Source organism: Caretta caretta, chromosome 1 (genome assembly GCF_965140235.1).
Source record: "Caretta caretta isolate rCarCar2 chromosome 1, rCarCar1.hap1, whole genome shotgun sequence".
In the NCBI taxonomy this organism is placed as follows: Eukaryota; Metazoa; Chordata; order Testudines; family Cheloniidae; genus Caretta; species Caretta caretta.
Window position 1 is genome coordinate 129,836,886 of NC_134206.1, and position 72,089 is coordinate 129,908,974.

The window sequence follows — 72,089 nt, forward strand, 5'->3', positions numbered from 1 at the left end:
AATCATGTGTAAATAAAAATAAAGAAATAAAAAGTAAATAAAACTGCCTTGTATTATTGTCTCCATTACACATACAATTCTTCAGACATCCTGGTTTATAGTATTGGCTAGTGCAGAGCATATCTTCCGCCTTCTGCAGTGGCAGTATAAAATGATCTTTCAAATCCAGATGACAGTTTTAAAATCTCTGCTGGAAGTTGAAAAAACTAGAAGACTACATGCTGGCCAGAAATATTGCTTTTTTTTTTTTTGGTTGGGGGTTGCGAGAATACAAAGAGGAACAAATAAAAAATATGTAAAACTGAGAGCCCTTCTTTAAAATTCAATTTCCATAGTTTCCCTTCTTGATTTGTTTTAAATGAAACAGCTACACTATTGTGCCTATAAAAATGCACTCTTAAAAATAATTAAAATGAGTCATGCTCCAAAACACCCAATCCTCATTCAACATATCAAAGCAAAAGTATAATTATGTATACTGAGCAACTAGAATATTTTCAGCTAATATTCTATAAGCATTCAAGATCATACTATACAGAACAAACTGGTAGGTGTATACCATCATGGTGTTATAACTCACAGGGGTGGGTTTCAAAATGCCATATTAATCATCAACAGCTGGTGCAATCTGATGGCCAAAGATGTCTCATCAGATCTTCCACATTTTCACTGTATAACACAGTCCATTATTTTATTTTGATCTACTAAAACTGTGAATTTATTCTGGTGTCAGACTACTTTCCCTTCTTTGATTATGATCAACTGCAAGACAATAAAAAAACATATTATGAAAGGTTGTTTTGTGGTAGAGAAAAAGGAACTAGGCCAAATGTTCTTGGTATTCCAAGGAATATGTTACATTTTAAATAGTTCACATTGGCCATTAGGAAAACTGAGAATGGGGAAAGATATCATAGAATCATAGAACTGAAAGGGATCTCGAGAGGTCTTCTAGTCCAATCTCCTGCACTCATGGCAGGACTAAGTATTATCTAGACCATCCCTGACAGGTGTTTGTCTAACCTGCTCCTAAAAACCTCCAATGACAGATTCCACAACCTTCTAGGCAATTTATTCCAGTGCTTAACCACCTTGAGGGTTAGGAAGTCCAACCTAAACATCCCTTACTGCAATTTAAGTCCATTGCTTCTTGTCCTTCTTGTCTGAGGTTAAGGAGAACAATTTTTCTCCCTCCTCCTTGTAACAAGCATTTATGAACTATAAAAGTACTATGACCCCCGCATCAGTCTTCTCTTCTCCAGACTAAAAAAAACAAAACATTTTTTTCTATCTTCCCTCATAGGTCATGTTTTTTAGACCTTTAATCATTTTTGTTGCTCTTCTCTGGACTTTCTCCACTTGTCTACACCTTTTCTGAAATGTGGCACTCAGAACTGAACACAATACTCCAGCTGAGGCCTAATCAGGACAGAGTAGAGCTGAAGATTTACTTCTTGTGTCTTGCTTATACATGGCAGAGAGCAGGCACCAAATTGCAGGGATCTTGTATCTATTTTCTATAAGTAAATTTTAAATATTTCAAATACTGAAGTAGAATAAATGTAAAGACAGAGATATAAGGAAATGTCTTTAGAAGAATTTTGGGTTAGAGAACGAGAATGGACACCAAACTGAAGTCACACATGGAAGGTGCCTCAGAAACAAAATCACAAATAAGCACACACAAGCAATATGATCTGTCCTGTTGGAGGAATGGCCCTAAGTCATAGCATGTGAATTAATTCAAGCACTTATTCACAAGCCATGATGACTGTGCTATGGAACAAGTTGATGGAGTAGGAATTATTTTATCTGAACAAATAGCTACATGACCTAGGTAAAGATGTGAGTTTCCTAAGAGACAATCTGCAGCTGATGAAGGTTCCAAAGAACACCAACAACACTGATGCTATGAAATTCCAGAGAAACTGGATCCCAGAATCGCTCATCCTATCCACCCCTTCTAGCATCTTACTGCAGATAGCCCTCATTGTTCATCGGGCCCCAGGATCAGACCAGGTATCATCTCCATTATTACAGAAAAATATGAGTTCCTGATGACCTTATGGAAGTGAAATTACCTGAATTATAGAGATTATACAACTCTCTTTTTCCAGGACAATTTCCCCAGTATAGTTAAAAGAATGTTCATTAAGACCTGCAAGAGGCTACATCAGAGACAGTTAAAATCTATTTTCTTATACCCAGATATTCTGAAAGTGTCAGATTCTTACTTCTAACACCAAGGAGCAAACTGAGAAATATTTAGAAGACAGACCCGGAATCTTGTCTTATATGTACTTACTTATTTTAAATGTTCTTCCTTACTTTTGCTTGCATGGGCCTTCCCCCAGCTCACAGAGAATGTGGTTTCTGCAAGTCTCTGGCTTTTCCACATTTTTTTGAGTTTAAAATAATTCTTCTGACATCTAAAAAACATGCATTTACTCTTTCCTCCTCCCTTACCCATCCTTTAAGACTGCCAAATTAGTGCCACAAAATACTCACATTTTTGTTGCTCTATTTCACTGTAAGTCAATGAGTTTTGTTTAGATATGTAGTTTAACCTCTAAGCTATTCTATGGTTCAGCAAAGCACCTAAACATGTGATTATCTTTGACCACGTGAGTAATCACATTTTTGTCTATGGAGCTACTCATGTGCTTGATCCATATCTAGCTTGGATAGTATAAACCCCCAGCAGCATAGTATCTGAGCCCCTCACTTTAGTTACACTGGTGTGATGTACTATGACAGCTCTCAGCTTTTCCTACAAGTGTGCAGCTACAGCCCCCACAATTCAGATCCCAAGAGGGACAAAGCAAACACAAGGAGTGTGAAAGAAACATAATGATGACAATAGTGGAGTGCAGGCTAATAATTACTTGAACCAATTGTTTATGAAAACAAGTAGTGACCAATCCCCTTTTGGACTCCCAGGATTGCTAACAGTTGTTTGCAGCTTTGGGAAATCTTGGTAAAATTTTCACAATGTAAGCAAGACTTCAGGGACTTTGTTGTCAGTTAGGAGGTCTGTGTACATTGTCTCCCCCATGTCACTAAAGTGCATGTAGCAGCCCTGTAAAAAGGGTATGAGGGTCAGGCAGGACGATCAGGCTGGCATAGGACTTTAGATTTATTGGTGACAGACAGATCTCAAAGGCAGCAAAGTAACATTGTGGCAAGGCATAGGACGGCCTTTCCCAGCAGCTTGCCATACCCAGTCAGCAGATACGTGAATATTAACCTTAACTACAACATTGTATAGTCCACTCAGTTTTCTCTATAAAAAGATATCACAAAATATTAAGTCCTATACAGTATCGCACCAAAGGTTGTCACAGAAATGTAAGGTACAAGTCTGAATTTGAAACTATAGGAGTGTTTGCTTGCAGGCGACAAAACTGTAAAGTCCATGGTTGTGCTAACTGCCTGTGAGAGCAGCATGTTAGGCAGGGGAACTCTCCGGACTCTAACCACACTACCAAGTCCCTGTAATGTAACACAGAGAGATGTTCTGGCCAATACAAAACAGGGTATGAAAACAATATTGGAGTTCAGTATTTCCAAAAGAAAGCAGTAGCATTTACTGTAATAGAAAATTCCTTCTCCACATGAAGAGAGTATGAGTCATCCGTGGCTCCTTTATTTTCTCCACAGGCAGAAAAGCATTTTTTTTAAAAATAGCTGATAAGAATTATGTACGTTGCTGGTGAATAAAAATGTACCTTTTGAGAGATGCCAGGTCAAGTCCTCTGACTGTGAAAAAATGAAGAAAACATGGCTGCTCCTCGCTGTACAAAAATAGCTGCCTTAGGCCTGGTCTACACTGGCAAGTTTTTTTGCGCAAAAAGTCAGCTTTTTGTGCTGAAACAACAGTGGCATCTACACTGGCAAGCCACTTTTTGCACCAAAACTCCTCAGTTGCAGCGCTGTAATAAAACCACCCCAATGACAGTCATAAGGCTTTTTGCGCTGAGGCTTTAATGCCGCAGTGCCGGTATGAACACCTGATTGCAAGGAGTGAATGAACATAACCTTTTAAAGGGTTCACAATGTGTCCTCGCTAATCCTAACCAATACTGCAGATTATTTTATATGTAATTTTTAATGTTAGTCGAGTACAAGAAGTGAAAACCTTAGCTCATAGTTACAAGTTGGTACTGCTGTGGTTAAAATCTTAGAACAGATTCTGACTTTAAATTCGGTGAACATGTACTGTGGAACATAATGGATGACATGGTGAACGTTTGAAGGCCTCTAGGCATCCTTTATCTGGAAAAGTCTTTAAAATATTTTTGAGGAACACTGAGCTACACAACATTTTTCCTTCACTATATTTAACCTGTATATAGCTAGTACATAATGGAAATCTAACAGCATTTATCTCTGTTTTTAAGCACTTTTAGGCTCTGGGATGAAAGACAGTGGGGCTTGTTCTGTCACAGCAATGGATATCTCTCATTGAAGACTCTCTAGCAGGATTTTTTTATTTTTATTTTTTTTCTCAGTAATCCAAAAGAGCCAAAATATTAACTGCAGCATTTGCCTAGTTCACCAAAAGAGAATCTTAATCAGTTCCACCCTGCAGGGAATGCTGCTGGGAAAACACTATTCATCCAATAGAGTCATTTCTCTCTCTGCCATTTCTAATAGAGTATCTAGGCACTGGATACTGAAATAAAAGACAAATTGAAAAGACTTGCCTCTCTTCCTTTTCCAAACTGCAGCTTCCATTACTTATGATTTTTTTCTCCTTACCTCTTACTGTCCACTCTCCATACAAATAATATGCATTTCATTACTAAGGTAAAGTTTTACAAAGAGTGGATTTTACATATTTCTCTGAAAATAACTCTGGTAAATTGTTCCACAGTCAGCCATGCCCCTGCTGATTAAGATTCACCTCTCATTCCCATGTATTTCACCTGCTATTCTGTTAGCCAAAGCATTCTTACTGAGCATAGCAGTCTTAGTAGATCACAGATAGAGAGATAGGATGGGATCCATGAAAGGACTTAGACCTTGAAATGCTGAGCATCATGGTGCCTAGAAAATCAAAAGGAACAACGCTGAAATTCACACAGTCAAGTTAGGCACCTAGACTCTTTCTTGATGAATGTGGAGAGATAGGCACCTCAGAATGTGATCAGCTTAAAGCCAGGGAAGGAAACTGAACTGGGGACTGCCACATCCCAGGTGAGTGTTCTAACCACTGGGCTAACAATTATGGGGGAGGGTATCTCCTCCTCTAATTGTTTCGGATGGAGTGAGGCAGGTGCTGAACTCATTGCCACAAGAAGTGGCTTAGGTATTTACACCACCTGCCTGAGGGAGGCTGGTTTCTGTTTGTGCATATTTTTCAATTTTTGTCATGATTCAGTATGAAAACAATTATTGAAATATCAGAATGTCACATGGGACAGAAATTCTGATTTTCTCTCTGCTCATTGCATCAATAAAATATATTAGTGTAAGGGAAGAACTCTGAACACACACACACACACACACACACACACACACACACACACACACACACACACGATGGAATAGGCCATCTTCATGAAAGCCAAGGAGCCAACTTTAACAGAAGGTTGCAGATGGTTGTCTATTTCTGAGCTGTCATGTAGCTAAGACCAAAGAAATGTGATAAGATGACATATCAGTGCAGTTTCCATATTATTGTGCTTCAGAATAGCAGCTAAACATTAGATAGGCTACTATTTTTGTCCCACAAAATATGCTGTCTCCTATATCAAGCTTTAGAACACTTGGTTAACTTCTTTAAAAAGTTTCTGAACTATTTCCTCCATATCAGTATTTTTGTGGAATGAGATAGTCCAAAAAATTCAGTTTGTAAATGGTGAAACATTTCATTTGGAGGCAACTGAACATTCAAATGTATTTCCCTGCGGAGCTGCATTTCTTCTTGGAAGTCATAGTTTGGGTGTCTCATGTCCCCATTCTTCCCAGTGGGCTAGGCTCCCTAGAATGATTACATCTCCTATGATGCATCTGCACTCATGTGACTCCCCTGATGCACTATGCCACTTGGATTGGAGGCAACATTGCAATACAGGAGATATAGTCCAGCCAAGGAGTCCAGTTCATAGGATAAAGCAAAAGGTTTTAGTTCAGTTCAACCAACTGAAATATTTCAATGTAAGTGGAACCATGGAAAACTTTTATTTTGCAGAAACTGCATTTTCCATTAAAAAAAATGCATCAGTAAACTCCTGAGCAGACCTACTAATGTATTAGAAAGAGACACATTCTCTCCCAACCTGCAAAAATCCACACAAAAGGTTAAACGTGTACTACTCATACCAGTTGAAAATCAAGCCAGTGTGCCTAAATATGGAATTAGGATCCTAGATTTCGAATTTGACATTTTTAAAATCTTGACCACCTCCTTTTAGTGCTGAGATTGCTAGTTCCTTATCCCATTGACAACACAACGAGGAGATAGCTATAGTAACTTAATTTCTTGTTATTCTTTTGCATTTGTTCTTCTGCTTTCTTCCTTCACACTTATATTTCCTGTATTCTTCTATACTACTGTTTTTCCTCCCCCCACAAGTGTTTATTTCTATTTAATTTACATTCTCCCTCTCAAGTCTCAACTTTGTAAAGGTTATTCCAATGGATAACAGAGTCCCACTGATTTCTTTGTGGAAATACGGTGCCTAAGTATAATGACCTGGGGACAAATTTCAAACTACAAGAACAGCAATACTTGCTCAGACCAATGGTCCATGAAGCCCAGTGTCCTGTCTTCTGGCAATGGCCAATGCCAGGTGCCTCAGGGGGAATGAACAGAACAGGTAATCATCACGTGATCCGTCCCCCATCATTCATTCCCAGCTTCTGGCTAACAGAGGCTAGGGACACCGTCCCTGCCCATCTTGACTAATAGCCATTGATAGACCTATCCTCCATGAATGTATCTAGTTCTTTATTGAACCCTGTTATAATCTTGGCTTTCACAACACCCTATGGCAAAGAGTTTCACAGGTTCACTGTGTGTTGTGTGAAGAAATACTTCATTTAGTTTGTTTTACACCTGTTGCCTATTAATTTCATTGGGTGACCCCTGGTTCTTGTATTATGTGAAGGAGTAAATAACACTTCCTTATTCACTTCCTCCACACCAGTCATGATTTTATAGACCTCAATCATATCCCCCCTTCATCGTCTCTTTTCCAAGATAAAAAGTCCCAATCTTATTAATCTCTCCATGGAAGCTGTTCCATACCCCTAATCATTTTTGTTGCCCTTTTCTGTACCTTTTCCATTTCCAATATCTTTTTTGAGATGGGGCAACCAAATCTGAACACAGTATTCAAGATGTGGGTTTACCATGGGTTTATATAGACAATATGTTATTTTTTATTTTATTCCTCTATCCCTTTATTAACGATTCCCAAAATTCTGATCGCTTTTTCGACTGCCACTGCACATTGAGTGGTTGTTTTCAGAGAACTATCCACAATGACTCCAAGATCTCTTTCTTGAGTGGTAACAGCTAATTTAGACCCCATCATTGTATATGCATATTTGGGATTATGGGATTAGGTTTTCCAATGTGCATTACTTTGCATTGATCAACATTGAATTACATCTGCCATTTTGTTGCCCAGTCAACCAGTTTTGCGAGATCCCTTTGTAGCTCTTTGCAGTCTGCCTGAGACTTAACTTCAGCAGTTTTGTCAAAATGCAGTCAGGCACCTAATGAGAACATTGACTTTCAATGGGAGGTCTTTGAAAATCTGTGTCTTTGTGTCTTTGAAAATCTCTGCCTACAAACTTAATCTCTCCCTCCGATCATTCCCCCTCTACAATACAGAGAAGGATCAGGATATCATACAGGAAGATCTTGTAAACTGGAGTAATAGTAATAGGATGAAATTTAATAGTGAAAAGTGCAAGGTCATGAATTTAGGGATTAATAAAAAAAAATTGTTATAAACTGGGGAAACATCACTTGGAAGTAGCAGAGGAGGAGAAAGACCTCGGAGTATTGGTTGATCACAGGATGACTATGAGCCACCAATGTGATATGTCCGTGAAAAAAGCTGATGTGGTCTTGGGATGCATCAGGCGAGGTATTTCCAGCAGAGATAAGGAGGTGTTAGTACCATTATACAAGGCACTGGTGAGACCTCATCTGGAATACTGAGTGCAGTTCTGGTCTCCCATGTTTAAGAAGGATGAATTCAAACTGGAACAGGTACAGAGAAGGGCTACTAGGATGATCCAAGGAATGGAAAACATGTCTTATGAAAGGAGACTCAAAGAGCTTGGCTTGTTTAGCCTAACCAAAAGAAGGCTGAGGACAGATATGATTGCTCTCTATAAATATATCAGAGGGATAAATACCAGGGAGGGAAAGAAATTATTTAAGCTCAGTAGCAATGTGGACACAAGAACAAATGGATATAAACTGGCCACCAGGAAGTTTCTAACCATCAGAGAAGTGAAGTTCTGGAACAACCTTCCAAGGGGAATAGTGGGGGGAAAAAGACAGATCTGGCTTCAAGACTAAGCTTGATAAGTTTATGGAGGAGATGGTATGATGGGATAGCCTAATTTTGGCAATTAATTGATCTTTGACTATTAGCGGTAAATATGCCTAATGGCCTGTGATGGGATATTAGATGGGGTGGGATCTGAGTTATTACAGAGAATTCTTTCCTGGGTGTCTGGCTGGTGAGTCTTGCCCACATGCTCAGGGTTTAGCTGATCGCCATATTTGGGGTCTGGAAGGAATTTTCCTCCATTACAGATTGGCAGAGGCCCTGGGGGTTTTTCACCTTCCTCTGTAGCATGGGGCACAGGTTACTTGCTGGAGGATTCTCTGCACCTTAAAGTCTTTAAACCACGATTTGAGGACTTCAATAGCTCAGACACAGGTTAGGGGTTTGTTACAGGAGTGCATGTGTGAGATTCTTTGGCCTGCATGGTGCAGGAGGTCAGACTAGACGATCATAATGGTCCCTTCTGACCTTAAAGTCTATGATTCTATGATTCTATGTGGTGCAGGGTCAGAAGTTCCCTGGTGGTAGCCATATATACTATGGGCTGCAGGTTTGGAGTAGCTGTGGCCCCACTAGTATTCCACCGGTGGCCACAAGTGATATCAGCCACACTACACAGATGTGTGACATTAATGGTGGGGTAGCATCATCTCTGTAATGAACAGTGCTCACTGCCCTCAATCAGCATCAGCACATGTCACTTTAGATAGCAGACTGTTAGAGAAGGAACTGCATTCTACAGAGATGAGTGAAAGACAAGTCAATAGAAAACCCAGAAGTATTGTGATACAAAGTGGTTTTTTATTTGGATAATATATTTCTAAAGTCTTCAATGGAAAAAAGAACAGGAAAAATATATTGATATTTTATCTTCTCCTTTGGCCCTGTTTTAATTATTTGCTATTAAAATATTTCCCACCTACAGACTCTGTTCTAGGAGAGGAGATATTTTCCTTTCAATAAGAGCTAGAAGAGAACCTGCGGACCATTACCTCAAATTCTGTACAGTCGTGTGGGTAAGGAAGATTAAAGAGAAGATTTTTGATGCTCACATAATTCAGCTGGATAAGTCAGAATTGTTCCTCCCAGCTTTCTGCAGTTTACTTGTGTGTAACCTCTTCCATTGTTACTTGAATGAATTTCAGCACATATCTAATCTCCAGCATTGACTCTCCATAATGCATACTTTGCTCTTGAATTAATGGCATGTGTAATCATACTTTCTCTTAATACTTAAGAGCAGGATGAGCAGTCCCCTAAATAAAAGTCACTTTGGCTCTATGTACTTGACTGTTTTAAATTAAAGTGAGATTCATATGACATCAGTCAATTTAACTGAAGCATCAACAAGGCACGAGTCTAAGCAATTGTATTGTGTGAAATACTGAAAATATGATGATAATCTAAAATGGTTGCATAAATCTGTATAGAAGGAACAAAATATGTGGCTAATACATACATTGCCATGGTTATCATGTATTTGTGTGCAATGTTTTGTAAATAAAACAACCTCTACTTAGGTTTGCAATTATTCATTCATGCATGTATATTTATATCTGTCTGTATGTTTATGAGAATTCATATGTAATATGTAAAAAGAATAATTATAAGCAGAAATTGTGGTTGTTTTATTTACAAATATTACTAAATACATATAATACACATACATGAATGTAGATATACTGTATATATATAAATGCATTCTATGTATGTGTTTGTGTCTGCATGTGTATTTGTATAGTACACAAAAAACAACAGTAGGCTTCTTAGAAACTCATTTTTTACTGATCATTTTTGTCGTCCTAGGATGCCCTTGAAAAAAGATTAAGGGATTTTCCATGTAAGATATGAAAAAAGAGATAAAAAGGATATTCAAAAGAAAATCCATTTCAGAAAAAAAAATCAATTCACACAGTCACAAAAAGAGATATGATTCTGAATGAAATATGGAAGAAATATATCAGTTTGGATCTTTTAAAAATAACATAAATAGCTCAGGAAGGGATGAAAAGCTTAACCTTTATTCTGACGTGATACGGATCGGATGGGGAAAATCAGCCTGAATGCTACTCAAATCACTGGTGTCTCATGACTCATTTTGTTTGTTTCACTGAAATACTGGAGGGGAAAAAAAAAAGCTCTGTGCTTTGGGAACGCTCTTTTCATGTCTATACATATAAAGTCAAGGTATCACATTTAACAGCAAAAACAATGAAAGCACTGTTAGTTCAGATAATTGGAAGATATTTTCCAAGCTTTAGAGCAAAGCAGCAGGCATTATTACTAGGGACTGAATTTTATCTGATGTACACACCCCAAAAGAAATGAAGCTTTCCTCAGCCTAAATTTACCAAAGAGGACAGCTTTGAAGAGGTGGAAAAGAGAAAGGAAGCTGCTATCTGTTCTTTCCTTTTTTGACACTCATTTGGTCTCACAGGCAGCTCCCAATAAGATTAACAAATAGAAATCCAAGGCAGCTGGATCTGATATTATCAAGGGATTAAAAAAATAGAAAAATAGCAGAAAAGCAACAGCTGGTGTGAAACAAGGCCTATTTGAATGATTATTTCCTACCTACTGTAGTCTTTTGGACACTTTAGGGAATTAAGTATAGAGTTTCAGATTGTTTCTTTGATCAACTTGTCCAATACTGTTGTTTCTCTGTAAAAAAAGAAAAAGTTTATTTTTATTTTACTGAAAAATGTGCATAACATTTCATTTCATTACACTCAGGAAACTCTAAAAACTAAATAATCCCATCACAAAGACACCACATCGTGAGTGTCCTAGGTGGCAGCAACATTACCCAATCATTCCTAGTGGCTCAACCCTGACTTGGAGAAGACATACTGGTGCATTGTGGGAAAGCTTGCACTGCAGGAGCTCATGCCACAGGATCCTTGTTTTTGTGATTAAATACAGGACTTCAGCCTCCAGAACTACTCATCTATTACCACGCTGAAAACACTAATCTCCCCAAAAATCTGTAATATTCTGTATTGATCTACAGTACAGGGGATTTTTTTATATAATTAGTAAAGATGAATTCTACAGATAAATCTTAGGGAGCCAGAAAGGATCTTAAATATATTTTACATCTCTTAAATAATCAATCAATAAATAAAAGAAAGTTAGAGAAAAGAGGAGTGCAGCAATGTGCACAGAATAGAATACTTCACATTAACGTTCCCAAACAAAAACTATGTCAGGTTTGAGAGTTTGTATTGGTAGTTTAACACTAAAAAAGGAAATATTACAGGGATGTTTTAATAAGACACAAACCAAGCATAACAAATACAGGAAAAAATCAGAGATAATATTAGACTTAAATCCAACCGTGTTAAAGTAAGAAATGAACAGTTAAGATACTCAGTCAACCTTAACTCCCCCCTGGGAGGATGTCACACGATAACTATATAAAATTACAATTAAGAATGTTAGCATTTGCGATCCCAGATTGCATTGCATTGATTTTTAAAGGTATATTTGATGTTTCCCGCTTTGTGACATCATTTTAACAGTACATCCGCAACCACAACCAGCTGACATAATATTAAACACATGTTTAATACACGTACACTGCGGCTCAGGTTCCCTCCTGCACTAAAGCTGTCCTCAGCATGGTTGAAAGGCATTAGAGGACCAGTTCTCCCCTTATTCTTTGGGATGGCTCTGTGATGCTTCTCAGGGTCGCCTCACTACTACCTGCAATTAGCAGGAGGAAATCTTGCCTGTGCCTGCGTTGGGTCAGCTCCCCTACGTCACCGGCCACAGGCAACACAAGCACTCCCCTCTTGGCCTTACTGGCCCTTCTGTCACTCTACAGGTTAGTGACAGGCACACTCCAACCCTCAAGCCCTACAAACACCTCCCTGGAGCACCCAGCCCTGGTACACTGGACACTCGCAATATTCATTGAGCTGGTGCTTCCAAAGAAGCAGTACACCCCAGCTTACCACTTTCACTTCAGATCACTTCTCCACTTAATTCACAACACTTAGATTTGTTTATAGTGAAATCAAGTACGAGTGTATTTGACAAACCAGAGATTCAAGTAGTAAGTAGCAAATAGAAGCAGTGGAAAGAAATGGTTACATATAAAATCATAACAGGCATTCTAGAGCCTAGATTTAATTAACAAGATAGAATCATAGAATCATAGGGCTAGAAGAGACCGCAAGGGTCATATAGTCTAACCCCCAATACTCATATTTGGTTTTTTTTCTGTAGATTTCCTCTCTTGTAGATTTTGTAATGTCTCAGTTCACACCTGGTTCAGTATGCAAATACACCTACAGTGTGAAGCATATGATACACAAATGGCCAAACAGGGACATAGGTGTCAGTTACCTCCTGCCTGAAAGGAACAGCTCCCAGTGACCTGCTTTAACTCTGAGACCTTAAGAACATAATTTTCAGAATAAATACGTAACTCCTTAAATATTTTCCATAGATACATTTCACAATGATTATGATGACCAGTGGGCAATTGGCTCTCAGCAGAAAACTCACATGCCACTCTTAGGTGAACTATAATGCATATATCTGACCCAGGGGACCTCTATAAAACTCTAATGACCCTCTGTGTCCTCTGTCAGTTGGCACCAGGGGTCCCTGAGTCATAGCCACTTAGAATCCCACCCTCAGAGATGCTTTAATCCACCACTGGTGCAGGGTTCTTTAGTGGACCCTACGACTGTGGAAGATGATCAGAGCAGAGTGGAGAACTATCTTGCCCTACTTCCTTCTCCCTCCTTACCCACACATGTCCCCTATACCCAGTGGGTGGGGATGACAGGTGCAGGGCCCATAGCTGGCACATATATGCCACCAGGGAGTTCACCTCTATTAAATAAGTCCTCTGTTGGCTACTTGAAGCCAGTTTCTGACCTCTTTGCTTCTCCTGAGTGATGCAAAGGGACCAGATCTGATTAGAGAATTTGTTAATATATATTCTAACACAGAGGTGGGCAAACTACAGCCCACAGGCCACATCTGGCCCGCAGAACCATCTTGCCCGGCCCTTGAGCTCCTGGCCTGTGCTCCCCAACCCCTCCCCTGCTGTTCCCCCTTCCCTGCAGACATGCCACTGCATGGGCAGCACTCTGGGCAGCGGGGCTGTGTGCTCCTGCCAAGCAGAGCAGCAGTGTGTCTAGCTGCGGCCGGGTGGTGTGGCTGACAGAAATGCTGCTCTGAGTAGCATGGTAATGGGGCTGGGGCTGGGGGGTTGGATAAGGGGTAGGGGGTCTGGTGGGGTGGTCAGGGGTCAGGGAGCAGGGGGTGGTTGGATGGGGCAGAGGTTCTGAGGGGGAGGGGGCTGTCAGGGGATGGGGAACGGGGGAGGTTGGATAGGCGTGGGGTCCCGGGGGGCCTGTCGGGGGTGTGTGTGGATGGGGTTGGGGGACTGGATAGGAGTCGGGGGACTGGGAGCAGAGGGGTTGGATAGGGGTGGGGTCCTGGGGGGTGGTTAGGGGTGGGGGGTCCCGGGAGGGGGCAGTCAGGGGACAAGAAGCAGGGGGGATGGATGGGTCAGGGATTCGGAGGGGGACAGTCAGTGGGGTGGGGGCCAGGCTGTTTGCGGAGGCACAGCCTTCCCTACCAGGTCCTCCATATAGTTTTGCCACCCCAAAGTGGCCCTTGGGTCAAAAAGTTTGCCCACCCCTGTTCTGACATCATGAATTGTCCCACAACTGACAAATCGTACACAGCAGTTTCAGTTAGTGATGGAGTCCATTTTCTTATGTTGGGCTTTGGATCAGATTTCCAATATCTTAAATGATTTTCCCCCTACAATGGACTGCACACCTATTCCATAGAATCCATTCACTGCAGACTTGAGCTTCAAAAGTAATTAGAAAGGCAGCATATTTGTCATTCATTGTCTGAATTTCTAAGGGCACAGTGAGCCAGTGTGACCTTCAATGGATTCCTGTGGTCAAAACAGTTTCCTGCAAAACACTTGAATACTACAAATACTGGAAAGTCTGAAGCAGATCATTCATTTGAAAGAGACACAGAGGTGACAAACTGGGAAATAAAAGAAGAGGCAGTAGCAGTAGTATGAGGAGAAGCATAGATTACAACCAAAATATGATTTTCAAAATCTCTCACTCGTTCTTAGTATAGTTGATATTCATCCTTAGTATTGGACAACATTTACAACTTTGTTTTCTAGAAGTTTGCTTTTCATTTTTGCCATATCTTAACATGTGTAGTTTTTTTTATAATATCCTTTCTCACCCTCAAAAAATATTGTCTTGCCACAATTTCAGTGAGATAGCTGTCTGTCCATTAAAAAAATTACAAAACCATGAATGTTCATACGATCCTGATGTAAAGTCCACCCCTGCCCACAAAAGAGTCACCCATTCTGGCTCAAAAATAATCACAATCCTTAGCAATTTTTTTTCATGAAAAATACATCTATTTTCAATTCATAGCAACCAACAAAAAAGTTTAATTTCAAATAGGGCTGTCAATTAATCAGTTAGTTCACACGATTAACTGAAAGAAATTAATCTGGATTAAAAAAATAATCTTGATTAATCACACTGTTAAACAATAGAATGTCAATTGAAATGTATTAAATATTTTTGGATGTTTTTCTACATTGTCAAATATATCGATTTCAGATACATCACAGAGTAAAAATTGTACAGTGCTCACTTTATATGATTTTTATTACAAATATTTGCACTGTAAAAATGATAAACAAAAGAAATAGTATTTTTCAGTTCACCTCATACAAGTACTATCATGCAATCTCTTTATCGTGAATGTGCAGCTTACAAATTGTTACATAACTACACTCAAAAACAAAACAATGTAAAACTTTAGAGCCTATAATTCCACTCAGTCTTATTTCTTGTTCAGACAATCGCTAAGACAAAAAAGTTTGTTTACATTTACGGGAGGTAATGTTGCCCGCTTCTTATTTACAATGTCACTGAAAAGTGAGAACAGGCATTCACATGACACTGTTGTAGCTAGTGTCACAAGATATTTACATGCCAGATGCGCTAAAGATTCATATGCCTCTTCATGCTTTGGTCATCATTCCAGAGGACATGCTTCCATGCTCATGACGCTTGTTAAAAAAATAATGTGTTAATTAAATTTGTGACTGAATTCCTTGGGCGAAAATGTTATGTCTCCTGCTCTGTTTCACCCTCATTCTGCCGTATATTTCATGTTATAGCAGTCTCGGATGATGACCCAGCACATGTTCATTTTAAGAATACTTTCACTGCAAATTTGACAAAATGCAAAGAAGATACTGTAGCTACAGCACTCGACCTAAGATTTAAGAATCTGAAATGCCTTCTAAAATCTGAGAGGGATGAGGTGTGGAGCACGCTTTCAGAAGAAAATCAACCTTCTGCAGATGGCATCTGACTCAGATGATGAAAATGAACATGCGTTGGTCCACACTGCTTTGGATCGTTATTGAGCAGAACACGTCATCAGCATGGCACATGTCCTCCGGAACGGTGGGTAAAGCATCAAGGGATATAATCTTTAGCGCATCTGGCATGTAAATATCTTGCTGTGCCTGCTACAACAGTGCTATGCGAACGCCTGTTCTCACTTTCAGGTGACATTATAAACAAGAAGCGGGCAGCACTATCTCCTGCAAATGTAACAAACCTGTTGGTCTGAGCTATTGGCTGAACAGAAGTAGGACTGACTGGACTTGTAGGATCTAAAGTCTGACATTGTAGAAAATGTAGAAAACATCCAAAATATTTAAATAAATGGTATTCTATTATTGTTTAATAGCATGATTAATCGCGATTCATTTTTTTAATCACTTGACAGCCCTAATTTCAAATAGTTTAGCATTTCAGTATGAATATTTTACATACGTCTACCTATCCTAATTTTCCTTTAAAGTTTTATAATTGTGTGTGTGTGGGGGGGGGGGAGATAAAGATTTCTGCATATACAATACCAGGTAATGAGCTATGCTGCTTATAGCAAAAGTTTGGTCACGGCCATATAAAATAATAAATAATGTTTGTGAAGTATACAGCTTCATGCAGCCATTCATTTAGTTAATGTCCCATTGCAAAGCAGCCTTGTTTCTTCCGTGAAAATAATTAGATTATTCAACAAGCAAACAAAATCTAAGACATAATAATGTCTTCTTGAGCAACTAGCTGCAATTCTCTAGCTGAGTGCATGGTGGCACAGTGTAATGCCAGAAGCTTATTACAGCGAAGCAGGAAACAGAGTTTGTGATGAAAGCACATCTACTGGGAAAAATCATTCTATTTGAGAGCTATGAAAAGCAGTTCCATTAAACTGAAGAAGATCAAAAGCTGGACTAGCATGTTCCTCAGATCCATTGGAATGTTATGCTGTTACAGGATGCTTGTTATCAAGTCACTCAAATATTTGTCCAAGGTCAAGTCAGAAATCTAGCATCAGCATGATATCTTGCTGCAGAGCATATGAATATTCTGGGCGCCAACTTGCTGTCCAGGTCAGAAAGATGGTGTCCTCTAGGTGAAGCATGTGAAATTAATCTAAAGAGTACACACTATTGGAATAATTGGGCCCATGAATATACCCTAACTATAAGCTCAACTGTGAAAAATGAGTGAAAGTTCATAAAGCGTTACAGTAATTTGTAACAATGTTGATAGGAGAAAGTTCAAAAAGACAGAAAGACTGAATTAGTCCAAACCAAAAATCTTCCTGATGTAATTCAAGTAATGTGTTAAGTTCAAACTTACTAAACAAGACAAGTGTGGGACTGAAAATCAATGAACCAAAATTGGTGTGCTGGAAATTAAGCCTAATTGGTGGATAAAATGAAGAGATGGGCTGTACCCCACCAGACTCCCTTTTAGGATTCTTAACAAGAAAAGACTTTTGGGAAGAAATTAGTTAAGGCAAAGAAAAGGGGGACAATTACTGCCTAAAAAGGGGGGAATGAGCACACTTCACCATCATGGCTGTCACCGCCACTGTCTCCTGGAACCCCCAAATCTACTGTAACATCATTGGGCCTTCATTGTCCTAATCCTGAGAGATGTCCTGCCCAGACTGGGCCAGAGAGAGGGATCCAGATGACATCACCATCTCTTCTGGATCCCGTACACCATCTGGGATGTAACACTGTGTGCATGAGAGTTTGTGTGTGAGAGAGAGAGTGAGAGAAACACACACACAGACACATACCCCACCCTTGTGTGTCCTTTTACTTCCCAAACTTATTTCTTTTCTTTCCTATCCCTCTGCTTTTTAATTCCTGTCTAACAAGAGTCTGGCTGAGCCTGCTGTGACTGTATATTTTGTATCATTTCTCTAAGGTGTGACCAAAAAGGCAACTAAATACAATGTCCTAAATAGCACAATGCTGGTACAAGTTTGCCAGGTCTCAGACTGGCTAGTAAGACCAAGAGCCATGCCTGTGTTTTTCCAGCTTTGACGTTGCAAGTAAAAGTCAACAGAGATATTAACATTAGAGACAGATGCTGTGTTTTCTACCTGTGCTATTCTTTTCTCTCCTCATTTGCATGTGTTTGTCTTGTTTTGTTTTCTAGGAAGCAGGATCTAATTTTAACAGCAACAACAACAGCTCCAGGTCCAGCTCAGCACAATTAACCTTTCCCTTTCCCTAGAAAATACAATTATTACCATCTAAAAGACTGTCAAATACGGGAATGTTTCCTTCTATAAATTCTCATCATCTAAGGCTACATCTACACTAGTAACAGTACATGCATACATGTGCATTGTTGTAACATAAGCCCTCTACTGTCCACATCTGAACCCATAAAGCATGTGAGTGAAAAATTGTCTCCCACTCCTGTAAGCATATTTCAGCATTTTTTTTTGGTGTAGCAGAAATTCAAGTAGGTTCTCAGATTCAGTGACAGTGCAAATGTGCTTGGTCCACCTTCATAAGTGACTAAATTCCTCCATTCAATAATATGTAGAGGGGTGACCATTAGCAGAAACATCTCTCTAATGTAGATTACTGGAACTCCTCCCTAGGCCTGGAGAACCAGCTCCCTTTTTTCTATTCAAGTACTGTCGAAATTCTGTTTTCCAAATCATAGAATGTCAGGGATGGAAGAGACCTCAGGACGTCAGCTAGTCCAACCGCTTGCTCAAAGCAGGACCAATCCCCAACTAAATCATCCCAGCCAGGGCTTTGTCAAGCTGGGCCTTAAAAACCTCTTAGGATGGAGATTCCTCCACCTCCCTAGGTGGAGATTCTTCCACCTTCCAGTGCTTCACCACCCTCCTAGTGAAATAGTTTCTCCTAATATCCAACCTAGATCTCCCCCACTGCAACTTGAGACCATTGCTCCTTGTTCTGTCATCTGCCACCATTGAGAACAGCTGAGCTCCATCCTCTTCAGGTAGTTGAAGGCTGCTATCAAATCCCCCCTCACTCTTCTCTTCTGCAGACTAAATAAGCCCAGTTCCTTCAGCCTCTCCTCATAAGTCATATGCCCTAGCCCCCTAATCTTTTCATTGCCCTCTGCTGGACTCTCTCCAATTTGTCCACATCCTTTCTGTAGTGGGGGGCCTAAAATTGGACGCAGTACTCCAAATGTGGCCTCATCAGTGCCTAATAGAGGGGAATAAGCACTTCCTTTGTTCTGCTGGCAATGCTCCTACTAATGCAGCCCGGTATGCCATTAGCCTTCTTGGCAACAAGGGCACACTGTTGACTCATATCCAACTTCTCATTCAGTGTAATCCCCATGTCCTTTTCTGCAGAACTGCCGCTTAGCCAATCAGTGCCGAGCCTGTAGCAGTGCATGGGATTCTCCCGTCCTAAGTGCAGGACTCTTCACTTGTCTTTGTTGAACCTCATCAGATTTCTTTTGGTCCAATCCTCCAATTTGTCTAGGTCCCGCTGTATCCTATCCCTACCCTCCAGTGTATCTACCTCTCCCCCACCATCTTAGTGTCATCTGTGAACTTGCTGAGGGTGCAATCTATCCCATCATCCAGATCATCAATGAAGATATTGAACAAAACCAGCCCTAGGACCAACCCCCAAAACCCCCTAGGACCAATTCCGCTTGATACTGGCTGCCAGCTAGACATCGAACCATTGATCACTACCAGTTGAGCCTGATGATCTAGCCAGATTTCCATCCACCTTAGAGTCCATTCACCAATCCATACTTCTTTAACTTGCTGACAAAAATACTGTGGGAGAACGTATCAAAAGCTTTGCTAAAGTCAAGATATATCAAATAATGGACATCTTTAAAGAAGACATTGATAACTGGTAATGTAGCCCCTGAAAAGAACTAAACCCCACCCCAACTATTCCCTTGATGCAGTGCAAGTATTATAATTTCCTTTAAAGTTACTACAAGTATTTTAACTTTATTAGCCTCCACTCCTTCCTTGGGGACTGCAAAAGTTGTGTCAGAAGGAAGGAGAGCATAATGGTCACATTTCTGAAATGCTAATAAGTATCAATATGTGTTCTTTGGCAGCATAGATATGTTATATGGGGGGATTTCTTAGCTTTCTTCAAAGGAACAAAGAAATATAATTATACCCCTATGTTACAAGTGCCAGGATCATCTAGTGCAGCTGGATGGCTGTAGCAGCACCTCAGAGGCAGCAGAGGCAGATAAAGAAACTTTTTATTGGAATGGACAGAAAGAACCAAGAACGGTTTTAGTTCCTCGGGGCCTGGGAGGACCAGGCTCTTCGGCAGGAGAAGGCATTGATGAATTGGTTCCTGGAGTGGGATGCATACCACAAGGAAGAGGAGATTGTCCAAAGGGAACAGGATCCTGGCCTGATCTGGTGGCAGAACACATTTGGGGCCTGCCCACTGCCTCCTCCAGTTGATATCCAGTGTGCAGCTGAGGCTGCATTCCCAGCACAACACCCCCTGCCAGCACTTGAAACTCTTCCAAGGGGAACCCCCCTGAGCATGCAGGAGGGCAACAATGAGCCACTCAGTTTCTGAAACCCACCATGTGGACGATTTTCTACAGCTGTTCCCCTCTTGTCTGGGGAATGGCGAGAGGCAGGGCAAAGAGAGGGATTCACGGACATTACTGTGTGTATGCAAAAAGAAAAGAAGTACTTGTGGCTTAGAGACAAATTGGTTAGTCTCTAAGGTGCCACAAGTACCTCTTTTCTTTTTGCGAATACAGACTAACACGGCTGCTACTCTGTATACTGTGTGTATGTTTCTCAGGGAGTCTGACTCATTGTGTTTCCATTTGTTTTGGTTTTTTTATTGTTAAAGTTTACTGTTATGTTGCATGTGTCACTTTCAATACATGTTACTGTTCAATTTACCCTTGTATAGCCCTTCTTTCCTCACACAATATTTTCTCCAGGTTTAGGATAGGTCCCCAAGATTCAGTGCATATGAATTTGATTTCTGTAATTCTCTGCTGCCTGAACACTGCAAAGAATTCTCTGAGCCTCCCATGCCCACTCAACCCCCTCCCCCTTCCTGTCCCTAAATATCCTAATGTCATAAAAGCAGCAGAGGGTTCTGGCTTTGGTTGTATATTAACTGATTTTACGGAGAAAGGAAACAAAATTAATTTAACACTGAAGACATGAAACAATGAGCAGTGCTTAAATGGCCCTCTGCCCCCACCAAACCTTGACTGCTGTCAGCCTTGGGTGCAGTTATGCTAAATAGCCAATAAATGCTATAATCACCATTGTGAGAGAACAGTGTACGGAAAGGCATTCTGAAGCCCTTCCCAATCCCTTCCAGAACTCTTTTTTCAGTTGTTTAAAAGTGATGGAGTATTCCCCATAAGGCACTCTTGAACAGAAGCGTTAGCATAAAACAGAAACATTGCACAATGATGGCAGTGGAACTGCAAGAGAACCATCCACAGCCGAAGATGTTAACTTTGAGGAGGCACTGTCATGCAACTGTCTGCAGTCAATAGGTGTAAATATTGGCTGCAGGGGATCAAAGCCCAAATGTATATGGGCACACAACTAAGTGTCAATGTCATCTTGAGCTTTTGCAGGTGATGTATCTTGGCACATCAGCATAAGGTGACATACCTTGGCATAGTCAAAGAAGTTACATTAAAAAGAAAAGGAGTACTTGTGGGACCTTAGAGACTAACAAATGTATTTAAGCATAAGCTTTTGTGAGCTACAGCTCCCTGCATCCGATGAAGTGAGCTGTAGCTCACTAAAGCTTATGCTCAAATACATTTGTTAGTCTCTAAGGTCCCACAAGTACTCCTTTTCTTTTTGCGGATACAGACTAACATGGCTGCTACTCTGAAACCAGAAGTTACATTCTGGCTCCACGCTGTTCAAACTTGTGTGAGCATATGGCATCCTGGATTTCCCTTGCCTTCTGGGAACCAGAACTGGTGTGCATGTGGGTACAAGCTTTGCTTTTCTGTACAAGCTTTGCAAACCTGTTTTGTCCTGTGCCCACTCCGTATGGAAGCATTTCCCTTTTCTTTCACATATGGTGTGAAGGGCACAGCATGCCATGGTTATGCAAACCACACTGGCCATATTGGAATCCAATGAGCCTTCTGATGCCCAAACTTGCATTCAGCCACAGTTCTGCAGCTACTCATAGTTGAATTCCCTTTTGGCTGGGTCACTGACATCACATTACAACATCATGAATCAAGTTAGCAGCAGGCATGTGGGGACCCCCAAAATAATCATAAGCACAGAAACACCATACAGAACCCCATTGTTTCAGGGGAATGAAGTCCCCCTCCACAGTACAATCCCAATCTCGGAACATCTTGGTCCCATGAATTGTGTATCTAATGTTGGTGTTCATGAACTGACTCCCGTGGTCCACTAAGCCTTGGAGAATAAGTAAATACTGACCTTTTCTAGTTCACATGTTCAGTGACACCTTTAGGTGGGCACACTATGGGGATGTTGGTGCCATCAGTTATCCTTGCCAGTTTGGAAACCCTATCTGCTGAAATCCACTTATAACTTTCTGGTACTTGGCTTATAGCAATCATCTGTGTATAGATGGTGGTATTGATTCCCTGGCAAACTTGTACAACCATCACCCTGACAGCAGATTTCCCAGCCTTGATCTGGTGCAACTGGCCAGTAGCTACCAGGTGTTGCCAGCTTCCAAAGGGCAATAGCTACTCACTTCTGTGCTAGTATGGCTTTCCGAAAATGAGTGGTCTGGTGCTGACAGGTTGGTGAATGCTCCTCACACAGCTCCATGAAGGTCTGCTTCCTCATCTGGAAGTTCTGAAGCCACTGGTCATCATCCAAAGTTTCCAAAATGAAGTAACCCCACCACATAGTGCTGGCTCTCCTGGATGAGAAGCAGTGATCCACCCATGTGCACACTGTGCTAATATTGACAGTGACAACATATGTACATGGGGCAACAATGGATTGTCCCTCACCCTCCTGCTCCGCTGTCTTGAAAGTTCTGTCCTGATTCTGTCAAGTATCTAGCTGAGCAACTACTGCACCTCATAAACATTTCTCTTGCAACAAGAAGCAAGAGCAGGACCACATCATACCAGCAGAGCCAGCTCCATTTTCTTCCAGCAGAAGGGAAAACGTGAACAGGACCTGCAATCACCAAATGTGTGACAGACAGTTCCAACAACATGAAGCAACAGCATCTCCTAGAGCACCTCCTCTCATTCACAGAGTGCTGGTATTTCACCCCTGAAATGGTAGCACCAAAGTTGCATACCAACAAGGGAGAATATGGATGCAGGTATACTTGTATACACAGTGTATACCTGTGCCCAACACAGCATATGTAGACACTCAGCATGTTTATAGGGTACATGCATTGACAAGACACAGATAATTACTCATACATGGTTGTAAGTGTCGATGTAGCCTAACCCCAAGCCTTTTTAAAAACTGTTTAATGTTGGACAGTGACTGGGTCACATTAACATGTTTGGACCCATATATTCCATCTAAGTTAATGCAACGCTCTCTGACATTGCTTTTGAGTGACCTCATGTGGTTAATAGTCAGAGTAGCACTGACAGACTTTCAGGACAGAGTATGTGACATTATCCAGTGTACAATCTGGACTGTAGAACTGTGGTGTCCCCTGAACTCTTTAGCCTGAGATGCCTTTTACACCGCTTTACTGCCAGAACAGCCACTCCTGGTCTGCTCACGCAGCCTTCACCGTGTGAATTCACTGCTAGCTAAATATATGAATGCTCTCCCAGCCACTCATGAACTACATAGAGGGAAACACCTGCAAATCCTTAGCCCCAGCCTTGTTTCCCAGAAATGTACATCTTGCACTGCTCAGTTTTCTCCTAGACAGTTTAAGCTCGTAGTAAGTCCATCATTCCAACACTGGGTAATGATTATGTACCGGCCTTATCATCCTAAATAGAGATTCCCAAACACTTCAGAACAAAAACACTGGTTTAGATAAAACAATAAACAAGTTTATTAACTAAACAAAGATAGATTTTAAGTGACTACAAAGTGATATGACATAAAAGTCAGAATGGGTTACGAAAGAAATAAAAAGATAAAACCACAAGCTAATACCTAAATGAACTTAAAAGCAAAATGTCTCCGTCACCATGATCTGTAACAGTTCACAGGCTGGATTTCTGTGTAGCCAAGGACCACTCCCTCCCCCAGTTCAATGTTTTTCAGGTACTCGTTGATGCCATGAGCATAGAGATGGGAGGAGGAGAGGGGCAATGTGGAGGTCACCGTCTCTTATTTTCATACCCTCCTCTTCTCTTTGAGGATTACCCCTCCCTCCCACTGGGGTGTAGACAACCAGTTCTCCATGTATATGAAATTCAAACTGTCTCTGGGATGAAATGTAAGTTTCTTGTTTATACCTTCTCTCCTGCTGGTGGATGGCCAGTTAAGTAGGTAATGGCCCTTTAGCACCTTGCTGGCATGCTCATATGCCTTTTTTTTTCAAGAAAATGCCTTGTGAGCGTTACCCAGAACTACAGTATATTTCAGTAACAATAATAAAGCAAAATCTCATAATTTTACATGCAGTGATGTTTCACACATTTCAACAGGATAATAATATTCAGCAGATTATGAGTTTGTAAATGACCTCACAAAGCATACTTTGTACAAAATATATCATAACCATATAAAAGTGATGAATATGGGGTATAATGTGTCTCACACAGTGATCAGCACAATGTAGGAGTGATAATGGTGTGGGAGAAAGTTAAAATATAAATAAAGGGAAGGGAGGGTGAAAAAGGCTCTCAGAGGAATGCTTCAATGGGCTACTTCCGAGCGCAAACAAATGCTTACGTGTTTTCCTGAATCAGGGTCTTTATGAGTAAATCCATACGTGACAATAGAAAATCACACTTTATGGAATATAATCTATGGAATATAATCTATGTGGAAGGACAGAATAGAAGACACCTAGAGATCTTTGTTTCATACTGATAGGCCAAATGTCTAAAATTCATATTATTTTTCCTCAGAATTAACAACCCATTTAAATTCAAACCTTTAAAGTGACAACACATCCAAAGCAGCTTCTCTGAAATCACTTTGCAGACACATTAGTCTTATGGCTGGGACAAGTTTTTTTGATGTTGAGATTTTGCAGGGGGCAGGAGGATTTGTTTATGCTATTACACTGGATGATGTCAAAAGGCTTCCAGCAAGTGTGTCTTTGATCTACAGGCAAACATAGATCCCATAAAAGCTAAGCAGCATGCTTACCACACTTCATTCAGCCTAACTGGAAGAACAATTAAGTTCCTTTGAGGAGTAAGATAGATGAAACAAAAGAAGCCATCACCAATGGCACTGGGCCTCATGGGAAGTCCTGAAAAGGCACTATCTCTAGGAAAATAAGCCAGGGTTTCCTGGGATGATTTGCTAACACAGGAGTTCAGGCATTAATCAGTTTGAGTGACATGTGCGGGTGTCAGAAGCAGAAAGCCAGAAGAACACCAGAGAAGCACTGGCGCCATGGTTCTGAGAGGGAGCAGAGACAGAACTATTTGGGGCACAGGACTGGCTGGGAAGCATGCATGAATTTCTAAACGAGTAAACTGCCTCCTCTTCTTTGTTTCTTCTGTGTTCAAAGAAAGAAGTGTTTGCATACATTCTTTGTAAATAAGCAAGTTCCACAGAAGAAATACCCATCTCGTATAATCAGTTTCTCAGCCTAACAGAAACAATCTATCAGGACCCCAAGTACTGGATAATCACTTCGGCCAAGGGGCAACAATGCTAATATTAAGATTACTCTGTTTATTCTCAAGATAATAATTTCCTTGCAGCATTCTGGTATGAAGATGTTTCCCTACACAAATTACAATTCAATAATTTGTGTAAAAACATTTTTCAACTAAATTTTGCATCTTGGCAGATTAGCAGTGTGACATCCTGGCACCCCCATATTCACTACTGTTATATAATTAGGATATGTTTTGCAGAAAGTATGCCTTGTGAGGTATCCTTCTAAAAGTCTTGATCTGCTAGACATTAATATCTCGTTGAATTGTATGTGCTATCATTGTATGTGAAGTTATGAAGTTTGGCTATGTATGTGTTACTGAAACATGTGAGGTTGAAAACGCCCACAAGCAGCCTTTCAGGTACAACAGTAAAAAGGCCAAACACTGTTAATGGCTTATTGAGGAAATGCACACAAGTACAAGGATGACCCAGAAACTATGTACAATAGAAACCTCTCAGAGATCGCTCTACACAATGGGAACTGTTTGACCCAGGTCACAGCAAAAGAGCTTTCCTGCAAGTGGAAAGAAGATATAAGAGGGGGAATTGACATCATGCTGGGACCTTACTCTGACTACAACAACACACCTGGAAACACCTGAGGAATAAAGACTGAACTGGGGGAAGTGATGGTCCCAGGCTAAAGGGATTTCTAGCCTATGTATGAAAAACTGGGAAACCCAAGCTGCAAAGCAAAGGCAGCTTGTGCCTTAAGAATCTGCCAACCTGTTTATCACTCAGGGTGAGAATTTGATAATTCGTATCCCACCTCTCTAGAATATTACACTCAATTTGCATTTTTGTTTATTTACTAGATAATCTGCTTTGATCTGTTTGCTATCCCTTATAAACACATAAAATCTTTCTTTTTGTAGTTAATAAACTTATTTTATGTTTTAATCCAAAGCAGTGTGCACTTGACCAGGTTAAGTTGGTTACAAGTGTGCATGGTCCTCTCCACACTGAGGGAGAGGTGGACCAGGAATGAAAACCATATACTGTCCAGATTTGACCAGGGCAGGATGGTACTACTCTGGGGTCATAGCCTGGGATGACAGTGGTTACAGATCCTGCATGTAACTGCAGCTAGGTGTGTCCCTATCTCTTTGAATGCTGGTGAAAGTGCGGGCTGGAGGGCTTTGCAGCTTGTCACAGTAGTACAACATGAAAGGGAGCCCAGGCTGGTGGGTCAATGGGATCAGTTCCAGGTGGCACCCCTTCGGGGAAACCATCACATGTAGTCTCCCCAGTTCACACAGAACTCACTGCCAAACCCAGGCAGTTTTATTTTCCCAGCATAGGCCAAATTAGCAAAACCAGTTCTTCAGTGCACCGTTGGCTTCACTTCTCAGGGGAACTTCCCCTTTGCCTCTCAGTCCTTCCTGCAGGAATCCTCCATGCTCTGTTCACTGACCACCATCACCCAAGGCTTTCGCTCTGAAGGCTATTTTTCCCCAGCAGGTTCACATTGGCTCCCCTGCCAGGGAACTCTGGCTACTCACAGCTCTTCTGACTCATCAAATATCCCACCACTCTGGGCCCACATGTCCTCTTTTAAACTTAATTAAAAACAGCTAACTAGTCACAGGTGCACTGGCCCTGCTCACTCTTAAAGGGGACAGTCACCCTCTTAAAGTGACAGCCACTATTCAAGGAACATTGCATCCAGGAAAGTTTGGGCCCCTCTCATTGTTGCGATGGCAATTCTATATCTGGCTTGAGTTTGATCCACAGAAAAGGGATTTTCCTTTATTGTTGTAAGCAGTGTCAGGATGAGCTCCACCCTGACATCTGGTGGTGAGGTGTGGCAAGTTGTGGAAAAGAACTTCAGGAGCCGATCTCATTTGCATAGGCACACCCACCACGCCTAGAATGAGACCATAGCTGCCCAAATGGTCACTTTGGCTGCTGTGGGATCCCCAGTGTCTCTGTTTTTGGGGCAGGAAGAATAAATTGTTATTACCCTGATTATGGGAACTGTGCTTGGAACTGTACGTGGCCTTTTGTTATGATGGAGGGATTCACCATCAACTAAGTAGCACTCGCTAGGCAAGGGTCATGGGTTCCAAAACTGTGTGAAGGGAGAGAGGCTGGGGACAAGTATTAATACTTGGTGGCATGGGCCCCTTGGTGAGGGCCTTACATGCTAATTGCACTTCCTCCTCTCTCCACTATGGAATATCAGAGCTAATTTTGATTTCATTTGAAGTCTAGTTATAGGCTGCTGAGCTCACTTTGGGCTGACAGTGCACCAGCACTGGGGCTCCCCTACTACAAGCTGAATTTACCTAAGAGCTGAAATCACTGAGTGTTGTGTTAAGTAATGGGGGAGCCTGAAGATACATTGTGGAGCAGTTTGCGGGATGGCTGGTGAAGCAGTTCGACGCGGAGCAGTTTGTGGATGGCAGGAGCTGCTTGTGGGCCGTGGAGCTGAGCGAAGGAGTTCGGGGGGCGGCTGGCGGAGCGGAGCGCAGCTGAGCGAAGGAGTTCGTGGGGCAGCTGGCGGAGCGGAGCTGAGTGAAGGAGTTCGTGGGGCGGCTGGCGGAGCGGAGCGCAGCTGAGCGAAGGAGTTCGTGGGGCGGCTGGCGGAGCGGAGCGCCGCTATGGAGCTATGGGGCGGTCAGCTTCAGATCATGTAAGGTGCCTCTTACCCCCGTCCCATTTCCACCCAGGTTGGGAGGTAAAGCTCCGCAGATAAACTTTCGAACTCTGGGGCTGCCCTGACCAGGGACAGAGACTTTTTGGGGCATTGGACTTTTGGGACTTTGGGTGATTTGGGGTTGCTGGACTCAAGAACCAAAGGGAAAAGGGCATGCCCCAATTTGCTTGGGGTGGGTTTTTTTTGCTCATGGGTTGTGTTATGAATCCTGTTGGTGGTGTTTCCCCAACATAATGCCACATTGTTTCTCTCTGTTATTAAAAGGCTTTTGCTACACTCAGACTATGTGCTTGCGAGAGGGGAAGTATTGCCTCTTGGAGGCGCCCAGTGGGGGTGGTATATATTTGTCCCAGGTCACTGGGTGGGGGCTCGAGCTGGTTTGCATTGTGTTATTGGAATGGATCCCCTAGATATTGAACCCGGCCCTTGTTGCTGCCAACTCTGACGGGCAGAAGGGTTACATTGTATTAGATTTTGCAGCAAGGTGGAGATCTTTTCTAATTCTTAACCTTTTCACTTTGTATTGTTAAGCGATTTAGATCACACCTTGCTGTTTCTATTTTCTCCTCTATCCTGAAGGGTTCTGGACAAGTTATACACTGGCTTCGTACTTGTTGTCTGCTAGAGATGAACTTTTGGCCCACCTGATAAAGAAGAGCCATAACAATATAGCCTTTCAGTCGACAGAAAGCTATTTCCTAATTGTGTAATGGGAAATATAAATATGGCCATAAGGTGTTTACTATGTCCAATCATTTTAAAGAGGCTTTGAAGGTTTCAGCCAATCTGCTGCACTTCTGCTCTTATTTGGAGACAAACATGGAACCTTGAGAAAAATCTGGGTAGGTGGATGAGATTTAAGCTATTTTAATAGGATGAAAACATGAGATAAAGACTAGTTTTATTGTAGAGATACAAAAGAGAGAAAAATCAGCATTTTTTCCTTTTCTTTTTAATTCAAAAATGCAAGGATTTATTGTATATAGTAATTGGATTCTCTCATAGTGAAATGCACCCCTGTGCAGAGGGCCAGCACAAGACATATGACTCATTTAGGGGACACAGGTAGAATTTAAGTAGAGCATAGGCTTTGTGCCGGCTCACTCCACAAGGGTGAACTTAACTGTAAGAGTTAAGAGTAAAGGCCAAACAAGAGTAAAGGCCAAAACCCTTGGGGATCAAACCTAACACGGGGGCCAGAAGAATTAGTTTCAGGCAACCTTGGGATATTTCTGAAATACTTACACAGCCTTCATTATTGACCTATATTCTTCAGATCATGCTACTTCTGTGAAAGTAATTTGTAAATTTCCTTCAGGGAAATGTTTGCCCTCAACAGCTTCAAAGACATATCTTAACTAGGTAGCACGAGAATTCCCCCTGGCACAGCAACATTCAAGTTAAAATTTATGTTTCAAAATTACCTGATAACAGATGTCTTTTCTATCAAGTCCAACAAATGATACCTTCAGCACCTTCTCATTTTATCTCTTTAAGAATTATGGATGGCCTCATTAGAGAGCAGAATATACTTTTCTCCCTCCCTCCCTTCCCTATAAAACATGCACACAAACTATTTGAATAAGATTATTAACAAAAATGACACTGGGCTATGATTCCCTAGCAGTTCACTTTAGATCATGTAGGATTAATTTTAGTCAAAATTTCACTGATGATACATGGAGACTATTTTACAAGACATATTTTTTCTCATTCCACTAAACTGTCCTTCCCATTCCTCACTAGTCACACACACACATCCGTTTGACAACTTAAATGGGGATTTTCCTGGACAAATATTTGAGCTTCAGAACCTTAATTAAAGCATACCAGGGCTATCTGCTCTGGCAGTCAATGCTTGGGGTTGATTTCATGGAGAATTTTCATTTCACAGAGTTGGTCTGATTAGTTCTTTCCTTGTTACTCTTTTCAGTATAGGAGGATTGTTTTGACTTAGACACTTGGGGAAAATGAATAGATCCAGGTTTCCTTTGGGAGAGAATATCCCTCAAAGCCTCCTCTTTGTTGATTCTATTACCTATATCTATTGATATATAAAGTATTTAGAACCTGGGCTTCCACCACCATTTTTTTAAATATGTATGGATAAACACTAGAAAATGTACTCTAATAAACAAACCTGTATTGGAAGAGATGAAGTGGATGCTCTACTATATCTTATTTACCTTCTTTTGTGATTCTTCTTAAACCTGGTTTCCAATCTCTCTCTCTCTCTCTCTCTCTCTCTCTCTCTCTTTTTCCCACCTGTGGAGTTGTATAAAGTTTTCCCCTTCACAGAAAAGGTCTATGTGGGTAAGGGCAAGGAGCGCACCCCTCCCCCCACGCCTTCCTGTCACCAGCTCATCTGCCATTGTGGGGGCAGGCTGGGGGCAGCAGATTGGCTACAACTGGAGGGAAGGAGAGTCACTCCAAAACAAAGACAAGGGATTGGGAACAGGCAACCTGATTTCCATTGGAGGAGAGGGATGTCACTTTGGAACAATTATAGGGAATTGGCTGGAGATCACCTGCCTGAGGAGTTTGATCCAAGGATAAGCTGAACCCAGACAGGAATTTCAGCCCAACCTAGCAATGATGGGGATGAACAGCGCAGATAGCATGAATCATAACTAAGCACTCCAAACTCACATCACACTCTAGCATCAGTGACTACAGCAAAGAGTTGATTAATACCCTGCATAGGATAGAAAGGTTGGTCTGGGGATGTTCGGACCCTTAATGGGCCAGACAGCATTAATGTGTAGGCGTTGGGGACTGGATACATTGTACTATAGCTGGAGAATGTAATTCCCCATAGGGGTGTTTTTCTGGAAATCATCCTTGATATAGCTTGAGGACCCTTACTCAGAGACAAGTGTGGCTTTATTGTTGAGAGCAGTGTACAGTTTAGGGGTTAACTCCTCCCTCTCCAAGGGAGGTTTGATGTTTAGTCAAGAGCAAAGGGGTTTTTCTCCAGCACATGGTGTAGGATCTAGACTCTACTACTACAAGGTATCCATTTGACACCCGCTTATGCCTGGATCCTTCAATAAATTCCAGTGGATTAGCCCTTGCACTAGTGCAGAGTCCCACTGATCCCACTGAGCAGGTTTATGGGCAGGTGCAGGATTCAATCACACAATCTTCTTAGCAGGATCAGGGTCTTAAAACTTAATTGTGGTTTCACAAAGCCTTGGTATTGACTTTGTGATGCAAGCTATTGCAGGAGTTAAGGAGGGGGGGGGGGGAATGAAATCCTCCTTCCCAATTTCCAAATAGATAGGCTCTAGTATACCTTCCCAATATCATCACTGAGATATCCCAGCCGCTCACATTATTACAATTATCCTGTTAAGAAGTGCTAGACCAGTTGCATCTTATGTGGTCAAAAAATTCACAGCTCAGAACTTGCTACAAGAACTAGACTAGGCTGCTGCTTTTCCCCTTGACAGAGCTTAAGATGTAGAGGTGCGACTTGGAAAGCTTAGGTCCTATTGGAGGGACAGGCAGAATCATAGAATCACAGAAATGTAGAGTTAGAAGGGAACCTCAAGAGGTCCTCTAGTTCAGCGCCCCCATGCTGAGGAAGGACCAAGTATTCCAAGACCATTGCTGAAAGATGTTTGTCTAACCTGTTCTGAAACCTCCAGTGATGGAGATTCCACAACCTCCCTTGGAAGCCTATGCCACAATTTAACTACCCTTAGGGTATGTCTACACTACGGAATAAGGTCGAATTTATAGAAGTCGTTTTTTTAGAAATCGGTTTTATATATTCGAGCGTGTGTCCCCACAGAAAATGCTCTAAGTGCATTAAGTGCATTAACTCGGCGGAGTGCTTCCACAGTACCGAGGCTAGAGTCGACTTCCGGAGCGTTGCACTGTGGATAGCTATCCCACAGTTCCCGCAGTCTCTGCTGCCCATTGGAATTCTGGGTTGAGATCCCAATGCCTGATGGGGCTAAAACATTGTCGCGGGTGGTTCTGGGTACATATCGTCAGGCCCCCATTCCCTCCCTCCCTCCGTGAAAGCAAGGGCAGACAATCGTTTTGCGCCTTTTTTCCTGAGTTACCTGTGCAGACGCCATACCACGGCAAGCATGGAGCCCACTCAAGTAACCGTCACCGTATGTCTCCTGAGTGCTGGCAGATACGGTACGGCATTGCTACACAGTAGCAGCAACCCATTGCCTTCTGGCAGCAGATGGTGCAGTACGACTGGTAGCCGTCCTTGTCGTGTCTGAGGTGCTCCTGGCCACGTCGGCTGGGAGAGCCTGGGCAGACATGGGCGCAGGGACTAAATTTGGAGTGACTTGACCAGGTCATTCTCTTTAGTCCTGCAGTCAGTCCTATTGAATCGTCTTATGGTGAGCAGGCAGGCGATATGGATTGCTAGCAGTCATACTGTACCATCTTCTGCCGGGCAGGCAAGAGATGAGGATGGCTGGCAGTCGTACTGTACCATCTTCTGCCGAGTAGCCATGAGATGTGGATGGCATGCAGTCCTTCTTCACCGTCTGCTGCCAGCCAAAGATGTAAAAGATAGATGTAGTGGATCAAAACAAGAAACAGACCAGATTTGTTTTTTACTCATTTGCTTCCCCCCCTCCCCTGTCTAGGGGACTCATTCCTCTAGGTCACACAGCAGTCACTCACAGAGAAGGTGCAGCGAGGTAAATCTAGCCATGTATCAATCAGAGGCCAGACTAACCTCCTTGTTCCAATAAGAACAATAGCTTAGGTGCACCATTTCTTATTGGAACCTTCCGTGAAGTCCTGCCTGAAATACTCTTTGATGTAAAGCCACCCCCTTTGTTGATTTTAGCTCCCTGAAGCCAACCCTGTAAGCTGTGTCTTCAGTCGCCCCTCCCTCCATCAGAGCAACGGCAGACAATCGTTCCACGCCTTTTTTCTGTGTGGACGCCATACCAAGGCAAGCATGGAGGCCGCTCAGCTCACTTTGGCAATTAGGAGCACATTAAACACCACACGCATTATCCAGCAGTATATGCAACACCAGAACCTGGCAAAGCGATACCGGGCGAGGAGGCGACGTCAGCGCGGTCACGTGAGTGATCAGGACATGGACACAGATTTCTCTGAAAGCATGGGCCCTGCCAATGCATGCATCATGGTGCTAATGGGGCAGGTTCACGCTGCGGAATGCTGATTCTGGGCTCGGGAAACAAGCACAGACTGGTGGGACTGCATAGTGTTGCAGGTCTGGGACGATTCCCAGTGGCTGCGAAACTTTCGCATGCGTAAGGGCACTTTCATGGAACTTTGTGACTTGCTTTCCCCTGCCCTGAGGCACATGAATACCAAGATGAGAGCAGCCCTCACAGTTGAGAAGCGAGTGGCGATAGCCCTGTGGAAGCTTGCAATGCCAGACAGCTACCGGTCAGTTGGGAATCAATTTGGAGTGGGCAAATCTACTGTTGGGGCTGCTGTGATGCAAGTAGCCCACGCAATCAAAGATCTGCTGATATCAAGGGTAGTGACCCTGGGAAATGTGCAGGTCATAGTGGATGGCTTTGCTGCAATGGGATTCCCTAACTGTGGTGGGGCCATAGATGGAACCCATATCCCTATCTTGGCACCGGAGCACCAAGCCACCGAGTACATAAACCGCAAGGGGTACTTTTCAATAGTGCTGCAAGCTCTGGTGGATCACAAGGGACGTTTCACCAACATCAACGTGGGATGGCCGGGAAAGGTACATGACGCTCGCATCTTCAGGAACTCTGGTCTGTTTCAAAAGCTGCAGGAAGGGACTTTATTCCCAGACCAGAAAATAACTTTTGGGGATGTTGAAATGCCTATAGTTATCCTTGGGGACCCAGCCTACCCCTTAATGCCATGGCTCATGAAGCCGTACACAGGCAGCCTGGAAAGTAGTCAGGAGCTGTTCAACTACAGGCTGAGCAAGTGCAGAATGGTTGGAGAATGTGCATTTGGATGTTTAAAGGCGCGCTGGCGCAGTTTACTGACTCTCTTAAACCTCAGCGAAACCAATATTCCCACTGTTATTACTGCTTGCTGTGTGCTCCACAATATCTGTGAGAGTAAGGGGGAGACGTTTATGGCGGGGTGGGAGGTTGAGGCAAATCACCTGGCTGCTGGATATGCGCAGCCAGACACCAGGGTGGTTAGAAGACCACAGGAGGGCACGGTACGCATCAGAGAAGCTTTGAAAACCAGTTTCATGACTGGCCAGGCTACGATGTGAAAGTTCTGTTTGTTTCTCCTTGATGAAACTCCCCACCCCTTGGTTCACTCTACTTCTCTGTAAGCTAACCACCCTCCCCTCCTCCCTTCGATCACCGCTTGCAGAGGCAATAAAGTCATTGTTGCTTCACATTCATGCATTCTTTATTCATTCATCACACAAATAGGGGATAACAGCCAAGGTAGCCCAGGAGGGGTGGTGGAGGAGGGAAGGAAAATGCCACACAGCACTTTAAAAGTTTACAACTTTAAAATTTATTGAATGCCAGCCTTCTTTTTTGGGGGGAATCCTCTGTGGCAGAGTGGCTGGTTGGCCAGTGCCCCCCCCCCCCACCGCGTTCTTGGGCGTCTGGGTGTGGAGGCTATGGAACTTGGGGAGGAGGGCAGTTGGTTACACAGGGGCTGTAGTGGCAGTCTGTGCTCCAGCTGCCTTTGCTGCAGCTCAGCCATACACTGGAGCATATTGGTTTGGTCCTCCAGCAGCCTCAGCATTGAATCCTGCCTCCTCTCATCACGCTGCCGCCACATTTGAGCTTCAGCCCTGTCTTCAGCCTGCCACTTACTCTCTTCAGCCCGCCACCTCTCCTCCTGGTCATTTTGTGCTTTCCTGCACTCTGACATTATTTGCCTCCATGCATTCGTCTGTGCTCTGTCAGTGTGGGAGGAGAGCATGAGTTCGGAGAACATTTCATCTCGAGTGCGGTTTTTTTTTCTAAGCTTCACTAGCCTCTGGGAACGAGAAGATCCTGTGATCATTGAAACACATGCAGCTGGTGGAGGAAAAAAAAGGGACAGTGGTATTTAAAAAGACACATTTTATAAAACAGTGGCTACACTCTTTCAGGGTAAACCTTGCTGTTAACATTACATACATAGCACATGTGCTTTTGTTACAAGATCGCATTTTGCCTCCCCCCACCGTGTGGCTACCCCCTCAACCCTCCCCCCTCCCTGTCGCTAACAGCGGGGAACATTTCTGTTTAGCCACAGGCAAACAGCCCAGCAGGAATGGGCTCCTCTGAGCGTCCCCTGAAGAAAAGCACTCTATTTCAACCAGGTGATCATGAATTATATCTCACTCTCCTGAGGATAACACAGAGAGATAAAGAACGGATGTTGTTTGAATGCCAGCAAACATACACCGCAATGTTTTGTTGTACAAGGATTCCCGAGTACGTGTAACTGGCCTGGAGTGGTAAAGTGTCCTATCATGAAGGACGCAATAAGGCTGCGCTCCCCAGAAACCTTTCGCAAAGGCTTTGGGAGTACATCCAGGAGAGCCGCGAATGCCAGGGCAAAGTAATCCTTTCACATGCTTGCTTTTAAACCATGTATAGTATTTTAAAAGGTACACTCACCGGAGGTCCCTTCTTCACCTGCTGGGTCCAGGAGGCAGCCTTGGGTGGGTTCGGGGGGTACTGGGTCCAGGTCCAGGGTGAGAAACAGTTTCTGGCTGTTGGGAAAACCGGTTTCTCTGCTTGCTTGCTGTGAGCTATCTACAACCTCATCATCATCATCATCATCATCATCTTCTTCGTCCCCAAAACCTGCTTCCATATTGCCTCCATCTCCATTGAAGGAGTCAAACAACATGGCTGGGGTAGTGGTGGCTGAACCCCCTAAAATGGCACGCAGCTCATCATAGAAGCGGCATGTTTGGGGCTCTGACCCGGAGCGGCCGTTCGCCTCTCTGGTTTTCTGGTAGGCTTGCCTCAGCTCCTTAAGTTTCACACGGCACTGCTTCGGGTCCCTTGTATGGCCTCTGTCCTTCATTCCCTGGGAGATTTTGACAAAGGTTTTGGCATTTCGAAAACTGGAACGGAGTTCTGATAGCACGGATTCCTCTCCCCATACAGCGATCAGATCCCGTACCTCCCGTTCGGTCCATGCTGGAGCTCTTTTGCGATTCTGGAACTCCATCATGGTCACCTCTGCTGATGAGCTCTGCATGGTCACCTGCAGCTTGCCACGCTGGCCAAACAGGAAATGAGATTCAAAAGTTCACGGTTCTTTTCCTGTCTACCTGGCCAGTGCATCTGAGTTGAGAGTGCTGTCCAGAGCGATCACAATGGAGCACTCCGGAGGCCAATACCGTCAAATTGTGTCCACGGTACCCCAAATTCGAGCCGGCAAGGCCGATTTAAGCGCTAATCCACTTGTCAGGGGTGGAGTAAGGAAATTGATTTTAAGAGCCCTTTAAGTCGAAAAAAAGGGCTTTGTCGTGTGGACGGGTGCAGGTTTACATCGATTTAATGCTGCTAAATTTGACCTAAAGTCCTAGTGTAGACCAGGGCTTAGAGTTAGAAAGTTTTCACTGCTGTGTAACCTAAATCTACCTTGCTGCAGATTAAGTGCATTATTTTTTGTCCAAGCTTCAGTGCACATGGAGAACAATATATAACTGTTTTCTTTAAGAGGCCTTAATATATTTGAAGACTTATCAGGTCCCTCCTCAGTTGTCTTTTCTCCAGGCTAAACACACCCAGGTTTTTTTTTTCAACTGTTCCACATAGGTCAGGTTTTCTAATCCTTTTATCATTGTTGTTGCTCTCCTCTGTACTGTCTCCTAGCTGTCCACATCCTTCTTAAAGTGTGCCACCCCAGACTGGACACATTACTTTAGCTGAGGTTTCACCAGTTCAGAGTAGAGTAGGACAATTACCCCCCGGGACTTACATATGATATGCCCGTTAATACATTCCAGAACAAAATTTTCCTTTTTCACAACAGCATCACATTGTTGACTCATTTTCAGTTTGTGATCCACTATAAACCCAGAACTTTTTCTGTAGTACTACCACCTATTCAGTTATGCCCCATTTTATAATTGTGCATTTGATTTTTCCTTCTTAAGGGCAATACTTTACACTTGTCTTTATTAATTTTCATCTTTTTTTATTTCAGACCAGTTCTCCAATTTATTGTGGTCATTTTTAATTCTATTCCTGTCCCCCAGATACTCTCCACTCCATAATCCAAGTCATTAAGGAAAAGATTGACTAGTACCAGACCCAGCATGGACCCCTGACTTTTGAAGCTTACTTCTGATAGGGAACTTTGAGCTATACATTTTACGCCAATGTGAGAGGCAACTTGTATTGACAAGGGGCAAAGTGGAACCTCTGGCATGCAAGGGGAGCTTGGGAGAGAATATGTATTTAAATGTGCCAGAATCTTTGTTGGCTCTCATCCTGTGTTCTGGGTGTCTGTCCCAGAAATCAAAATGCACAAAGGAATATATATGATCTTCTATACATAAATATCCTCCAAACCCCTCCCGGAAAACCTGAGAGGGAGAGAAGGCTTTGCAATGTATCTGGAAAGTTAGCATATGTGGTCCTAGATAAATCCAGGTGGAAACCATACTCAGAAGTAAAAGAGAAGCCTCCTCCACCCTGCCCCCAAATCCCTGAAATGCTATACCAACCTGTAGGTATAGAACAGTTGGCATCTACCAGTTCCACAGCATGTGTGTGGGTTCTCTGAAATTTTGGCCCTAAATTGCATGCTTTTCCAAGGTCATATAATGAGGGAGTGGTAGTTGGGAATACAAATTATTTATTTATATTGTGGTAGTACTAGGGACACTAAACATCGACCAGATTCCATTGTGCTAGGCATTAGACTAACACATCTCAGCTCTCTTGATTCTCAGTACTCTGTTTTAACCACATCTTGCTTCCATCAGTATGAGTTATATGCATCCAAGAAATGGAAGGAAGTGTATGCACCCAATATCTAGGTATACTCCCACAGAAAAGAAAAGAAAGCCAAACAAGCAGCATTGGTCTTCCCGAGGGTATTTCCAGTTTGAAATATAGTAGAAATTATTTGGACAGTAAATATGAAAACTATAAATATCTTGTAACTGTTTGTCTAACAGGGGAAAAGCTAGTTCTCTGTTTTACATCCATCACAAGGTATAGACACATATTATAAACCGAGATGCAGCATGTATGTGTTACTATGCAACTCTGTTTAGAAAGCACCAGACATAACTGAAATATGCTTAATGAGTATTTTTTTCATGCAGATTCAACATTTCAGTAATGGGCATCAGCTGGGGAAAATAACTGCAGATCTGGAAAAGTATGTAGGGAAAAAAAGAGGGCAGCTAGAAAGCAGACGTCACCCACCACCTATTAAAAACTACAGGGCTAAATTCACCTCTAATATAAGCAGGTGCAACTGTACTGAAGTCAGTGGAACTGCACATCATTACACAAAGGAAGAATTTAGCTCACAATCCCAAAGTCAAAGTGTAAAAGGCTCACAAAAAGAAAATAACCCTCTGTTGCCAGGCAGAATATATATTTTATATCTGTTAGTAACTTCTGTTAAACTATACTTGGATTAATTCAATTAATATTGATATTATATCTGACGCAGAAGGAAAACGTATGTATGGATAAGTGCCATGTATTGTTGGCTTATGGACCTGAATCTTTAGAGAGTGTCACAAATTCAGATCATGTCACTGAAGGCTAGAGTTTGCATTTAGACCCCTCATCTTGCTGGAAGATTTATTAAAGTTTGCCTAATTACACTGTTATGTAATACATTTGAAGAAGCTCAAAAGCTACTTTTATTCCAGCAGCCATCGAGAATGAGAAATACTCAAGAAATTGTCTCCTCCTGTCTTAATACACCTCTTTCGGATACTTCCTTTCTTTGGGATCTGCCACCACAAATGCAGAAGACATGAATCTGAAGATCTGCACATGTGGTAGGATAGCAGAATACTGTCAGATGAACAGTTTAATGTGGAGACTGCTTCAAACCTCTCAAAATTATAACTTCTTTCAAATTATGAAGCTCCATTGTGAAAATCCTTAGGCAGGAAGAGACTAGTTTAACATAAAGAACATTATAGAACAAACACTTATCTTGGTTCACTCTGACTACTATATAAACTTACTGGCTGCTATTCTGGTTTAGCATAGACACACTATTTTAGATTTCCTATAGTCTAGTAAAATACTTAATTGTTTTCGAGATATAGGCTCGATACAGGAATTAGCGGATGAAATTCTATGCCTTGTGTTATTTAGGGGGTCAGACTAGATAAGTCTAATGGTCCCTTTTTGCTTAAAATCTTTTAAATCACTTATTTCATAATCAAAGGGCTGTATAAACATCCGATGAAGTGAGCTGTAGCTCACAAAAGCTTATGCTCAAATAAATTGGTTAGTCTTTAAGGTGCCACAAGTACTCCTTTTCTTTTTGTGAATACAGACTAACACGGCTGTTACTCTGAAACCTGTATAAACATTGACATCAGTGCACAGTCTAGATTATTATCTAACCCAGTGTAAATTCCCATAGCTAATGCTGCCTCTAATCACCAAGTTAAGATTTCATGGGCTAAATTCTCAGTTGATGTAAATCAGCGTAGCTCTATAGAAGTCAATGGAGCTATACCAATTTATACCAGCTGAGGCTCTGTCCCAATATAAGTCCAGAAAAGGCATTTTTTCTGTCCAAATTTACAAATAAGGATTAGAAAAGCTTTTTAGATGTTCAATTCCACTGTTGAAATATCAATACCACTATTTCCAAAAAGGATTGCCCTCTGGCCTTCACCTCATCCAACCTATGCTTATTTCTGACTGGAAAGTGTCAGAAATGATACTTATGAGAAATTTCATAATTCCTATATCAAAGTTTTTTAGTCAAAAACTTTCAACTATCTCTAATGTCGATAATATTCTTAATAGGCTTTTAGCCTAAAAAGTCAGACTCAAAATAAATAATCTATTGCTTACTGTATACAGAAATTTCTCACTCCACACACATATAAGTCATATTCAAAACTTTAAAATTGCCACTTCACATTAATTAATGTTACTGTAATATCTTTGTATTAATTATAGGGAATCTGCTGAATAGAGTGGTAACATTTATTAGCAAAATGATTAGATTTTAATAGCAACTTCTTTACAGTATACCTGTGAGTCAAACACAATATACACACAACTTGTATGAGTGGAGTTCGCTTCTTTCTCTAAATGTAGAATCACTAAATAAGTTGAAAATGCCCAAGGCTCAGGATGGAGAATATTCAGTCCTGAACTGGAAGAATTATACCACTTAGAAAGCCAGACATCCCCTCCTCACCAAATGCAGTACGGCTATTTTCTTTTGTCCTGTGATTTTCCAAATTTTATATCCATTGAATGAACCTTCCACATCAGTCCACAATGGCTGCAACATTATCTTTCTTGAGTACTGTGATTACTCCCCAGCATCAGCAAAGTGTCGGTGTGTGAAAGAACATTTTTATTTACCACTTAATACTGTGCCTGTATTCTGTTGTGTAATGGGAAGCCCAGCAGCAAAGCCTTACACCAAGAGAAAATGTTTTGGAGCAGCTCCCCATGGACAGGTAAACCACTGTGCTGTTACAGAAGAACTAATGTGCTGTAACTTTAAACCTATTTCATAGTTCACTTGTAATAGCTCCTATAGCTTAGCCTTACTGCAAAGCATCTTTTCGATATAGCAGGCGCATACACCTACAGAGTATCAAGTTAATTAAGTTGATGTGATGACCCCTACAGTGTACACAGTGATATAAATAGTGTTATTTTTTTAATTAAAGGACTAGCACATTTTTTTCTGACTGTAACACTGGTAGTTTCTTATATTTAAGCACAAACAGGTAAAAGCATGAACCTCCTATATGATTAGAGATGCGGTATAATAATTTCAAATGTTTGGCATGTTTCACATGAAGATATTATACTTGTTCATAAAGGCATCTACTCAATTTGAGTCTTATGCCTTGATATCTTGTAGCACTGAGTTCCATGGGTTTGTTGTATGTGTAAAAAGCATTTTCTTGTAACCATTTAAAATGTGTTGTTTCTTAATATTATCAAACATTCTCTTGTTCTTGCATTATAGAGAAGGTGAAATTGAATTTATGATGGACTTCCCCAATGGGATGCGTTATTTCTATACCCCTATTGTAAGAATTATAAATGAGGTTGAGCAGATGCTTATACATTTGATTTGCTTTACTTAAATGTAACAATCTGGGCTAGAGGACTCAGAATGAGACAAATTCTCTTTCATTCCCTACTGCCAGAGACATACTCTCTCACATCCAGCCTCTCACACTTAGATTTTCTTTTCTTTTCTTCCCAAACAGGGAGCAGCACAGTACAAGTTGAACTACCTTTGAACTCAAATAAAGGACCATAATACTGGGCATCAAGAAAAGAGATTTGATACAACTGATCCCATAGTTCCACTAACCTTATTTTGGTTTTTCACTGTCACTTTTCCTCTTCTTCATCTCTTCCAAAAATCACCCAAATTAAGTAAATCCAGCTTCATTTCATTGCTTCTCATAAGTAAATATATTGTTTATTCCCATCCTTACACAGCCAGCATCCTGTTCAATTTTTCAACCACCCCTTTGCATCCCGTGGACCAGACCTCTTCAATAAACTACCATGGTGGTACATAAGTTTTCATCTGAGACATTATTACTACTTAAAGGCCCATCATTATGTATGAATGGAATAAACAATTTAAACCAACGTGCATAGAGTGATAGCCCTCGTTATCGTGCATGCCCCCTCTCATTAGGAAACAATGAACTGCAAAGCAAATTTCATTGAATTCCTACATGTCTTTCGATAGTGTCCATGCGTACCATAGCAGAAAATAGCCACAAAATATGTGATAACACTATAGTATACTGGCATTTACTCTCTAAAAGAAAATAAAAAACATTGAAAATAGTGAAATCTTCCTTTGAATGCAGAAATCTACTTAAAACTGAAGTACAAGAATAACAAGTATGTGGCTAAATAGATCCAATTCATTTTTAGAGAGTTCTGATGTAGCCTGCTTTCCAAACTCCTGAACTTCCAACTCAATGACATACCACCCTGTTCAAATGAATGTCACTTGGTTAACACAATTATTTAAAGGGGCAATATTATGACCATTTTCACTCTCTTCAGCAGAAGCATAACTCATAGAAGAGTAAAAGCTTTCTAGCTATTCAAAAAGGTTGATCTTTGGATTCCCTTTAGGGGACTAGTCTGGAGGTGTGACATTCCCCTCTGGTGTTGTCTGGACCACTGATCTGCTAGGTCACTCCAAGCTTTGACTCTGGGAGCCAGCCTTACACTGCTCTGCTGTGAGAACCCCCACTCCTGGGCTGTTCCTGCACAGCCTCGGGCATGTAAGCTGCTCCCAGCTACTTGCAAGAGAATGACACTAGCCAATATCTCTGGTCCCAGACACAGCCCTAGGAACCTCCGTCTTGCAGTGTCCAGTTATGCTCTAGACGGCGCAAGCTTATATAAGTTCATCAATTTAACAAAGAAATTGATATGTACCAGGCTTGTTATCCCAAGTGGAGCCTCTGACACACCTCAAACCAAATACACTGCTTCAGTGCATAAACAAACAGATTTATTAGCTATAAAGATAGATTTTAAGTGATTATAAGTCAAAGCATAACAAGTCAGAGTGGTTACCAAAATAAAATAAAATAAAATATAAGCATGCAGTCTAAACTCTCAACTCTATTAGACTGGATGGGCAGCAACTAGATTAAGCAGTTGTTCTCACCCCACTGGATATTGCAGTACTTAATATACAGGTTTGTTTCTTAAATCTGGGCCAATCTCCTGTGTTGGAGTCTTGTCTTCTTCTCAGTGTCCTGGTTGTTTGCAGCATAGGTGGGGCAGGAGAAGGGCCCAATATGTGTCCACTCTGCCTGTTTTATACTCTCAATCTATGTGCTTGTAGAACACAAGTCCAGGCATGTCTGTGTGGCATTCCTGAGTCTCTTCAAGCAAGGCTGAGCAATTCCTGTGATGGGGCATCATGCAGGTGAGTCATTTCATTTAGCTCCCTTGCTGGACAATGGCTGTTAATGGGCTATTTTTTACATCCCTCCCAGGAGTTGGTTACTTTCCTTGCTGTTGCCTCTGGGGAGATAATATCTGGCTGATTCCCCAATTTACAGCATGCTTTAGTGACCACCATACAACACAATTCTCATAGCTTCATATGCATTAATGATACACATATATGGATAGAGAAATGACTTTCAGCAGATCATAACCTTTCCCCTGATACCTTACAAGGCATGCTTTATATGTGAGATCATGATTATGTGAAAATGAAGAATATGGGGATTACAATACATTCCCCCAAGGTACAGAATGTCACAGGAGGTATAATGTAATTCCATGCTAACTGTACATATATTTTTAAATGACAACAGTAATATATTACATACAAACATATATTAAACAGTCTTCTGAGGACCACTGCATGAGCCAAAGTGACCACCATTGATGGCATTACACCAGGCATTATAAAGTGAAGTTCTTAGATCTGGCTCTGTCTTGCAAACCCACGAATCTCTGGGGTGGCCCCACAGGCAGTGCCAGGTAGGGTCATTGTGTGCACTTCTTTGCACACTAACAAAGAGTGTGAGAACATGGTGTGCTGGGGTGTTTTTGACTTTTTGTCCATCACACAGCTCCGGACTTTTTGTCAATCACACAGCTCTGATCATCAGAAGGCGTAGGGTTCAGCATGCTTTCAGCATGTTTTTCATAGATCCAGGACCTCATCTATTGAGGAGTAGGGAGAGCCATGTGGTTTCATGATGACAATATTTGAAAGCTCTTTACAGCTGTCAGACAGACATGTGAGAGCTCCACAGGAAGGTCACAGGTTGTTGTGCTTGAGGCAGTCCTCTGCTTCACTGGCCAGGGAATTGATGTAAACCTCACAGTCCATGTTTTGCTACAGCCCAGATAACACCTTTCAATTATTTATGTTCTTGGACATCTCCCTGTGTGTATGCTGCTGCCTTTTTTGGTAATATATCAGAGACCTCTTCAGAAAGCCACTGTTTCTTGCACAACCATCTGAAGCTCATTGTTTCAGAGGCAGCAGGAGATACAATGTTATATGTACTATGTCAGGTGATCTCCATGTTGCCTGGTTGAGTATCAAAGTTATTTATGTGATCCTTGACAGCCTGTGTGTATTTCATGGCTTCACCAGGATCCTCATACACTGGACATTGTATTGCTGGTGGATGTCTGGCTTGCATGGAGTTGGAAAATGTAGCGAGAGCTCAGTGACAACTAGTCTATGGTGTGAGTTTGCTGGTGCTTCTGCACTGTGTCAGACCCAGTGATATTTCACTGTGGAGTGATTTCTGATGAGGATGTTGTCAAGTTTATTTCATGGCATAACGATTGTTTGAAATCCAGCGTCCAGAGATGGTTGTTAAGGTGTGTAAACCAGGAGTCCATGAGAGAGAAACCCTTAGTGGCACACAATGTCAAAAGCCAAGTGAGTTGTCCTTTGGAGAACTGAACGAAGAGGATCTATCACTGTTCCATACCCAGTTCAATCACAACCAGTTATGGGATTGAAATCTCTGAGCACTAGCATACAAACATTATATATAAAATAATCAAGACCCTCTTGGTACATTGCAAGCATATCGGTCTCGTCTCAGGACCGGATGATGTTCTCGAGGGGAGAGAGGTCACAAGGAGCCTTTGTAACAAAAAGGCTGTTCTAAGTAGCAGTTAATGCACTTGCAGGCTTAGGGGTAATGGGATGGGCAATGAGTGTAAATTAGGTTAATGGGAAATTTTCAAAAGCACCTAAGTATTTAGGAGCCAAATTCCCATTTTCAAAAAATGTAGGCATTTCTGGCTAGATCTACAAAGGGTACCTAAAAGTTAGGCATGGAAATACTGAGTCTCAGTCCCCTTTAAAAAGAAAAGGAGGACTTGGGGCACCTTAGAGACTAACAAATTTATTTGAACATAAGCTTTCGTGAGCTACAGCTCACTTCATTGGATACATTCGATCAAGTGAGCTGTAGCTCATGAAAGCTTATGCTCAAATAAATTTGTTATTCTCTAAGGTGCCCCAAGTCCTCCTTTTCTTTTTGCGGATACAGACTAACATGGCTGCTACTCTGAAATCAGTCCCCTTTGTGGATCTAACCTTTCGGAACCTAAGTTTTCTTGAAAGTCAATGGGACTTAGGATCTTAAGTCACCTAGTAAAATTTTACCATTCACATTTTTAACTGGGGGAGCACAGGCTATATTAACAAGAAGGGAGTGTTAGCAGGGTCTTCTCTGTAAGTGTCCCACTACTTTGGAACCCTCTACCATGGTCTAAATAGGCAAAGTCTGATTACCTTCAGAGCATCTTGCAAAGCTCTTCTTTCCCTCCCCCAGTCATGATATATTTCCTAATATTAGATAAAGATGAATTGATCACCTAACTAAAAATTAGTGGTTGCCTTGGGGCAAGTGATCAGACCTAATTACATTTGCTACACACAAAGAAATTATAATCCTTACCCTTAACATTTTATTACATTTAATTACTTACTTTGAGCTTTTAAAGGGTCAATTTCTCAAAGCTGAAATCAATTTTAGTTTTTCCTCCCAATGTGAATAATTAAGAACACTTTACCAGACAGCCAACCCCCTCTCCCTGATTCCCACCACTCTCCCCACACAATTCCTCAGTCATGAAAGAAGGTTAACAGTTAGAAAGCCATCCTGGTTAAGAAGGGAATTGAAAATAACAATCTATATAGATATAGATACAGAGAGAGAGAGAGAGAGAGAGAGAGATATTATATATGGGGAAAAGGAGACAATAACTGTCATAAAATGCAAGACAATGGATAAGAGAAACCAGAAAGTATAAATAAAAACATATGTCCTGAGGTATTAATGACAATAAAAAAATTCTAGCAATGGTACAGTTCTATTACTGGACTGGGACGGTAAAATTGTTAATAATGAAGAAAAGGCAGAAGTGTTCAATAAATATATTTTCTGTATTGCTAAAGAAGCTGGATGAGGTGTTCCAAGTTTACAGTTACAATGAAATACTTTCTATTCCAACAGAAACTAGGGAGAATGATTAAACAGTAACTACTAAAGTTACACATTTTAAAAATCTTCTGGACTGGACAATTTACCCCCAGGATTTTAAAGGAATTGGCCGAAGGGAACTCTGAGACACTGATGTTAGTATTTAACAAATCTTTGCATTCTGGAGAAGTTTCAAAGAACAGAAAAATAGCTAATTTTGTCCCAGTATGCAACAGAGAAAAAAAAAAAGTAAATGGAATAATCTGGGTTACAATAAATGGGTTAGACTAACATGAATCCTCAGCAAAACCATGAAAAGGCTGATGGCAATCAACAAGAATTAAAGGATGGAAGAATAGTTAACGCCAATCAATATGTTTTAATGGATAATAGGTCTTATCGAACTAATATGATGTATTTTGATTGAGATTACAAGTCTGGCTGACAAAGGTAACTGTGTTGATGTATTCAGACTTCTGAATACAAAATAAGTGTTATACAAAACAATGCAGCACATATTAAATATATTAAAATTAGCCAACTGATAGATCTCCAAAAGGAAATGAGGAATAGTCATCCAATGGGGTGTTTCACATGGGGTTCCACCAAAATTGGTTACTTTATCAGTGATCTGGAATTAAATATATAATTGCTTATAAAGTTTGAAGATGGATACAAAAATTGATGGGGTGGTAAATAATTATAAGGACAGGACCCTTCTGTAGAGCTATCTGGATCACATGGAAAGCTGGCCTCACTTGAACAACATGCCTTATAGTACAGCAAAATGCAAGGCCTCAGAGACAGGAACCAAGAATGTAGGTCACACTTATAAGATTGTGGACTGTGTCCCAGAAAATAGTAACTTAGAAAAAGATTTAGGGGTCATGGTGGCTAATCAACTCAACATGAGCTCCCAGTGTGATGAGGTGGCTAAAGGTGCTGACAAAATCCTGGGATGAATATGCAGTGGAATATTAAGTAGAAGTAAGGAGTTGTTATCCCCAATGTATATGGCATGGATGACACCATTATTGGAATACTATCCAATTCTAGAGTCTACACTGTAAAGAGAATGATCACAAATTGGAAAGGGTTTAAAAAGGGTTAAAGGAATGATTCTATGACAAGAAACCCCATCCTGCAATTGGAGACTAATCTGCTTATCTTAATAAAGAGAAGGATAAGAGGTAACTTGATCAGGGTCTATAAGGACATACATAAGGAGTAGATTTGAAGTCTCTTTAATATAGCAGACAAATGCATAATGTTGCAATAGCTGGAGGTTGAAGATAGACAAATTATCTCTTTCCTCTTACTGTTGTCTTAAGCTAGCCTTCATGACTGATCTCACTGTTTTCATTATGGCAAAAAGAATCCCAAAGTGTATGCTCTGTTTGAGGTTTTTTTGTTTAAGCACTAAACTGAGCACAATCTTCCAAACAATATCCCCACTACCTGCACATCTCTCCCTCTTTGCTCTCATTTCAAATCCTCCTCTGCCTGCTCCTTGCATTTGGGTGCTCTGGATATGACTATAGAAAGGTTTTGAAAACACTACTCCTGAACATGGTCATTGTCCAACCAATGGCTAAATCTATACACTGTGTACACTTAAATATGTGCATATAGACTGGGATCGCTCACTCCTGTTGATTAGTAACTGGGATCCTTGTGTCCCCTCTAGCCAAGTGTAAAATAATACTATCAGATCAGGGATTAGTCACTGTGTCAAGGCTACACAACATCTTTGTGTGCTGGAATTCATCTCTCATCTTGCAACCTACTTCTCATGACCCACTAATGTTTGCTTTATTACTTTTTCAGTACCAATAAATGTGACAAATACTTATGCATCTATCCATCTCCCTAATAGTCCTGATTCTGCATTAGCTGTCTGTGACTAGTTATTTGCATTCGGGGTCTTTTGTATCTCACTTGGCCTTTCTGGCAACTGTAGTGAAATGTCCATTTTTTAATGGCAATTATACTTTGAGGAAGCAGTGACCATGGGGGACCATGAGTCTACGATTATCCAAAGGGCATAAATATCAAGAAGGGAGGAGAATTATTCTGGACAATTCAAGGGGGCATTACTAGAAATAATGGATACAGTATGATAAGCGAATCAAATATCAAGAACTCTTCATAGCAACACTATATTAGGCAATACAGTTATCCCCCAAAGGAAGTGGTGGATGCCTGTTCCTATGTAATTTTTAAAACTACAATACATTGTACAAACTCCTGGAAAGTGGACTGCACAGAACAATTTGGCATTTTGAAGGGAGATGAAATGGTGTTAGATCACTTAATTATTCTTCTTTATCTCTTGTTTCTATGATTCTTGTTGGATCAACCGTCTTACCAGTGGCAAATCTTTTGACTATTTACCCAGAGTGTAACAGTCATTGGATCAGAGAGAAAGAGGGACAGGGCTTAGCACACACCTCTGTTGTCAGCATCTCCCATTGGCTATCTTAGGTGACTCCCCACGTAGAATGCTGTTTTTTTGTGGATCCCACTCTTAGGCATCTCTCTCTCCCCAGTCATTGTATAGGGAGCCAAAGGGTTGTCTACACTGTAATTAAACACCACGGCTGCCCCATGTCCACTGTCTCAGGCATCTGGGCTCAGACTATTTGGATGTTCAATTGCAGTGTATAAGTAAGAGTTTGGACTGAAGCCTGGGCTCTGGGACCCTGAAATGTTCTGAGCTTGAACATCTACACCACAATTAAATAGTCCTGTGAACCAGAGTCAGATGGTATTGGCCAGCCATGAGTGTTTTATTGCATTGTAGACATACCCTAAGTGCCTAACTCTACCTTGTGGTTTGCAGTGTTGTTCCTGTGATTTTGTAGGCACCTAAAAATTAGGTACCATGACAATCAGCATTGCAATGTCTAAGTCCCTTCATGGAGCCCATCTTAAATACTTACTTAAGTTTAAGTAAACTAATCATCCCATTGACTTCCCTGAGACAATTTATATCCCATTGACTTCAATGGGGCAATACACATAAACTTGCTTAACTGTAAGTAAGTTCCCATTTCAGGGACTAGATCGTCAACAAATTACAATACCGTATAACCAGCAAAACTTTCTTTGTTTCTGTTTTTTTTAAAAAGACACTGGGCTTTTATTCTTCCCTCACTGGAGGATAAAAATAAGAAAAGCAACTCTTTAGTACTGTATCATTGACACAACAAGTTAACAGTTAATAGGGCAGAACAGTTTTAAAAAATTAATAATTTTCATGAAAAGCACCAAGTTTGGCTCACTATGATTTTTGTGGTCATATTATATGAGCTGAGTACCCAGACAATTGGCACATATTGGTGAAATTCAGGAATAATGAATGTTTAACAAAACTTTGGGACAAATGTCTATTCATTCAACAATTTAAACTGAAAGGTTTAGGTCCACAATGGGGACTTAGACTCAGCATCACAATGGCTGAAATTTAAGGAACTTGCTGGCTAGCAGAATCGATAGCCCGAACCCTAGGCCCCCAGGCTTCATATACAATACAAAGGGAGGTTAGGTGGCAAAGACTGGGATTCACATAAACCAGCAAGCTGAGCAGGGGAGCTGCATAATTTAAGCCAATCGGAAATGCTAAAGCCAGGGGTCCTAAACCCTGCCCCTCAAAGGGATTTGGATGCCTAAATCTGCTTGAAATTCACAGCTGTGGAACCTCTTCTGGAGTTAGACATCTAAAGAATGACTCTGTCATCCATTGGTTACAGCACTTACTTGGGAGGTGGGAGACCAAGGGTCCAGACTGTCTGTTCCAGTCAGTCTTTCATTATTTGAGTGCAACAGCTTCAACAGGAGACGCTGAGGGACCCCCAGATCAGAATATTCAAAGCCCAGTGGTTACAGAACTCAGAGGTGGGATAACCCTGTTCAAATACTCTTTGCCATCTGGGAGGGGAGAATTGAACCTGGGTCTAACACATCCCAGGTATGTGCTGAAAAGCTTCCAAGCTAAAAGTTAGCTCAGGTAGGCACCTCCTCCGCCTCGATGGGATCTGAACTGGTAGGGGTGCCCAGAGGACATCTACCAGATCAGTCCACACACATTGCTTAGGAGGATGAACACCTATCTTCCCTCAGTTTTCAGAGTAGCAGCCGTGTTAGTCTGTATTTGCAAAAAGAAAAGGAGGGCTTGTGGCACCTTAGAGATGAATAAATTTATTTGAGCATAAGCTTTTGTGAGCTACAGCTCACTTCATCAGATGCATTCACTGGAAAATACAGTGGGGAGATTTATATACACAGAGAACATGAAACAATGGGTATTACCATACACACTGAAACGAGAGTGATCAGGTAAGGTGAGCTGTTACCAGCAGGAGAGCGGGGGCGGGGGTAAACTTTTGTAGTGATAATCAAGGTGGGCCATTTCCAGCAGTTGACAAGAACGTCTGAGGAGCAGTGGGGGGTTGAGGGAGGGTAATAAACATGGGGAAATAGTTTTACTTTGTGTAATGACCCATCCACTCCCAGTCTCTATTCAAGCCTAAGAGAATTGTATCCAGTTTGCAAATTAATTCCAATTCAGCAGTCTCTCGTTGGAGTCTGTTTTTGAAGTTTTTTTGTTGAAGAATTGCCACTTTGAGGTCTGTAATCGAGTGACCAGAGAGATTGAAGTGTTCTCCGACTGGTTTTTGAATGTTATAATTCTTGACGTCTGATTTGTGTCCATTTATTTTTTTACACAGAGACTGTCCAGTTTGACCAATGTACATGGCAGAGGGGCATTGCTGGCACATGATGGCATATATCACATTGGTAGATGTGCAGGTGAACGAGCCTCTGATAGTGTGACTGATGTGATTAGGCCCTATGATGGTGTCCCCTGAATGATATGTGGACACAGCTGGCAACGGGCTTTGTTGCAAGGATAGGTTCCTGGGTTAGTGGTTCTGTTGTGTGGTGTGTGGTTGCTGGTGAGTATTTGCTTCAGGTTGGGGGGCTGTCTGTAAGCAAGGACTGGCCTGTCTCCCAAGATCTGTGAGAGTGATGGGTCGTCCTTCAGGATAGGTTGTAGATCCTTGATGATGCATTGGAGAGGTTTTAGTTGGGGGGCTGAAGGTGATGGCTAGTGGCATTCTGTTATTTTCTTTGTTGGGGCTGTCCTGTAGTAGGTGACTTCTGGGCACTCTTCTGGCTCTGTCAATCTGTTTCTTCACTTCAGGAGGTGGGTATTGTAGTTGTAAGAATGCTTGATAGAGATCTTGTAGGTGTTTGTCTCTGTCTGAGGGGTTGGAGCAAATGCAGTTGTATCGTAGAGCTTGGCTGTAGACAATGGATCGTGTGGTGTGGTCTGGATGAAAGCTGGAGGCATGTAGGTAGGCATAGCGGTCAGTAGGTTTCCAGTATAGGGTGGTGTTTACGTGATCATCGCTTATTAGCACCGTAGTGTCCAGGAAGTGGATCTCTTGTGTGGACTGGTCCAGGCTGAGGTTGATGGTGGGATGGAAATTGTTGACATCATGGTGGAATTCCCTCAGTTCGTGAATCACTCTGGGGCTTAGGTAGGAGATAGGCCTCCGGATGCCTAGAGGAATGCATCAGTGTGCATGCTCAGAGACAGAAACATAGGCACTCAGAGAACTTTTGCAGTAACTCCTTGTTTAACATTCTTGTTATGTTCTTGAAAAATGCGAGTTTAAGCGAAACAATTTTAAACAAATCCAATTTCCCCATAAGGATTAATGTAAATGGGGGAGTTAGGTTCCAAGGATATTTTTTTCGCCAGACAAAAGACATTATAGACATATACAGAATAAGTTTTAAACAAGTTCTAATCAGAGGATTATCTGCGGACCTGCTCATGAGCTCCCTGAGCTTCTCCTAAAGCAGTGGTTCTTAACCCTGGGGATGCTAGATGCCATTTCTGGGGGTGCGAGACATGCCAGATTTTTTTTAGAAGGTAAATCATTGAAAACTCAAATTAAACACAGGCATGTAAGTACAACTACTTTATTTCATCAGACCTATGTATTTATTAACATTATACATTTTTAAATGATGACTGTAATATGCAAACAGGTTTAAAGAACTGACCTACTTCAACAATTTTTGATAAGAGGTGCGAGAACATATTTTGAGAACCAAAGGGATGCAAGCTGCAGTAAAGGTTAAGAACCACTGTCCTAAAGCAACCATGCTGATATCAGGTGTGATATTTCCCAGGGAATGCCTTGCTGCAAAATGATGAACTAGCACTCGGCTAAGTCCTCAAGGGTTAACACATTGTTCTTAATGTAGCCTCACACTCTAAAAGGTAACACCAAGGGAGTCAGGAAGGAGGAGACACAATAGACGCAAGACAGTGACTGCAAACTCTTCCCTGCGGAAACTGAACATGATGATGAACCCATGCTAGCCTTCTGGAGTGCACCACTCCCTCCTACAGACGGCGCATGCAAAGCTGCACAGGCCCTCCCCCACTCCACGCCCTCCCTCCGAGTGCACCACGTCTTCGCTCCTCCCCTCTCTCCCTCAGTCTCCTAAATGCCACGAAACAGCTGATTGCTGCTGGCGGGAAGTACAAGGAGGGAGGGGGGAGTTGCTCATCCATGGGGCCCGCCAGTGGGTGGGAGGTGCTGGGCGGGAGTGAAGGTGAGCTGATAGGAGGGCTGCCGGCCCACCCTGATTCCAAGCCCCTACCCATTAGCAAGCAACGTCCAAACAATGTTAAAACCAAACATTGCAGAACTTTAAACAAGTATGTTCTCTAATAGATCTGCAAAGTAACAACAAAACAACATTAACCGGGATGATGTTAAGTGAGGAGTTACTGTACTTAGGCACTGAGTGAATTTAGGCACCTACCAGGTTTGGCAAGAGATACGTGGATTGCCATGGAGATATGTGGATTGAAATTTAGGTACGTAAGCTCGAGATTTAGGTGCCTAATTTTGAGGACTAAGGCCTAAATGCTTTGCTGAGGTCAGGACCTAGTGCATTGATTGACAAAACGGCAGGCTCAAAATACTCTGACATGCAACATAAAGTCAAATAAACGTGGTTTGTGGGTTATAGAGATACACAAGCATTCATCATTTTCTGCATACGAGATTTTCAAATTCCCCACCAAAATAACAATTTGTTTCCCTGCTTCAATATCTGAAATGACACAAAAAATTGACACTCCCCACTATATTTGAGGATTTGCCTCATATGATACGTCTTACTATCTTGCAGTGAAATAAGGATTCAAGCCACATAACATGATCCCCACTCATTTGAAGTAGAGTGTACTTCTATTTCAGAGGAGCTGAATACATGCATTTGGAGAGCAGATATATTTTCTAAATCTGAGATTAGATGTGCAGTGAAGATTTAATTATTCGCATATTTCATGGACCACTGAAAACCACAATTAGTTGATTATTCAAGTTATTTCGGAATACTTCGCACACTTTAATTATAATTATTCTAATCATTTACTCAATTTTTTAAAAAAAGGTTACATGTACTTAGCCAGAGTCTGTTAGAATATTAATGAACAACATCTGTCAGAGTCATCACTTTAAAGTTCTTGCAAGGAAAACCAGCATCTGTTAGTAATGTTTTTTTAAACCAGTAGAAATTCTACCTTAGAAAGTATGAATCATTAATGATAAATCTGGGATAAGATAGAGATTGATCAAACTGGTTGGTGGGTGGAAACAGGCAGAAGAACATGACGTGGAAGAACTTGTGAAGACAAACAATGGCATTAGCGTAGGATTTTTTTTTCCCTCCAAAGAACAGCAGCAAGGCAATCTGCTGTTTGTGTAGAAAAGGGATCTACAGATGGAACACCACCACATGGAACACATTGTAAGCACCCACTCAAAAAATAACTGTGCAAAAGCATGGAAGAAATGCCTATGCAATTTTAGAATATTACAGAGGAAGAAGAGAAAACTGAAGAACAGAAAATTCAGGAGGCTCTCTCTGCCGAATAGTAATATCTGGTGCATTAAAGATCCAAGATGTATAAAAGACACTGCAAAAAAAGTCCTATTCAATTTAATAGGTATGAAACCAATGTGGCTCTATAGAAATTGAATAGGAATCACTGCAAAACCTATAGAATGTGATTGAGACATCTACCTTTTTATAGAATTTTTAACTCATCCCAAGGAATTTAATAGCTTTCTCTGTCTATCTCTCTAAAATATATGTAAATATATACACACTTGCACAGAGAGAGAGAGCAGGCTATAGAATTCTCATATTCTACAGATATCATGTAATTCTTTATTAAGATCTTTAGGACTTTTTCAAAGGGATCCCCAGCAGTAGCTCTTATATTTCACCTTCTCCTACACACTCCCATGGGGTTCTCCAGGACTGGCTTTTGGACATTGATCCAGGGAAGGAAGCAGAAAAAGGAACAGGGACCTGTCGTTCTTGCATCCTAAGTGCTGGAAGCCTACCTTGAGAAGGAATGTTATTTCAACTACAGCGGCACATTTAAGAAGTGGTAGAGCTGGCATTTTACTGACTGGGCCCTCTGCCTAATATAAAGAGCTGGGAGCGCTACGAGAGCACTGCAGCTATTTGTTGAAAGCTCAGCTAAATGCCTCTTGGTCTATTCATTCTGAGTTCCTCCTTCCTGCCAGCCCAGATCTATCCCCTTGCTCTGCTTCAGCCCTTCATCCTTTCCTCCCTGCCTGCCAGTCTGCCTTCCTAACTGCATCCCCTCATCCTTTCCTCCCTGCCTTCCTAACTGCCCTCCCTTTACCTTATTTGAGGGAAAGCCCAAGTCACCCTGGAAGCTAACCAACAATGGGTAGTTCTTTTCCTGGCCAGGGGAGAGTGCATGTTGAGGGGAAATAGAAAATTCAGCCTACATCTTACTGCCTAGTATAGTTAACATTCCACTTGAATGCCGTGGTAGGCCATCCCATTTGCTCACTGGACTCTAATTCGAAATCCATGCCTGCTCACACATAGCGAGCATCTGCTTTACTGGCAAAATGAAAGGAGGCTACAGCTTTCACACATGGCAGCAGCAAAGACATAACTTAGCTGTTTTACTCTGAGTGTATCTTAGTGGTGTTGAGACATCATCTATTTATGAATGTAGGGCCTGATGCTCAGCACCTTTTGGGAAGTGTCCAGCACCTCAAACTCTCATTATCTTCATTAAATTCACTGAGTTTGAGGCTATTTCAGGCTGAGTTGAAAAGTGGATTGAAGAGTCCAGGGGCCCTCAAAGAACATTCTGCCATTAGTTTGCTTCAATCAAGTTAATTCGGTACTGTGGACAAACCCTTTTATACTGTACTACTCTCCAGCTTGAGTGCCTCCACAAAGCCCTAATGTGGCAGTATGGCACAGGGGTAGGAATACAAATGCACCTTGAATTGCTTTGGAGTAGTATGCAGACGGGATCACAATATTCATAGAGCATCTCTTCTATCCAACATGAACAGGAATGTGTATGGAAATGACAAGAGAAAGGAAAGGCAAAAAGACCAATCTGAGATTAAAAACAATAAAAGGAGGTAAAAGCCCTTCCTAAACCAGGTTTACAGAATTAAGTCATATAAATAGCATATACTGTATATGATATACAGGTAACATATTCATAGGATTAAAGTAGGACTGTGTGCTGGGGCAGAGCTATACTCTCCCATGAGGAGTTTAGGAATAGATAGTGCCTCATCTCAAGCTCAAGGGCGGAGATCATGAGATGATGCAGCCTGCCTTTATAGGCATTCATGGCCTGATCTGTGGGCCACTACAGAGACAGAGAGGGGGCATCCTTCCCACCCTCTTTGGGGCACCTAGCACATGAAGGAAGCACTCTCTCTCTCTCTTTCTTCTCCCTTGTATGTATTTATTCACAACCCTTGTGCAAGGTGCACTGGGGAAGTAAATACTCCTTGCTCCCATCCAAGGGTCAGGAACAATCTGACTCTTCATGTGCATATTGTTAATACAGGAGACAAGAATAGTACTAAGCTTTATGACTGTACATAGAAATGGAACATCCTCCAGTCACTTTGCAGGCAAGAAAAATTCTAAATTGGACATTTGATTGCATAAAATTATCATGTTATATATACTGTTGGGTGAACTTGGACAAGTCACTTCCCATACCTTTTTCTCAGTTCCCTATCTGTAAAATAGGGTTAATAATACTAACCACTGCAAAATACTTTGTGATTTATAGATGAAAAACTCTATATAAGAGTTAAATAATAATACCTTTTATAGGTTATCTGACACTTAACATAATGAGACCATGCCTTCAGTTGCATATAACTTTGTCAGACTTCAACTGAGATGAAATTTTACGAGCCCAGAGTGAGATTCACTAGAGGCTTTAGGTGCCAAACTCCTACTGAAGTCAATGGGAGTTAAATGCCTTTGTGAATCCCACACACAGTCTGTCTCAGACATAAAGTTTTGTAAATTTTCAGCCAAAGCAGTTCACCTGTTTCTGAGAATGAATCTAGGGAAAAATATATTGTTTTACCCAGTGATGAGCTGCCAAAATCTTAACAACCGGTTCCCTCCTCACCCCACGAGGGGGTCTTGGCCCATCACCGCCCCCCGGGACTCCTGCCCGATCCAACTCCCCCCGTTCCTTGATGCCCCCCTGGACCCCTGCCATCCACCCCCCTCCCCTGTCCCCTGACTGCCCCCAGAACTGGGCAGGAGGGTCTCGTGGGCTACCGTAGTGGGTGCCCACCCCGCCCCTAAGAGCCAGAGGGACCTGCCGGGGGGCGAGGTGGGGAGTCCTGGCGTTGCTTACCTGGGGCAGCTCCCAAGAAGCATCCAGCAGGTCCCTCTGGCTCCTAGGGGCGGGGGAGCGTAGCTAGGGGCGGAGCAGGGGGAGCTGATCACATCAAAAGTGGTGCCTCAGGCGCCGACTCCCTGGGTGCTCCGGGACTGGAGCACCCACGGGGAAATTTTGATGGGCGCAGAGCACCCACCTGCAGCTCCCTGCCGCGCGCCCAGTCCCAGCTCACCTCACCTCCGCTCCGCCTCCTCCCCTGAACGCACCGCCCCGCTTTGCTTCTCCACTCCCCCACCCCAGCTTCCCGCGAATCAGCTGTTCGCATGGGAAGCTGGGGAAGGCTGAGAAGCAGGCGGCGGCTTCGCACTCAGGCCCAGGGAGGCGGAGTTGAGTTGGGGCAGGGAGCAGTTCCCCTGGGTGCCCCCCGGGTTACGTGCTGTGGCGTGGGTGGCCCTCCTCACCCCCTCCGCCCCAGCTCACCTCTGCTCCGCTCCGCCTCCTTGGGCCTGAGCGCGAAGCTGCTGCCTGCTTCTCAGCCCTCTTGGGTTCCTGCATGAACAGCTGATTCATGGGAAACTGGGGGAGGGGGCGGAGAAACAGAGCAGGGCGGCACATTCAGGGGAGGAGGCGGAGGTGGAGTGGAGGTGACCTGGGGCCAGGCGTGGGGTGGGGAGCTGCTGGCGGGTGCTCTGCAACCATCAAATTTTCCCTGTGGGTGCCTCAGCCCCGGAGCACCCATGGAGTGGGTGCCTAAGGCGCTACTTTTGGCCAGTTGTTAAATTAGAAGCCCTTTTAGAGCGAGAGACAACTGCTTCTAAAAGGGCTTCTAAATTTAACAACTGGGTCTAGTGAACTGGTGCGAACCGGCTCCAGCTCACCACTGGTTTTACCCATGGTAAAAAAATTCTGACAACCTTTTCGTTGAGAAGCTCTAGCACTTCCAGCCTGTGGAGCAGAGACTTGAAATTTGGCAGAGGTGTGGTTCTTGTATAAGGAAGGTTCCTTTTGCCATCTCTGTTAAAAGCTGTGCAAATTTAGTGAAGTTATAGGCCCTTTGCCATGTGGGGAGGGGAGAATCACAAACTGGAAATCAAAAATAATGTTTTCAGTAAAATCAATTTAAAAAAAAATGGTTTTTGAAAACCAAAACCAGAACATTTAACCAAAACCTCAACTTTTTGTTCTGACAAAGGAAACAAAATTTCAATCAAAATTAAAAGTTCCCTTGAACACTTTCATTTTGATTAAAGACATTTTTCATTTAAAAAAAGATTAAATTCATTGATACTGTTTTTTTTCCAAATTGACTAGCTCTAATATATGTGCTCAAAGTTGCCTGAAGGTTTTGCCTTGCCCTAAGACCATCCTGAGGTGTGGAAGTAGATGTTGGCAGCAGCACTTGTTGACATTTTACACCATTTTGACAATATCTGTGGAACTTTCCTCAAAAAAAAAAAGTGAATATTTGTTTTTGTTGTTTGCCCCACTGATAGAGTGGCTACCATTTTTCAAAAAAGAATAAATGTCAAGAAAAAGAGTAATGATTAAAAATATAGCAACTTTTTTTCCTTATTGCATCTGAGGTCATCAGGCACAGACATAAATGGAATTGTTGCTAATGACTAAGCACGTGTGCATGAGACAGTTCTGGTGCCTTCAACTGGACTCCCTTGCAGGAGAGTCAAGGGTGGGTCACAAAATCTTAGGGTGGATGGTATTAAATAAAAAGATTTATGGACAAGTATCAATTTGCACACATGGTGTGGCACCTTATTAATGTCCACAGACCTGAGGCAACCGTGGGTAAGGTAGATGTTCCAGGGGAGGAGAGCTAGCTCAGGCATGCAGCTTTGGGAAGGAGACTTTCCCAGGTGGATGAGCGCAGGGACAAATACAGGAGAAACAAAGAGTGAGGGCAACTGAGAAACAGTTTTGGTTAATAGGAGTCAGTTTTTCTCGAGGCTAACAAGTTTCATAAAGTTGTGGTTAGACCCTTAAAACTATAAGTGATATTGGGAGTTTCACTGGTACTGCCTTCAGGTGGCACTGGCAATATATTTCACTCTAATTTAAAACACAGAAGTCAAGGGTCATATTCTCCTACCTTTACACACAGTGGTAGAACTTATTCTGCAAGTACTCCCAGTGAAATCAGAGTAAGGTACCGCTCATCATGATAAAGGGTGGTAGAACCTAGCTTATAGTTATGGTGGAAATAGATTTAAAATTTAGGGGTGATTGTGATGGGCACACTCGTCCCACACTGGACAGGAAGAGGTTAACCCTACATTGTGGGCTGAAGAAGCCACACCCCCTTTCCCTTACTGGGCATGCTCCAGATGTATCAGAATAAAAGAGAGCAGCTCGGCTCAGTTGGGGCTGACTGCCATGGAGGAATGATGTGCTCCAGCCAAGGCTTAGCAGAAGTCAGGAATGCTGCAGCCCAGGCAGATGCCAAGGCAACCCTGGAGGCCTCGCAGGGTTCAGAGGCACCAGAGAATGGGTAGACTAGAGAATGTAGAGATAACAAGGACAACCTGACCACAACAGTAGGGACGACAGCAGGAAGCAGCCCAGGGGAATCAGATGGCTGACCGGTGAGTGAGCTGGAACCTTGATCCTTCTGTGCTGGCTCAGTGGCTTGTGCTATGATGACTAACAGGGCTGATGGTTTATGGCAGCATCCTTGGATTCCCCTGTAAGCTGCATCATTGCATGCTGTGGTCCTGCCTCTCACATATCCCTCCTGCCCTCAGCTTGGTCCCCAGAATGCTCCCTATCCTGGGACTTGTAATTCTAGGGGCAGCTTTATGGCAGTCTCTCTCAGTGTTCTTCTTGGGGGAATCCATGCCCAGCCAGAATGAGGATGTTTAGGTTTCTTTGTACCACTCCATCCCTTTTATGCAGAGGATCTCACCCTATATTTTGGTGCCACCAGACTACTATCTGCTTAGAATATTTCTTCACCAAGTAAACTTTTTTAAATTGTACAGACTCCTGCTCATACTTGTGCAGTCACTCTCTGATCTTTCACATGGCTACATTTGTCCCTGCTACTCATACCTCAGAGAAGCAAAACACAGTTTTATTGAATCTGACCTTTCTAACAAGATCCAAAATAATTTCATAACAACTTGCTTTGTCTCCTAAATTCAGCTTAAATTTAGGAAAATATTCTTCCTACAGATCATTTTATTTAGCTAAAGTGTGTGATTGGCTTATATAATTTAGTCTATATCAAAAGCTATTTAAGTCCTATTTCAAGGGTGTTGCATATATAGTTATAAAAATCTATAACAACATTGACTTGCCAATTTCAAGAAACCAGAATTAACTATTAATTGTATTGATTTCATTGTGTAAACACTAAACACACTTTAGCTTTGCTTGCATTGCTTTTTATTTGTTTAGGAGGCCTTTGAAACACCTGCTGTCACTTACAACATAGGGCTAAGGGGACTTAGGCATGTAAGGCTAAGTCTACGTATAGGTGCCCTGTTATCCACAGCCCCAAGGAAGGAGTCCAAGCTTCCTATATTATGCATAGGATCCACAAATGCCATCCAAATACGAGGGTAGCCATCTAAGCTAGCCAACAGGAAATGCTAAAGAGAAGGGTGGGTATTACATACCACCCAGTCAAGGAGTTAGGCACCTAAGCAAGGTCAGCCCTTTCTTGTAATTTTTTTTTCAAAAAGAGGAAGAGATGCATGGGGGATCACAGGCCTTGAACCCAAGTGTGTGGGTCCCTCAGTAGCATTCAGATCACAGCCATCACCCAGCAACTTGCTAGTCCTAGCAGGCAGAGTGGGTTGGTGGACCATAACTCACCATAGCCACCGCCCACAGAGCTCCCAGTTAGGGGCAACCTCCTTCTTCTGATTGTCTCAGACTCACTGTTTATGCCAGAAGGAGGCACAGGAAGTTTTCCAGGCAACTAAGTGAACCTCTGGCTGCCTGCTACATTGGACCTTGCCTTGTTCCAGATCCCTGCTTATAACCTCACCCCCTGGTTATTGACTTCAGCTCTGACCCTTGGCGTGATGCCCAATTGTGCCTCCACCTCTGACTCCTGGTTCCTGACATCCACGGCTCTGACCACTACTCATGACTGCCTAAACCCTAGTAGGTGACAAGATGAGGGTGCTCCTCCTGCCACCCCTACCCCCTTATACCTAATAGTGCAATGGTTAAAGCTCTTCCCTGCCATGTGGGAGAGTCAGATTGAGGTCCCTGTCCAAATGAATGTGAAGTATTTTATACAAAGAGGAACAGCTTCAAAAGAAGTGAGAAACCCACCTCACAATACTCTATAGCCAAGTGGTTAGGGCACAACATGGGAAGTAGAAGACCTAGCTTTAAGTCTCTAGTCCTTTCAGACAGAGAGGGGAATTGAACCTCCTTGGCTGTGTTTTGTGGGGGGCTCTCAGGGAGCCTCCAAATATGCCTATGGATTGGGTTGCACAGATGAGATATGTTGAACACCTAGTTTAAGCATCCCACCAGGGCTTAGGCATGAGACAGGTACTGGCCATCAGAAATCGTGCAGCTGTGTGCATGCTCAGCAGGGGCACCTAGGGGATCTTATTGATGGAAATGTAGGTACTTGAGGAATTTAGGTGCCTACAGGCTGAGGCAGCAGCTGGGCAAATCTTTTGATTGCCTAAACTTTGGACTTAGGCATCTAAATCCCTTTGTGGATCTAACTCATGGTGTCTTAATTATAAACTGCATCATTTACATTATTCTTCCCTTGCAGAGCATTATAAAGCAAAACATGTATGCTTCCTTACAGCTGTAGTTTTCCATAGAAAAAAAAGAAGAAAATAGCAACTCTACAGACTAGATGTCTTCCCAAAAAAAATAAATAAAAAGGCATGTGACTGTAGTCTTGGCAGCACTTCATTATTCATTTCTGCATCAAGGAACTCTATTTCACTATTTACTAGAAGAACTACTGGGCTTCAAATCTTCTGATTTTTGTCAGCCTTGACATTGGCAATGCTTGTCAGCTCATGAATGCTGATTGACACCTGGATTTGAGAGTGTTTACATGCTGAACCATCCACACATCCCAGTCCTTTGATCTAATGTGGGAGATGTACAACAGTTCTACTATTCGCTGTTGCTTCCTGGAGTGCCTCTATCCATCTCATCCAAAAAGATGGCTGTGCTACTTTGGAATTAATCACATGAAAAAATAATTAGAAGAAGGTTTTGTCTTAGCAAACTTCCATTTGCTGTGAAACCTGCATGCCCACATCAAAAAAATTGCTTGGTTACAGAAATGCAAGCCTGATTTAGTTTCCCATTTTCAGCATGGGGAATTGTTCAAGAATCTTGGAGAAAACACAACAAAGAGTTGTTACTAGGGGCTGGACTTTAAAAGTATGTAAGAGATTTTAGGAACATCAGAAAGGCCACTTGGTGCAACATACTGGTTTCTTTTTTTTTTTGGCACAACATACTGGTCTCTATTTTTGCTTAATAGCTGTTGGCCAATGTTAATTGATTCCTGAAAGCATCTAATTGTGTTTAACACAGAATGTGACACTTTGTACAGGGAATAAGTACAGTGCTTGCTTACCATAAAGCAATTCAGATGTACATGTTTCAGATATAGGCTCAAGTGCCTGAAATTCAGACCTGGATCCACATTTCAAATACTTCATCCTATCCTGTCTTCAAAGTTCAGAACCAGGGTTTCAGTGCAGTCCATTATAAGAACACAGGTGTTATTTGCTAAATACGGATCCGAGTTCAGATCCTTGTGACAGAGTTCAGGGTATTTGGATCTGGAAGAGAAGATTGGGCTCATACTGCTGTATCTCAATGGTGCTGGTGTTGCTCACTTGTCAGAATGAATTGATTTTGTTATGTCTGATTTCTCCCCTATTATCAAAGCCCCTTGACAAAAATGACAACATAGCTGCCGAAAAATTCTTACTATAGTGCTGCACCGTGTTAGATACAAGCACATGCCATGTGTTATATAATTGAAACAAAAAATATGGGGACTTTAACTTTGATTTTTTCTCTTATATTTTACTCTTTATCTGTATTCCCTACAGTCCTCTTAATATAGTGTTCTGTTTGAAATTAAATTGGCAACAATTTTTCTACCAAAATGTTAACTATTAGCATGGTTTAATTTTCATATAATTTTTAATGTGGGCCCAATCCTTCATTTTTTATGCAGGCAAATCTAACTGAAGTTAAAAAATCAGTATATTTTGCTATTAGACAAACATTTGACAAAATAGTTTAAAAAATCAGGACTTCATCATAATTCAGGTACATTTCAAATTACTGTTGGATTTCAGGAGCCATACAATTGGCAGACATTTGCATTAGTTACAGTACTTTTGGCTACATGGAAAATTGGTGTGGTTGATTTGAACCTATAGTATCATAGAATCATAGAATATAAGGGTTGGAAGGGACCCCAGAAGGTCATCTAGTCCAACCCCCTGCTCGAAGCAGGACCAAATCCCAGTTAAATCATCCCAGCCAGGGCTTTGTCAAGCCTGACCTTAAAAACCTCTAAGGAAGGAGATTCTACCACCTCCCTAGGTAACGCATTCCAGTGTTTCACCACCCTCTTAGTGAAAGTTTTTCCTAATATCCAATCTAAACCTCCCCCACTGCAACTTGAGACCATTACTCCTCGTTCTGTCATCTGCTACCCTTGAGAACAGTCTAGAGCCATCCTCTTTGGAACCTCCTTTCAGGTAGTTGAAAGCATCTATCAAATCCCCCCTCATTCTTCTCTTCTGCAGGCTAAACAATCCCAGCTCCCTCAGCCTCTCCTCATAAGTCATGTGTTCCAGACCCCTAATCATTTTTGTTGCCCTTCGCTGGACTCTCTTCAATTTATCCACATCCTTCTTGTAGTGTGGGGCCCAAAACTAGACACAGTACTCCAGATGAGGCCTCACCAATGTCGAATAGAGGGGAACGATCACGTCCCTCGATCTGCTCGCTATGCCCCTACTTATACATCCCAAAATGCCATTGGCCTTCTTGGCAACAAGGGCACACTGCTGACTCATATCCAGCTTCTCGTCCACTGTCACCCCTAGGTCCTTTTCCGCAGAACTGCTGCCTAGCCATTCGGTCCCTAGTCTGTAGCTGTGCATTGGGTTCTTCCGTCCAAAGTGCAGGACCCTGCACTTATCCTTATTGAACCTCATCAGATTTCTTTTGGCCCAATCCTCCAATTAGTAAATGCCAAGATGATGAAGTGGTTGCATCTTGGAAAAGGGACAATAAATCAAGTGTCAAAATGTAGCAGTGGTGAAGTTGCAACAAGATTCTTATGTATCCCTAGGAAGTTTGATCACCACCGACGGTTTCAGAAAGGATGAGGTTAAAAGGAGATGTGCCTTAGACTAAAGTGCTGAACTGAAATTATGGACTTATAAAAACATTATGTTTGACACCAAAGTTAAATTTTATCATACCAATGTCAGTGTTATGGCATGGTCTGGAAGCAGCTGCATTAAGTGAAATAGACATCAGAAGGCTGGGGGCAGTAGAAATGAGAGTTCTTCAAAACATGACAGGTGTCAAGTGGAAAGACAAATGAAGTTAGAAGCAGAGCAGGATGTGAAACCAGGGGATGGGATTGCTACGATAGAAAAGTGTATGATGGTAGGGACATTGCAGAAGGCAAATAGATAATAGCATACAAAAGCAAATAATGCAAGCACAGCCAAGGTCAGTCTGACATACAGGCCATTCACTGATTAGATGGTGGGACCGTTTATGTAGGGATATGACCAGACGGGGCTTGATGGAGGAGCAAGCCAAGGACTGGAACGAATAATGACACGGTCCTGCTCCCCGTGTTGGAAAACATGCTCTGGGATGAAAGAGCAAGATTCACACATTTGTGCTATTATTCAAAAATAATTTGGAAGAAAAATATTTTATGTACTGTGTCCCTCTGTGATATTTCCGATGATCTGCACTCATTTTTCAGATGGTGCAATGGGAGTTGTAGGTTAACAACGGTTTCTAAGAAAGACTCTGTCCTGTAAGAAGTCCAGTGCCATAAGGGTAATATAACAAAACAGAAACCATTATAATTTCTATTCTGACCACTTAGGTCAAGGGAATATTATTTCTTCCAGGTTTTATTTTATTTTTTATTAAAGCAAGGACACACGAGACAGTTTCTAATTAACTTGCGTAACAAAGTTCAGCTAAGAAATCCACCAAGCTGTTGTATTGCTTGCTCTCTGACACAATCCGATTAAATCCATAGGAAAAAGTGCAGCTTGGGAAAGATTTTTTTGATTTCAAATAGTTAAACAATTATGCAAAATTATTTACTATTTCTGAATTTTTTCAACTTTTTGAAAAATAAAGAACAACTCGGGCCAGAGTATGGATGAACTCTCCACCCACTACTCAAATCCAGTATTTCACTGCAGGACACTATCACAAATGGAAGAGGAAACAGACACAAAACAAAGCTATTTTTGAAAGCATGTGGTAGGTAATAAACTTATCCTGTGTTTCTCTCCACTGCAAGTCAAGCATTTCCCATAAAATACTGTTGAAAGCCTTTTACCAGCAATGGAAGAGTTCAGACACCAGGTAGGCACACCAATCTCCATTGGTGTGACTGGGTAGGTGCTAGATTCCCTTGACTCCCATTGTCAGGGAGAGTTGAAGGAACTCTGCACATCCAGCAGGAATGTATATTTTAATATGGCTAATTGTACGCAAATACATCTGGGAACAAAGAATGAAGGCCATACTTACATGATAGGGGACCCTACCCTAGGAAGTTGTGACTATCAAGAATACTTGACCGTGATAATGGATAATGAGCTGATCACAAGCTCCTAATGAGACACCATGGCTAAAAGGGCTAATGTCATCCTTCAGTGCATAAATGGGAACTTTGAGTAGAAGCAGAGAAGTTATTTTACCTCTGTATTGGGCACTGCTGCAACAATTGCTGGAATACTGTATCCAGATCTTTTACCCACAATTCAAGAAGGATACTGATAGTGTTCAGAGAAGAACTACAAGAACAATTAAATAGAAAACCTGCCTTATATTGATAGACTTGAGGAGCTCAATTTCTTTAGTTTAACAGAAAGAATGTTAAGGGGTGGCTTGATCAGTTTGTAAGCACCTACAGGGGAAACATACATTTGATAAGGGGCTCTTCAGTCTAGCAGAAAAGGTGTAATATGATTCAATAGCTGGAAGTTGAAGCTAGACAAATTCAGATTGGAAATAAGGGATAAATGTTTACCATTGCAGTTAATCAAACACGGGACCAATTTCCCAAGGCTGATGGTGGATTCTCTATCACTGGCAATATTTAAAATCAGTACTAGATCTTTTTTTTCTAAGATCTGCTCTATGAACTATTTTGGGGAAGTTCTATGGCCTGTGTTATATAGGAGGTCAGACTAGATTATCACAATTGTTTCTTCTGGCCTTGGAATCTATGAATTTATGTTCCTTGCAGGATTGAGGCCCATATGTGGAGCACTTCTTTTCCTTAGAAAGATCAGTTCCAAGATTATGAACACAGCACCTTAGAGATCCATAGTTTAAGTCCCAAGTGTGTAAATCAAATAATGGTTGTTTCCTCAACCTCCTTTATCCTGCTCTGCAGCTTTATATGAAGGTCAACCATTTATTAATGTCTATATCGCTTTCTCTTTCATCAAATATTTAGGGTGAAATCCTGGCTCCACTGAAGTCAAGGGGAGTTTTGCCACTGACATCAATGGGGCCAGCATTTCACCTTAAATATTTATGCATTTCTAATTTATTTTTAATAGTGATTGTATGACCGTTTTAGTTATTTACACTACAGCGTGTTTCTTATGCAGCTTTAGGTTACCAGTCACATGGATATTAAAAAAAGAGTAATGATCAAGTCACCTCGTGAATATAGTCAGTTCATTAACTTTAACTGGGTTAACTGCTAGTAATCTGGTTGCCCTAATCCTGTTAATGTGGCACAAAGCAAAGGGTAATAAGTATCAAGATAAAACAAATCCTATTAATGAGATAAAATAGAAAAATTTACCAGTCAACCACCAGTAATTCTTAAGTGTGTGATATTCTAAACAAAAGCTCTCAATCATGCTTGCAGTTTTTTCCATTGCTTCTCATGGTCTGATTCCAAGCTTGAGTGATGTCTGGAGTTATTGTGTGCACGTTTTGTTTTTTTAATGTTGGCCTGCATGGATTTGTGCAGATGGTGAATGACAGGTGTGTGCTGCACTGAGGGGCTGTGTGTGTTCAGGGTTGTGTGTGCTAGTTGTGCTGGGAGTTTTGTGTTGATTGGTAACAAAAATCTGTCACACCCACACAAATCTGCCTGAAGCGTCAGGTGATCAGTCTAAGGCCACAGGATTGTTAAGGGAGATAACAGAACACACCAAGGCTTTAAATTTTAAGGTTTTATTAATAAAATAATAAAATTACAGCAGAGTGCTAGAAATGCTTCCACATCACTTAAAAGAAGCAAGAAAGCATTAGTGCCCCAAGCCCTGACCAGCTTCCATACTCACATACGCCCGCCCCAAAGCTGGTCAAGCCTGGGTGTAACATAAGAAGGGGGGGGAAGGGTGGATGGGAGTGCTGTCCTGGGCCCAGGTCATCCGAGGATCCACTCTGATTTCCAAGTTGCTCCAGCTCTCAGGAGGGTTTTAAGTCCTGGGCTCCTTGTAGGGGCGGGGGGAGGTGCTTTGTTCAGGGACCTCCACTCCTGGTGCCCTCTGTGCCAGTCCAAACCGGCTTTTCATGGTGTTTTTCGGTTTTTTTAAACACCTCGGCTCCAGGGACACAAGGCTCAGCTCCCCCATCTTGCTGTCTTGCCAGTGTTTTTAATCTCTGCAGTCTTAGATCTTGTTTTCTTCTCTGTTGGCCTCACTGCCTTGCAGGTCTGTGCAGCTGGGTTCTTCTTTCTCACTGCTGCTCGGGCACATTCACGCCCCCATCTTTCTCGGCTGTCAGCCAAGTCTTGGCGGTGAGCAGCGTCCTTGGGCTGGGGCCAGCGTCTTATCATTGGACTGAGCTTGCTAGCTGCAGTGTGAGTTAACCCGTTCTCTGCTCCTTTTCTTCTTCCCCCTTTGGCCTCTTGCAGCCCGCAAAAAAATCTTTTACTCTTCATTCACACCTTTAACCCTCCCCAAAATGCTTTGCAATTCTTGCAACAGCATTAGCAACATGCAGTGCTAATTTGCCTTACCCAGGAAAACCCCTAAGGTTGTAACATGAGTGGCAGTTGTGTGCAAGGGGGCAGCTGTTGGGCCAAGTAATCCACTGTGTAGCCTCTTGCACACATCCAATGAAATTGTTACATAAAAGTTAGCTATAGAGTAACAGTGGCCATGGGTTGAGTTACCTCTGAGTCAGAGTTAAGGCCAGAAGGGACAACTGCAGGTATCCCAACTTTTTCTTAAAAATGGGCAAATTGTCTTTTAGAATTTTAGAATCTTAGAATATCAGGGTTGGAAGGGACCTCAGGAGGTCATCTAGTCCAACCCCTGCTCAAAGCAGGACTGATCCCCGACTAAATCATCCCAGCCAGGGCTTTGTCAAGCCTGCCCTTAAACTTCTAGGGAAGGAGATTCCACCACCTCCATACGTAACGCTTTCCAGTGTTTCACCACCCTCCTAGTGCAAGTTTTTTCCTAATATCCAACCTAAATCTTCCCCCACTTCAACTTGAGACCATTATTCCTTGTTCTGTCATCTGCTACCACTGAGAACAGTTTAGAGCCATCCTCTTTGGAACCTCCTTTCAGGTAGTTGAAAGCAGCTATCAAATCCCCCCTCATTCTTCTCTTCTGAAGACTAAACATCCCCAGTTCCCTCAGCCTCTCCTCATAAGTCACATGTTCCAGTCCCCTAATCATTTTTGTTGCCCTCTGCTGGACACTTTCCAATTTTTCCACATCCTTCTTGTAGTGTGGGGCCCAAAACTGGACACAGTACTCCAGATGAGGCCTCACCAATGTCGAATAGAGGGGAACGATCACGTCCCTGGATCTGTTGGCAATGCCCCTACTTATACAGCCCAAAATGCCATTGGCCTTCTTGGCAACAAGGGCACACTGCTGACTCATATCCAGCTTCTTGTCCACTGTCACCCCTAGGTCCTCTTCCGCAGAACTGCTGCCTAGCCATTCGGTCCCTAGTCTGTAGCGGTGCATTGGATTCTTCCATCCTAAGTGCAGGACCCTGCACTTATCCTTATTGAACCTCATCAGATTTCTTTTGGCCCAATCCTCCAATTTGTCTAGGTCCTTCTGTATCCTATCCCTCCCCTCCAGCGTATCTACCACTCCTCCCAGTTTAGTGCCCTCTGCAAACTTTGAGGGTGCAATCCACACCATTCTCCAGATAATTTATGAAGATATTGAACAAAACTGGCCCCAGGACCGACCCTTGGGGCACTCCGCTTGATACTGGCTGCCAACTAGACATGGAGCCATTGATCACTACCCATTGAGCCTGACAATCTAGCCAATTTTCTATCCACCTTATAGTCCATTCATCTAGCCCATACTTCTTTAACTTGCTGGCAAGAATACTGTGGGAGACAGTGTCAAAAGCTTTGATAAAGTCAAGAAACAACACGTCCACTGCTTTCCCTTCATCCACAGAGCCAGTTATTTCGTCATAGAAGGCAATTAGATTAGTCAGGCATGACTTGCCCTTGGTGAATCCATGCTGACTGTTCCTGATCACTTTCCTCTCCTCTAAGTGCTTCAGAATTGATTCCTTGAGGACCTGCTCCATGATTTTTCCGGGGACTGAGGTGAGGCTGACTGGCCTGTAGTTCCCAGGATCCTCCTTTTTCCCTTTTTTAAAGATGGGCACTACATTAGCCTTTTTCCAGTGATCTGGGACCTCCCCCGATCGCCATGAGTTTTCAATGATAATGGCCAATGGCTCTGCAATCACATCCGCGAACTCCTTTAGCACTCTTGGATGCAATGCATCCGGCCCCATGGACTTGTGCTCGTCCAGCTTTTCTAAATAGTCCTGAACCACTTTTTTCTCCACAGAGGGCTGGTCACCTTCTCCCCATGCTGTGCTGCCCCGTGCAGTAGTCTGGGAGCTGACCTTGTTCGTGAAGACAGAGGCAAAAAAAGCACTGAGTACATTAGCTTTTTCCACATCCTCTGTCACTAGGTTGCCTCCCTCATTCAGTAAGGGACCCACACTTTCCTTGACTTTCTTCTTGTTGCTAACATACCTGAAGAAACCCTTCTTGTTACTCTTAACATCTCTTGCTAGCTGCAACTCCAGGTGTGATTTGGCCTTCCTGATTTCACTCCTGCAAGCCCGAGCAATATTTTTGTACTCATCCCTGGTCATTTGTCCAATCTTCTACTTCTTGTAAGCTTTTTTTGTATTTAAGAGCAGCAAGGATTTCACTGTTAAGCCAAGCTGGTCGCCTGCCATATTTACTATTCTTTCTACACATCGGGATGGTTTGTCACTGTAACCCCCAACTCTAGGACAGTGCATCCTATGCCTTCCAATCGGCGGAGTCTCCTTCTGCTCCCTCCCTCAGACGTATCATCTGGTCCACTCTCCGCATTAGTACCTGTGGAAACGGTTACTTACCTGTATCTGCCCTGCTGGTACATGGACGTTCCCCTTTTTAGCTCTGGAAGGAAGAAAATTGATGCCAAATTTCTTCACCATCCTTCTGTCCCCGATGTGCAGCCTGCTCTGAATCTTCAGAACCTTGTGCCCATAGAAGCCTATCCTGACATCCATCCAGGAAATCTTCAGTTTCTCTTATGCAACGCAAGGTCGATACCTGTTGCTCCAGACTTTGAACCTTCTCTTCCACTATGGAGACCAGCTTGCACTTTGTACAGACAAAGTCGCATCTGTCCTGTGGAAGAAAGACAAACATAGCACATCCAGTGCAGGTCACAACAGCTGAACACCCCCCATCCATATTACCTTCCTTCTACAAGCTTCCTCAGGAGTTGTAGTAATTACTCAGAGAATCCGGCAAGATGTAAGCCTCAGTGGGCTCCTCCCAGGCAAACTCTTTTTGTTCGCTGCTCAGCTGGTTCGCAACTTACTGGCTTTTTATGCAGTCAGGCCCACTTAAAGCTCACCTGGAACAAAGCACACCCAGTTCCCACCCTTTTCAAACAACCAATCAAACACACAGCACACAGTCACACTGTCCTCACAACAAACACTCAGATACTCACCAACACAGCCTCCTTAATGCAGCCCTTAGCGTACTTCCTCTCAGGCAGATCCCAGGCAAACTCCTTTTGTTAGCTGCTCTGCTGTTCGCTGCTTTATTTTCTGTCTCCTCCCCATCAGTACTGGCAGGGTCTTCTGCTGGCTGGGTTCCTGCTCGCCAGACTCCCACCCACCACGGGTGAGTGGGGGGGATCCAGTGGCAGACAATGGGGGTGGGTGTGCAAGGCTGGTGGCGTTTCTGGCCAGCACTGGCTGCACGCTGCAGTGGCTGAGTGTGGGCAGGCAACAGGCGGCAGCCGGTTATATGTAGCCTCTGCTGCCCCCCATTGGCTCTTTACATGCTCCTTCTTGCTGTCTTCTCCCTGATTTTTCCCCTTTATACACCCCAGCCTCGTTGCTCCTCCATATCCCCACAGTGGGGCACATCCCCCTCTTAGTGCTGTGCAGAGAACCAGCCCCTGGTTGGAGCACTCAGCTCACAAACAGCCTGGCCAGAAGGCTCCTTCCTTCCCCCATTGCCTCTGGCTGGGCTGGTGCCCTGGGAAAGCCCAAGACCATCCAGCCCAGAGTGCTGGC

General features: G+C 42.3%; 1 protein-coding gene across 1 annotated transcript; it reads right to left on the bottom strand.

Annotated features, from left to right (window-relative positions):
• Positions 1-11,155: 11,155 nt before the first annotated feature.
• LOC142068830 (uncharacterized) lies at positions 11,156-36,642 on the bottom strand. The gene is made up of 3 exons (XM_075119008.1): positions 35,988-36,642; positions 34,964-35,399; positions 11,156-11,198 (listed from the first exon to the last, which is right to left on the bottom strand). Exons 1-3 carry the CDS (start codon positions 36,577-36,579, stop codon positions 11,156-11,158), a joined length of 1,071 nt encoding a protein of 356 aa, XP_074975109.1. The 5' UTR covers positions 36,580-36,642.
• Positions 36,643-72,089: the final 35,447 nt, after the last annotated feature.

Bases quoted from the DNA above. Each gene is read 5' to 3' on its own strand.
- LOC142068830 (XM_075119008.1), bottom strand. From the start codon at position 36,579: ATGCAGAGCTCATCAGCAGAGGTGACCATGATGGAGTTCCAGAATCGC. The intron at 35,400-35,987 runs GTGAGTGTACCT...TTCCTCCACCAG, and splicing joins AGGTGAAGAAGGGACCTCCG to CTGCATGTGTTTCAATGATC. The intron at 11,199-34,963 runs GTGGGGGGGGGG...CTTTTTTTACAG, and splicing joins CCCAGACGCCCAAGAACGCG to AGAAACAACAGTATTGGACA.